At 41.4% G+C, this 72,089-nt stretch overlaps 1 protein-coding gene across 1 annotated transcript; it reads right to left on the bottom strand.

Moving 5' to 3' along the window:
• Positions 1–15,810: 15,810 nt before the first annotated feature.
• LOC139755738 (uncharacterized) lies at positions 15,811–51,298 on the bottom strand. Its single transcript, XM_071674370.1, is given in 4 exon segments — positions 15,811–16,065; positions 48,832–50,130; positions 50,199–50,578; positions 50,581–51,298. Coding segments are annotated over 4 exon segments (2,652 nt in total).
• Positions 51,299–72,089: the final 20,791 nt, after the last annotated feature.

Here is a 72,089-nt window from a genome sequence, read left to right as displayed (position 1 = left end):
TCAAAATTGGGAAAAGGGACAAGAAGAAGAGAAAAAAATTTGGGGGAGGGGGAAGGAGGGATCGGAAAAAAAATTTGAGTGCTAAAGGGGCGTACACGGAAAGGGGGGGTGCACGCGATAGGGGGTGAGTTGGGGAACGATTTTGTTTTAAAAATGGGGCCCAAAGTGCGGGGTTTTTTGACTGAACAAGGAGCATGTGGGCCCGGTTGGGGAAAACTACAAAAGGTTTTGGGGGGCCTGGTTATGGACAGGGTTTTTGTTTTTTCGGTGTTTTGCAGGGGGAATCAAAAGGGGAACATGACGAATGGGGGCCTTTTTTCTGTGCCTGTCGCACCTCGCTAACTCGGAATGGAAATCAAGTATAAAAAAAACCCATCAACGATAGAAAATCCCTAACAAATAATATTTAAAACACGTTTTTTTAAATTAATAGGTAAAAGATAAAAATTAACAATAGGATAAAAAAAAAAATGATTAATGAAATGTTTGATAAAAACAGTAACATTTTGATATAAGATAAAAATGATAATGTAATAAAAAATGATAATGTTTAATGAAAATAATAATAATAAAAAATAATAAAATAAAAAAATAAGGGAATAATAATTGAAAAATTTAATGAAAAAACATAAAAAATAAGGGTTTTAAAATTAAAATGATGAAAAGTTTAAGGGAAAAAGAGGGATAATTTTAAAATAATGATAAAAAATTTAAAAAATTTTTTTCATAAAAATAGTAATGATAAAAAAATGATGATGTGAAAATAATAAAATAAAGTAATAAAAGGGGTTTAAAATAAAAAAAAAATGTTTATAATAAGGAAAAAAAAATAATAATAGAAATAAAAATAATAAAAAATAAAAATTAAACCCATAAATAATAATAATAATGGATAATAAGAAAAAAAAATAATAATAATAATAAAAATAAATAATAATAAAATAATAATAATAAAATAATAGAATATAAAAATAAAAATTTTATGTAAATATAATTTTAATGAAAATTTAATGTAATAAATGATAATTAATAAAAATAATAAATTTTAATGATAAAAATTTAAAAATAAAAATTAATAATAAATAATAAAAAATTAATAATAATAATAAAAATAAAATAATGATAATAATAAAAATAATAAATAATAAATAATTTTGTTTAAAAAATTTTAATAAAAAATAATGAAAATAAAAAAGAAATGAACATAAATGAAAAGTAAAAAATGATAATAAATGAGATGAAAAAATAAAAAATAATAATATAAAAAAAATAATAAAAAAAATTTTAACCCAAATAAAAAAAAAATGAAAATAATAATGATATAATAAAAATAAAAAATAAAAATAAAAAAATAAAAAAATAATAATAATAATAAAATGGGAATAAAAAATAAGGAAAATTATATAAAAATGAAAATTTAAAATAAAAAATTAACAAATAATAAAAAATAATGATTAAAATAAAAGGGATAAAAATTTGAAAAATGAACAAAAAAAAAATAATAAAAAATTGATAAGAAAAAAGATAAGTAATAATAATAAATAATAAAAATAATAATAATAATAAAAAATTAAATAAAATAATAATAAATTAATGATTTGAGATTAAATGTGAAAGGGCCCTTGGGTTTGGGCCATTTTTTTTCTTTGGGTTTCCTTTTTTTTTTTTTTTTTTCCCTAAAAAAGGGGAACAGAAAAAGGGGGCCAGATTAAGGATATTCCCCAAAGGGGCCCGGGCCCCTGTTCAAAAAGGGCTACCGTTTTAACGCGGGAAATGGGAAAAGGGGGCATGAAAAAAATTATATATTAAAAATATAAAATTATATATATAAAAATATAAAAATTAAAAAATTATAATAAATATATAATATTTTTCAGGGGGATTTTTTGCCCCTTTTTTTGTTCTCCCATGGGGTAATTAATTACAAATTTAAAACTGTAAAAATTTTGGGAAAGGAGGCAAAAGGGAAACCGGGAAAGTGGGGGGGCCCCCTTCGTAGATCCCCTCCTTTTCCCCTTTTCTCCCGCCTTCTCTCTTCTTCCTTTTTCTTTCTCTCTCTCTCCCCCTTTTCCCTTCCTTTCTTCGTCCCCCACCAAAATTCCTGATGGTTTTTTTGGTTTATTCTAAAGAAAAGACCCCCAGTTTCTTATATTCAAAAACCTTTTCATAAAAAATTTTTTCCCTTTGGCACAAAACCCACAACACATATAAAAAATTTATTATTATAAATAATATATATATTTTATATATATATAGATTTTTTAAAAATAAAAAAAGAGAGAGAAGAGGAGAGAGCTGGGAATTGGTGTTGAAAAAAGGGGCCTTTGTTGTCTTTTTCCTAGCGTTTACCCGAAAAAACCGGGGGGGGGACGCAAACAAAGCAAAAAAAATTTATAAAATAAATAAATAATGATAATAAAAATTTAATAAGGGTTTAATTTGTTTGAAAAAATAAGGGGAATAATGAAAATTTAAATATGATCATAATAATTGTTTGATAGTCATAATGATGATAAAAATATAATAATGATGATAAAAAAAATTTGAAATTATAAAAATAAATGAAAAAATATTAATGATGATAAATAGAAATTTAATAAAAATGATAATGATAATAATGAAAAATAATAATAATATAAAAATAATAATAATAAAAAATAAATTTTTTTAATAACAAAAAATGATAAAAAAAAATGAATGAAATAAAAAAAAAATAATAATAATAAAAATGAAAATAATAATTTCCCCCAATAATAATAATAATAAAAATAATAAAAAAATAAAAAAAATTAATAATAATAATAAAAATTTAAAAATAAAAATAATAATAAATAATAATGAAAAAAGAAATAAAAAATATTTCCCCAAGGACTGGGATACCTTATGTAGCCAGATTATTATAAGATGCTAATGACACGGAACCTGCCCATATCCTCAGCCATCTTCACGCTTAGCCTACAAGCCTCAAGCCATCCTGCCACAAGCAACACAGGTAGAAATAACGTTGACACTAAAAAGGTCCTTCGGCGCTACCACTGGAGCAAATTCTTCCCAACATTCATAGGTCCCTCAGCCCAGACCACACCAGACTTGATATTTGGAAACAGGGAAACCGCCACAACATCCACACCAGGAAACATAAACCTATAAAAGAGCGATCATTTTCTCATGATAGTCACTATATCAACAGCTCCACTCCTGATACCGAGCACACAACGATTCGCTATCCAAATCGCCATCTGGAGCATATTCAGTGAAATCATTAACAGAGATCTCCCTAACATCAACCTTGAAGGGACGATAACTGACGATATAAACAAGTCATTAAATAGATGGGGTGAAACCACGGAAAAAGCGATATTAGCTGCAATCCTCATCACCAGAGACAAGACATCATCATACCCTCCCCCACCTAAGTAAAAATACAAACTAAATACCATTTCACCAATATCCTCACCACCGTCAACTCCCACGGCTGAACATGTGACTTGTACCAACAAAGTAAGGAACTCCATCAGACCTTAATGGTGAACCCCAAAGGACACCATAACGTGCACTTGAGAAATCATGATCAACTCCCTCGTGCAAAAGTACAACCCGAAAGCATTCTAATTATGAGTGAGACGTTTACAAGGGAAGTCCAGAGATAACATTAAGTATCTGAAAGTCATGGATAACGGAATTCATCAACACGGATAACAGGATTCAAGATTACGCCGAAAGAAAAGAGAAAATATAACCAAGATCTCGAAAAAAATTAGGAGACTAACTGGCTTAGCTTAATGAAAGAACCATCTCACACCAAACCACAGGTTCATCTAGACTGGACCTAGATACGTGCTTCTCACGACAAGTAACTCGTTCAAAGTACCAACAACCGCCAGACAACCAAGAACTCAGCCCCAGGAAAATGCAGAATAGATGAAACAAGTTAGCATGCTGCCTCTGGTCTGGACCTCAAAATGTTTTCAACATCTACAGTGCTACGCTATGCAGAGAATACTTCCTCGAAGGATGAAAGAGGCCAGAGTAATAACGATACCAAAATCGGAGAATGCCAGTTAGAGACCAGAAGAACTACCGCCCCATCTCCCTCTAGGAAAAAAAATGTTGAAAGAATAATTAGCCTTAGGTTAAGTGGACACAGAAAAAAATTACCCTATAACCAGAATTCGTACTGCCTTTTCAAGGGCAAAAACACCACATCTGCAACTGCGATTACGACAGAAGGAAATGACTATACCCAAGACGAGAACATATGAGGTTTAGTTCTGGCTACAGACGAGGATCTCGTTCACAATGCTGAAGCAGGAAGAAAGCTTAGAACAAGTGATCACAAAGAAATTACTTATAACATTTGACACTACATGTAATGTTGGTCAACATGAATGCCACGAAGATAACATCAGACTCAAAACTTGCAAATTCTAATGCTTATCAGTTGCTATTGACCAATAACTCTAAATGATGTGGTCGACTAAAACGAGTGTCACTTGCTCCGTAGAAACTTCCAGAGGAATGGAAGGTTGCCAGTGTAACACCGATATTCAAAAGGGATCAGTAAGTCACTGCCCATAAATTGCTGTCCAATTAGCTTAACGTCTCTAGATGGAGAACTTATGGAAAGTATCATTTAGGAAAATTGTTTGTAACCATTTACAGGAACGCCACTAATTAACGATTCTCAGCATGATTTTCGACAAAATCGCTCGTCTGATAAACCGGCTTAATTGCCTTACAATACAGATAAAATGTATGATGAAACTAGAACATCAGATTTTATCAATCTAGATCACTAAAAAGCATTTGATAAGATTCCGCATCAAAGATCATTAGCTAAAGTTAAGTCACGTGGAATAGATGTGGTTCTTCTTCGGAGGATAAAATATTGGTTGAATTGTTGTAAACTAAGATTTGTGACTGATGGTCGAGCCTCGGAATAGTTAGACGCATGGGTCGGGTTTTTTTTCTCATATATATCGCAGATGATATCAAGTTGGGGAAATAAATCTACTACTGAAACTGAACGTTTGTAGTCTCAAGCTTGCATAGAAGATAAGTAAAAGAAAAAGACTTGGGCGTAATAATCTCTTGCGACGTAAAGCCAGGTAAGCAGTGCACAGAAGCAGTGAAGAAGGCAAACAAAATTCTTGGATTCATAGGTAGGGCTTTCGAATCTAATTCTAAGGAAATCATCCTCACTCGTTATAATTCATTGGTACTGAGATGGTCTGTACAAATTAGATAATTTTATTGTTGATAAGATTTGTAAAATGATAAGTTTATGAACGCTCGTTGCTTGTTTGGACAATCACTTGTTTACCATAAGGCTCCTAGCCTGTTCTCTTCGATGTATATCAACTGACTGTTATATTTCTCTTTGTGTCTCCCCTGATGATGTGATTATTACACGAAAGTGAACTTGGGGAATTTTCGTGTATCATTTTCCCCTTGGACTCATAGGAATATCTTGATCACAACACGCAAAATTGTGATCCTTTTCCATATATAATATATATATATATTTATATTATATCTATATATATATTATATATATATATATTATATATGTATATCGTTATTTTTTTTTTTAATTTATACTTTGTCGTGTTCCCGCTCGTTTGCGAGGTGTAGGCGGCACGGAAACAGGACGAAAGGGAAATGGCCCAACCCCCCCATCACATGTATATACATACGCCCCACACGCAAAATTTATACATACCTACACAGCTTTCCATGGTTTACTTACCCAACGTTTTCAAAACCCCGGATTCAATCCACTGACAGCACGAAAACCCCCGGGTTTATACCACATCCCCTCCAATTCACTTATTCCTTCCCCTCCTTTCCCCTCCTGATGTTAAAGGCCCCGATCACACAAAATCTTTTTCACTCCATCTTTTCCACCCCCTTTTTGGGTCTCCCTCTTCTCCTTTTTCCCCTTTCCCCCTTTCCGGGACAATATATCCTCTTGGTCAATTTTTCCTTTCATCATCCTCTCCTTTGGGCCCAAAACCACTTAAAAAACACCCCTTTGCTCTCTCAACCACGTTTCTTTTTATTTCCCCCACATTCTCTTCCCCTTTTCTGCTCACTCGATAAACCCCCTCACACCCCCAATTGCCCTCAAACATCTAAATTTCCAGCAAAAAATAAAAAAAAAAAATTTTTTTCCCCCCCCGCGCAAACTCTATCCATAGCCCACCCCTCGAAAACCATACAAAAATTTTTAAAAAACCATTTTCCCTTCAAACATCCCCCTTTTTGGGCTTTCCGAGTAATTTTCTCTTTTTCCCAAAAACTTTTCTTAAAGGGCCCCCAGGTTTTTTGCCCCCTCCCCCCCCCTATGACCCCACCTCCGCTTCCCAGGGGTTCCACCCCGTTTGCCAGATCTCCACTCCCAGATATAAAAAAACACTTCATTCCCTCCAGTTTTTCCCCATTCAATCACCTAAAAAATTGACTTGCCCCTTTTAACCCCTACTGTACCTAAAAACCCTTGTCTTTTCACATTTACTTTTTAACTTTCTTTTTCCCACACACTTTTCCAAACTCGTCACGGGCTTTTTCCCATTTTCTCACAGAATCAGCCCCCACCCGCTGTATCATCAGGGGAACAACAATGACTCATTTCCCCAAGCTCTTTTACCCCAACGGGACTTCATATTTCCCCCCTTTTTAAAAAAACTTTTGGGCTTTTACCCCCCTAAAAAACCCCATCCATAAAAAAAATTAAAAAACCTTGGGGGACATCACACACCCTGCCGAAAACCTACATTCACTGAAAACCCAATCACTTTCCTCTCTTCCTAAAAGTACAAAAACCCTTAATCCTCGAAAAACTTTTTCAGCTTTAACAACTTTCCTCCCACACCATATATTCTTAATACCTTCCACAGAGCATCTCAAACAACTCATTCCTTGCCTTCTCCAGATCCATAAATGGTCATCAAATCCCTTTTCTTTTCTATGTATTTTCACATACAATTTTTCAAAGAACACCCGAAACCACACATCCTCTACCCCTTCTTTAAACCACCCCTGCTCTTTCCCCCAAACGGGTGCTCTGTTTTCAGCCTTCCCTTCAATCAATACCCTCCCTTTTTAATTTTTCCAGGAATATCAACAAACTTTTACCTTTTGTAATTTTTAGCAAATCACTTTTATCCCCCTTTTCCTTTGTACAATGGACTATGCACGCATTTTCCCCCCAAACCCCAGGCACCTCACCATGAGTCATAAATTTCATTAAATAAACCCTTTCCAACCAGTCAACAATAAAGTCACCCCCCTTTTTTTAAAAATTCCACTGCAATTCCATCCAAAATGCGGGTTTGCCGGGGTTTATCTTCCCCAAAGCTTTTTATAAACCCCTTCTCTGTTTTTCCAAATCATTTTCCCCAACCCCCTTCCCCCCTTTGCCCCACCACCTCGACCAAAACACCCCATATCTGCCCCCTCTATCATTTAAACAATTTCAACAAACCTTTTAAAAAAACTCACTCCATTTCCCTTTTCCCATTTACCACACTTTTTTATCATCCCCCCTTTGCGGGCCCTTTTATTTTTGTTCCCTTTTCTCCCTTTTCTTACGCACTTTTTTTACCTCCCTTCCCGAAACTTTTTATTCTCCCTAAAAAATTTTAAAGATACTCTCCCCACCCCAACTCTTATTTGCCCTTTTTTTACCTCTTTTCACCTTTTCTTGACCCCCTGTCTCTTTCTTTTTTACATTCCCCCTCAATTTTCATTTTTTCCCCGCCCAAAAAAGTCCAAATGCCCTCTCTCTTCTCTTTTACTTTAAACTTTTTTCTTCTTCATCCCCCCAAATCACTTTCCCTTTTAATCAACCCACCTCCCCCTCTTCTCATGCCACAAGATTTTTTTTGGCAATTTCCCTCCTGTTTCCTTTAAAAACTCCCTTTTCCCCCCCCACTTTTCCCCCTTTCTTCCTTGTTCTCCCTTTTTCCATTTTTTGTCTCCCGTCCTTCCCGGTACTTCCCCCCACCCCGGGGCTCCTTTCAAACTCACTTACTCTCCCACCCCCTTCACCCCCAAAAATTCACTCTTCTTTTTTGAAAAACCCCTACAAATCTTCACCTTTTTTCCCCCACAAAAATAATGATCAAGGGGCAACCCTCCCGTTTTCCACCTTCAGCACATTAACATTTCCCAAAATCTTTCTTTTTGCACGCCTGTTTAATTTTAAAACTAATCCAAAAAACGCTCCCTGGCCATCTCTCCTTTTCATAAGTATACTTATGGTTTTTTCTCGCTTTTTTAAAAAGGGATTCCCCCAAAATCAGTCCTTTTTCAGAAAATAAATTACAACCCCTTTTACCATTTTCCCTTTTTCAAAAACTGAACCCCCCCCATGTATACCAATTATTTCCCCCAACTGCCACATTACTAAACCCTTTTCATTTTAAATACCCATACTATAACCCCTTTTCGTGCCAAAACCCCTAAAAACATCATTCAGCCCGCTCCCAAAACCTTGCCCCTCTTGTCTTTCTTCTCATGCCCAGGTGCATATGCACCAATTACTCACCCACCTCTCTCCATCAACTTTCAGTTTTCCCATATTAATCGAGAATTTACTTTCTTACACTCTATCAATACTCCCCAACTCCTGTTTCAGGAGTATTGCTAACTCCCTTCCTTGCTCTTTCCTCTCACTAACCCCTGAACTTACTCCCCAGACATTCCCAAACCACTTTTCCCCTTTACCTTGAGTTTCGTTTCACTCAGAGCCAAAACATCAGTTCCTTTCCTCAAACATACTACCTATCTCTCTTTTTTCACATCTTGGTTACATCCACACACATTTAGCACCCCACTCTGGAGCCTTGAGGAAGGATGGCACTCCCCGCGTGACTCCTTCTTCTGTATTCCCATTTTATTTTTTAGGAAAGTTAATACAAGGAGGGGAGATTTCTGGCCCCGCTCCGTCCCCTCTAGTCGCTTTCTACGCCACGCGAGGAATACGTGGGAAGTATTCTTTCACCCCTATCCAGGGATCATATACATACATTACATACATATAACATACACAACATAAACATACATACGATATTATACACACACACACACATAATATATATACATATGAAAAATGTAAGAAACAATTTAGGAAAAACTGGAAAACTTCTAGCTTGAAATGAATGAAAAAAATGAAATGGTCAATAATGGTTTCAACCTTGGCTATGGAAAAAAGGAAATGTATACATTTATTTACCCAAACGTCAATACAGCAGTTCTCATCAATTTAACACTGTATCAATAAGTTCACTGTCTAGGCTACATTTTTCTCCAAATTTCACTATTTTTCCTTACATTTTTATTTGTGTTCTGAAGGTTCTCTTCAAGATTGATGGTCTTTTCCAGTAAGGGTCTTCACATCTTGGTTACATCCACACACTTTAGGCACCCCACTCTGAGCCTGACGAGGAGGATGCTTGTTCCTTTTGTTATAACCCTAAATGACTAATCTCTGGACCTGACATGCCACTGTCTGTGTCTGTGCTTGTGACATACATGGAGACCTCATAGGTCACTATCTGGTCCGTCTCCTCACATGATTCTAATCACCTTGTTGAGGAAGGCGGTGGCCAGGATATCCTCGTATGTATGAGTTGAAGTCTCTCACCGGCGTCTTCTGGCGAGACGGCGGGTCAAACCCCTCCGTTGGCTAGGGAGGATATTGCTGTCCTTGATGGCTCTGGTGAGTGCTGGGAGAGCTGGGCGTGGCGGTTTGGTGGAAAGGTCCTCAGGTGGCAGCGGCCGATGGTGTGGTGGAGTGGTGGTCGGGGCGGCGGTTGACGTGGTCCAGGGGGCCCCCAACTTGTCCCTCCCCAGGGGGCCTCGATGTGTGAGGGACGCTCTCCTCCACCTACTCAGGTGGGGGGGGCGGGGGGGCATCATCTGGGGATCGGGGTTCCCTGGTTCTCCTGCGGCCTGCGGGCCTGGAGCAACACGCCCGCCACTCGTATGCCTTGGCTGCGGTACTACCAGGGGGCACACTTGCGGCACACGGGAGGCCGCAGCGCCGCCGCATGCCCTCCGCTTCTTGTAAGGAAATGGAGAAGGCCTGGCCGCACCTGGCGCAGCTGCCAGCACTGCGCCCGCCGGCAACGGACACTGCTCCTGGCGCGCTACGTGGTCTATAAATTAGGCGATATCAACATTCCTATCACTTGCTCAGCGGAAACAATGCATGTTTTACTATCGCGCAGGGGCACCAACACTTTATATATATATATATAATATAATATATATATATATATATATTATATACATGTATCTGTTTAATAATTCACTATTTCATCTTACTTATTACTTAGTTGCTGTTCTTCCCGATTATCGACGTAGCGCAACGAAACAGACGAAGAATGGTCAACCCCCACACACATAGGGTATATACATAAACGCCCACACAGCACATATCACATTCATATACATTTCAACATTTACCATACATTATACATACACAGCATATACACTTATTACAAATATACATATTCATACATGCTGCCTTCATCCATTTTCGCCCCCACTCACCATACCTGAAATGGCACCCCCTCCCCCCGTGTTTTGTGCGCGAGGTCGGCTGAAAAAGAAAACAAAGGCCACACTGGTTCACGCTCAGCTCTAGTGTCATTTGTAATGCACTGAAACCACAGCTCCGTTTCCACATCCAGGCCTGCAAACATTGCCTGGGTTACCCCAGACGATTTAACATACCTTGGTCAATCCAGTGACAGCACGTCGACCCAGGTATACCACATCGTTCCAGTTCCCTTATTCCTTGCAACGCCTTTCACCCTCCTGTGTGTTCAGGCCCCGATTGCTCAAAATCTTTTTCACTCCACCTTCCACCTAAAATTTGGTTCCCACTTCCTCGTCCCCTCCACCTCTGACACATATATCCTCTTTGTCAGTCTTTTCTGTCACTCTCTCTCCATGCGACCAAACCATTTCACAAACCCTCCTCCTCTCCTCTTTCAACACGCTCTTTTTAATTACCACACATCTCTTTACCCTTTATTACTCACTCGGTCAAACCACCGCACACCAAATATTGCCTCAAAAATCTCATTTCTAACAATCCACCCTCCTCCTCACAATCCTATCTGTAGCCCATGCCTCACAACCATTATAACATTGTTTGACCCCTGTTCCCTCAACATGCTTCTCGCAACTTATCTCCCATACCATTATACTCTTAATATCTTCCACAGAGGATATCTATCAACTTCATCTATATATATTATATATATAGTTTATTTTTTATTATATATATATATATATTATATATATATATATATATATATATATATGTGTGTGTGTGTATATATTTTTTTTTTTTATTTGGCTTTGTCGCTGTCTCCCGGCATTTGCGAGGTTCGCGAAGGAAACAGTAAGAAGAAATGGCCAACCCACCCCATACAAACATGTATATACACCACAGTCCACCACGCAAAACATACACAACCCATACATTCTCAATGTACCTTTATTATATCCACACAGACACATACATATATACCCATGCACACAATTCACACTGCCCTTGCCTTTTATTCATTTTTCCATCGCCACCTCGTCACACATGGAATACCTCCCCTTCCACCCTCCTGTGTGCGAGGGTATAGCGCTAGGAAAAGATAACAAAGGCCCTTTCGTTCCCATCAGTCTCTAGCTGTCATGCAATAATGCCCGAAAACCCAGCTCCCTTTCCACATCCAGGCCCCACACAGCTTTCCATGGTTTACCCCAGACGCTTCACATGCCTTGATTCAATCCACTGACAGCACGTCAACCCCGGTATACCACATCGCTCCAATTCACTCTATTCCTTGCCCTCCTTTCACCCTCCTGCATGTTCAGGCCCCGATCACACAAAATCTTTTTCACTCCATCTTTCCACCTCCAATTTGGTCTCCCTCTTCTCCTTGTTCCCTCCACCTCCGACACATATATCCTCTTGGTCAATCTTTCCTCACTCATCCTCTCCATATGCCCAAACCACTTCAAAACACCCTCTTCTGCTCTCTCAACCACGCTCTTTTTATTTCCACACATCTCTCTTACCCTTACGTTGCTCACTCGATCAAACCACCTCACACCACACATTGTCCTCAAACATCTCATTTCCAGCACATCCATCCTCCTGCGCACAACTCTATCCATAGCCCACGCCTCGCAACCATACAACATTGTTGGAACCACTATTCCTTCAAACATACCCATTTTTGCTTTCCGAGATAATGTTCTCGACTTCCACACATTCTTCAAGGCCCCCAGGATTTTCGCCCCCTCCCCCACCCTATGATCCACCTCCGCTTCCATGGTTCCATCCGCTGCCAGATCCACTCCCAGATATCTAAAACACTTCACTTCCTCCAGTTTTTCTCCATTCAAACTCACCTCCCAATTGACTTGACCCTCAACCCTACTGTACCTAATAACCTTGCTCTTATTCACATTTACTCTTAACTTTCTTCTTCCACACACTTTTCCAAACTCAGTCACCAGCTTCTGCAGTTTCTCACATGAATCAGCCACCAGCGCTGTATCATCAGCGAACAACAACTGACTCACTTCCCAAGCTCTCTCATCCCCAACAGACTTCATACTTGCCCCTCTTTCCAAAACTCTTGCATTTACCTCCCTAACAACCCCATCCATAAACAAATTAATCAACCATGGAGACATCACACACCCCTGCCGCAAACCTACATTCACTGAGAACCAATCACTTTCCTCTCTTCCTACACGTACACATGCCTTACATCCTCGATAAAAACTTTTTACTGCTTCTAACAACTTTCCTCCCACACCATATATTCTTAATACCTTCCACAGAGCATCTCTATCAACTCTATCATATGCCTTCTCCAGATCCATAAATGCTGCATACAAATCCATTTGCTTTTCTAAGTATTTCTCACATACATTCTTCAAAGCAAACACCTGATCCACACATCCTCTACCACTTCTGAAACCACACTGCTCTTCCCCAATCTGATGCTCTGTACATGCCTTCACCCTCTCAATCAATACCCTCCCATATAATTTACCAGGAATACTCAACAAACTTATACCTCTGTAATTTGAGCACTCACTCTTATCCCCTTTGCCTTTGTACAATGGCACTATGCACGCATTCCGCCAATCCTCAGGCACCTCACCATGAGTCATACATACATTAAATAACCTTACCAACCAGTCAACAATACAGTCACCCCCCTTTTTTAATAAATTCCACTGCAATACCATCCAAACCTGCTGCCTTGCCGGCTTTCATCTTCCGCAAAGCTTTCACTACCTCTTCTCTGTTTACCAAATCATTTTCCCTAACCCTCTCACTTTGCACACCACCTCGACCAAAACACCCTATATCTGCCACTCTATCATCAAACACATTCAACAAACCTTCAAAATACTCACTCCATCTTCTTCTCACATCACCACTACTTGTTATCACCTCCCCATTTGCGCCCTTCACTGAAGTTCCCATTTGCTCCCTTGTCTTACGCACTTTATTTACCTCCTTCCAGAACATCTTTTTATTCTCCCTAAAATTTAATGATACTCTCTCACCCCAACTCTCATTTGCCCTTTTTTTCACCTCTTGCACCTTTCTCTTGACCTCCTGTCTCTTTCTTTTATACATCTCCCACTCAATTGCATTTTTTCCCTGCAAAAATCGTCCAAATGCCTCTCTCTTCTCTTTCACTAATACTCTTACTTCTTCATCCCACCACTCACTACCCTTTCTAATCAACCCACCTCCCACTCTTCTCATGCCACAAGCATCTTTTGCGCAATCCATCACTGATTCCCTAAATACATCCCATTCCTCCCCCACTCCCCTTACTTCCATTGTTCTCACCTTTTTCCATTCTGTACTCAGTCGCTCCTGGTACTTCCTCACACAGGTCTCCTTCTCAAGCTCACTTACTCTCACCACCCTCTTCACCCCAACATTCACTCTTCTTTTCTGAAAACCCATACAAATCTTCACCTTAGCCTCCACAAGATAATGATCAGACATCCCTCCAGTTGCACCTCTCAGCACATTAACATCCAAAAGTCTCTCTTTCGCACGCCTGTCAATTAACACGTAATCCAATAACGCTCTCTGGCCATCTCTCCTATTTACATAAGTATACTTATGTATATCTCGCTTTTCAAACCAGGTATTCCCAATCATCAGTCCTTTTTCAGCACATAAATCTACAAGCTCTTCACCATTTCCATTTACAACACTGAACACCCCATGTATACCAATTATTCCCTCAACTGCCACATTACTCACCTTTGCATTCAAATCACCCATCACTATAACCCGGTCTCGTGCATCAAAACCACTAACACACTCATTCAGCTGCTCCCAAAACACTTGCCTCTCTTGATCTTTCTTCTCATGCCCAGGTGCATATGCACCAATAATCACCCACCTCTCTCCATCAACTTTCAGTTTTACCCATATTAATCGAGAATTTACTTTCTTACACTCTATCACATACTCCCACAACTCCTGTTTCAGGAGTATTGCTACTCCTTCCCTTGCTCTTGTCCTCTCACTAACCCCTGACTTTACTCCCCAGACATTCCCAAACCACTCTTCCCCTTTACCCTTGAGTTTCGTTTCACTCAGAGCCAAAACATCCAGGTTCCTTTCCTCAAACATACTACCTATCTCTCCTTTTTTCACATCTTGGTTACATCCACACACATTTAGGCACCCCACTCTGAGCCTTCGAGGAGGATGAGCACTCCCCGCGTGACTCCTTCTTCTGTTTCCCATTTTAGAAAGTTAATACAAGGAGGGGAGGATTTCTGGCCCCCCGCTCCCGTCCCCTCTAGTCGCTTTCTACGACACGCGAGGAATACGTGGGAAGTATTCTTTCACCCCTATCCCCAGGGATAATATACATACATATACATACATATACACATACACACACATACACATACATACGCATATATATACACACACACACACATACATATATATACATATGAAAAATGTAAGAAACAATTTAGAAAACTGAAACTTCTAGCTTGAAATGAATGAAAAAAATGAATGTCACATAATGGTTCAACCTCTGGCTATGGAAAAAAGGAAATGTATAATTTATTTACACAAACGTCAATAGCAGTTCTCATCAATTTAACCACTGTATCAATAAGCTTCAATGTCTAAGCTACATTTTTCTCCAATTTCACTATTTTCCTTCACATTTTCAATTGTGTCTGAAGGTTCTACTTCAAGATTGATTGTTTTTCCAGTAAGGGTCTTCACATCTTGGTTACATCCACACACATTTAGGCACCCCACTCTGAGCCTTCGAGGAGGATGCTTGTCTCCCTTTTGTTATAACCCAAAATGAATAATCTCTGACCTGACATGCCACTGTCTGTGTCTGTGCTTGTGACATCATGGCTGACTTCAATAGTCACCTCATCTGGTCGTCCTCCCTCACATGATTCTAATACCTTGTTGAGGATGGCGGTGGCCAGGATATCCTCGTATGTATGGGAGTTGAAGTCCTCAACGGGCGTCTCTGGCGAGACGGCCGGGTCATACCCCTCCGTCTGGCTAGGGAGGATCATTGCGTCCTTGATGGCTCTGGTGACGTGCTGGGAGAGCTGGGCGTGGCGGGTGGTGGGAAGGTCCTCAGGTGGCAGCGGCCGATGGTGTGAGTGGGTGGTGGTCGGGGCGGCGGTGACGTGGTCCAGGGGGCCCCCAACTTGTCCCTCCACCAGGGCCTCGATGTGTGAGCGGACGCTCTCCTCCACCTACTTCAGGTGCGCATCATCTGGGGATCGGGGTTCCCTGGTCTCCTGCGGCTGCGGGCTGGAGCACACGCCGCACACGTATGCCTTGGCTGCGGTACTCCAGGGGGCACACTTGCGGCACACGGGGAGGCCGCAGCCGCCGCCGCACTGCACCCGCTTCTTGAAGAAAATGGAGAAGGCCTGGCCGCACCTGGCGCAGCTGCCAGCACTGCCGCCCGCGGCACCGACCACTGCTCCTGGCGACGCTACGCTGGTCTATAAATTAGGCGAATCAACATTCCTCATCACTGCTCAGCGGAAACAATGCATTTCTACTATCGCGCAGGGGCACCAACACTATATATATATATATATATATATATATATATATATATATATATATATATATACATGTATCTGTATAATAATTCACTATTTCATCTTACTATACTTTGTTGCTGTCTCCCGCATTATCGAAGTAGCGCAACGAAACAGACGAAAGAATGGTCCAACCCACCCACACACATAGGTATATACATAAACGCCCACACACGCACATATACATTCATATACATTTCAACATATACATACATATACATACACAGACATATACACATATACAAATATACATATTCATACATGCTGCCTTCATCCATTTTCGCCCCCACCTCACCATACATGAAATGGCACCCCCTCCCCCCGTGTGTGCGCGAGGTAGCGCTAGAAAAAGACAACAAAGGCCACACTGGTTCACGCTCAGCCTCTAGCTGTCATTTGTAATGCACTGAAACCACAGCTCCGTTTCCACATCCAGGCCCTGCAAACATTGCCTGGGTTACCCCAGACGATTTACATACCTTGGTTCAATCCAGTGACAGCACGTCGACCCAGGTATACCACATCGTTCCAGTTCACTCTATTCCTTGCACGCCTTTCACACTCCTGTGTGTTCAGGCCCCGATTGCTCAAAATCTTTTTCACTCCATCCTTCCACCTAAAATTTGGTCTCCCACTTCCCCTCGTCCCCTCCACCTCTGACACATATATCCTCTTTGTCAGTTTTTTTCTCACTCATTCTCTCCATGCGACCAAACCATTTCAACAAACCCTCCTCTTCTGCTCTTTCAACCACGCTCTTTTTATTACCACACATCTCTCTTACCCTTTCATTACTCACTCGGTCAAACCACCGCACACCAAATATTGTCCTCAAAAATCTCATTTCTAACACATCCACCCTCCTCCTCACAATCCTATCTGTAGCCCATGCCTCACAACCATATAACATTGTTTGAACCACTGTTCCCTCAAACACTGCTTCTAGCAACTTATCTCCCATACCATATACTCTTAATATCTTCCACACAGAATATCTATCAACTCTATCATATATATATATATATATATATATATATATATATATATATATATATATATATATATATATATATATATATATATATGTGTGTGTGTGTATATATATTTTTTTTTTATTTTGCTTTGTCGCTGTCTCCCGCATTTGCGAGGTAGCGCAAGGAAACAGAAGAAAGAAATGGCCCAACCCACCCCCATACACATGTATATACACACACGTCCACACACGCAAACATACACACCCATACATCTCAATGTACACATATATATATATACACACACAGACACATACATATATACCCATGCACACAATTCACACTGCCTGCCTTTATTCATTCCCATCGCCACCTCGCCACACATGGAATACCATCCCCCTCCCCCCTCATGTGTGCGAGGTAGCGCTAGGAAAAGATAACAAAGGCCCCATTCGTTCACACTCAGTCTCTAGCTGTCATGCAATAATGCCCGAAACCACAGCTCCCTTTCCACATCCAGGCCCCACACAACTTTCCATGGTTTACCCCAGACGCTTCACATGCCCTGATTCAATCCACTGACAGCACGTCAACCCCGGTATACCACATCGATCCAATTCACTCTATTCCTTGCCCGCCTTTCACCCTCCTGCATGTTCAGGCCCCGATCACTCAAAATCTTTTTCACTCCATCTTTCCACCTCCAATTAGGTCTCCCACTTCTCCTCGTTCCCTCCACCTCCACATCGTCTTGGTCAATCTTTCCTCACTCATTCTCTCCATGTGCCCAAACCATTTCAAAACACCCTCTTCTGCTCTCTCAACCACGCTCTTTTTATTTCCACACATCCACCCTCCTGCGCACAACTCTATCCATAGTCCACGGTATATATACATATATATATATATATATATATATATATATATATATATATATATATATATATGCCTGCGGCATGAGAAAGGTGGGAGGTGGGTAGGTTAGAAAGGGTAGTGAGTGGTAAAAGAGAAGAGAGAGGAATTTGGACGATTTTTGCAGGGAAATAATGTAAATGACTGGGAGCTGTATAAAAGGAAGACGCAGGAGGTCAGGAGAAAAGTGCAAGAGGTGAAAAAGAGGGCAAATAAAATTTGGGATGAGAGAGTATCGTTAAATTTTAGGGAGAATAGAAAGATGTTTTGAAAGGAGGTAAATAATGTGCGTAAGACAAGAGAAGAAATGAAAACATCGGTGACGGGGGCTAATGGAGAGATATAACAAATAGCGGTCGAAGTGAGAAGGAGATGGAGAGAGTATTTTGAAGGTTTGTTTAATGTGTTTGACGATAGAGTGGTAGATATAGGGTGTTTTGGTCGAGGTGGTGTGCGAAGTGAGAGGGTCGGGGAGAATGGCTAGGCAAACAGAGAAGAGGTAGTGAAAGCTTCGCGGAAGATGAAGGCCGACAATGCGGCGGGTTTGGATGGTATTGCAGTGGAATTTCTTAAAAAAAAGTGGGTAGCTTTTGGTGAGAATATTCAGTGTATGTATGGTTCATAGTGAGGTGTCTGAGGATTGGCGGAATGCATGCACAGTGCCATTCTATAAAGGGAAAGGGGATAAAGGTGAGTGTTTAAATTATGGAGGTATACGTTTGTTAAGTATTCCTGGGAAGTTATGTGGGAAGGTATTGATTGAGAGGATAAAGGCATGTACAGAGCATCAGACTTGGGGAAAAGCAGTGTGGTTTCATAAGTGGTAGAGGATGTGTGGATCAGGTTTATGCTTTGAAGTATGTATATGAGAAATACTTTGAAAAACAGATGAATTTGTATATAGAAATTTTGGATGTCGAGAAGACATACGATAGAGTTGATGGAGATGCTCTGTGATAGGTAATAGGAGTATATGGTGTGGGAGGTGAGTTGCTAGATGCAGAGGATGTAAGGCATGTATACGAGTAGGAAGAGAGGAAAGTGATTGGTTTCCAGTGAATGTTGGTTTGCGGCAGGGGTGTGTGATGTCTCCATGGTTGTTTAATTTGTTTATGGATGGGGTTGTTAGAGAGGTAAATGCAAAAGTTTTGGAGACAGGGGCAAGTATGCAGTCTGTTGTGGATGAGAGGGCTTGGTAAGTGAGTCACTTGTTGTTCGCTGATGATACAATGCTAGTGGCTGACTCAGGAGAGAAACTGCTGAAGCTGGTAACTGACTTTGGTAAATTGTGTGAAAGAAGAAAGCTGAGAGTAAATGTAAACAAGAGCAAGATTATTAGGTTCAGTAGGGTTTAAGAGCAAGTCAATTGGGAAGTAAGTTTGAATGGAGAAAAACTGGAGGAAGTGAAGTGTTTTAGATATCCGGGAGCGATTGTAGCAGCGGATGAACCATGGAAACGGAAGTGAGTCAGGGGTGGGGGAGGGGACGACGATTCTGGGAGCGTTGAAGAATGTGTGGAAGACGAGAACATTATCTCGGAGAGCAAAAATAGGTATGTTTGAAAGAATAGTGGTTCCACTAATGTTATATGGTTGCGAGGCATGGGCTATAGATAGGGTTGTGCGGAGGAGGATGGCTGTGTTGGAAATGAGATGTTTGATGACAATATGTGGTGTGAGGTGGTCTGACCGAGTTAGTGATGAAAGGGTAAGAGAGATGTGTGGTAATAAAAAGAGAGCAGAAAGAGTAGAAGGTGTATTGAAAGGCTTTGATCACATGGATAGAATGAATGAGGAAAGATTGACAAAGAGGATATATGTGTCAGAGCTGGAGGGAACGAGGAGAAGTGAAAACCAAATTGTAGGTGTTAGGAAGAAGTGAAAAGATTTTCAGCGATCGGGGACTGAACACACAAGAGGGTGAAAGGCGAACAAGGAATAGAGTGAGTTGGAACGATGTGGTATACCACGGTCGACGTACTGTCACTGGATTGAAATAGGGCATATGAAGCGTCTGGGGTAAACTATGGAAAGTTCTGTGGGGCCTGGACGTGGAAAGGAAGCTAGGGTTTCGGTGCATTATTACATGACAGCTAGAGACTGAGTGTGAACGAATGTGGCCTTTGTTGTCTTTTCCTAGCGCTACCCCGCACACATGAGGGAGGAGGGGGTTTTTATTTCATGTGTGGCGGGGTGGCGATGGATTGAATAAAGGCAGCCAGTATGAATTATGTACATGTGTATATATCTATATGTCTGTGTGTGTATATATATGTATACGTTGAGATGTATAGGTATGTATATCTGCGTGTGTGGACGTGTATGTATATAAATGTGTATGTGGGTGGGTTGGGCCATTCTTTCGTCTGTTTCCTTGCGCTACCTCGCTAACGCGGGAGACAGCGACAAAGCAAAATAATAATAATGAAAATAATAATAACATATCTATATATATATATATATATATATATATATATATATATATATATATATATATATATATATATATTTTTTTTTTTTTTTTTTTTTGCCGCTGTCTCCCGCGTTTGCGAGGTAGCGCAAGGAAACAGACGAAAAGAAATGGCCCAACCCACCCCCATAAACATGTATATACATACACGTCCACACACGCAAATATACATACCTACACAGCTTTCCATGGTTTACCCCAGACGCTTCAAATCCCTGATTCAATCCACTGACAGCACGTCAACCCCGGTATACCACATCGATCCAATTCACTCTATTCCTTGCCCTCCTTTCACCCTCCTGCATGTTCAGGCCCCGATCACACAAAATCTTTTTCACTCCATCTTTCCACCTCCAATTTGGTCTCCCACTTCTCCTCGTTCCCTCCACCACCGACACATATATCCTCTTGGTCAACCTTTCCTCACTCATTCTCTCCATGTGCCCAAACCATTTCAAAACACCCTCTTCTGCTCTCTCAACCACGCTCTTTTTATTTCCACACATCTCTCTTACCCTTACGTTACTTACTCGATCAAACCACCTCACACCACACATTGTCCTCAAACATCTCATTTCCAGCATATCCATCCTCCTGCGCACAACTCTATCCATAGCCCACGCCTCGCAACCATACAAAATTGTTGGAACCACTATTCCTTCAAACATACCCATTTTTGCTTTCCGAGATAATGTTCTCGACTTCCACACATTCTTCAAGGCTCCCAGGATTTTCGCCCCCTCCCCCACCCTATGATCCACTTCCGCTTCCATGGTTCCATCCGCTGCCAGATCCACTCCCAGATATCTAAAACACTTTACTTGCTCCAGTTTTTCTCCATTCAAACTTACCTCCCAATTGACTTGACCCTCAACCCTACTGTACCTAATAACCTTGCTCTTATTCACATTTACTCTTAACTTTCTTCTTTCACACACTACCAAACTCAGTCACCAGCTTCTGCAGTTTCTCACATGAATCAGCCACCAGCGTTGTATCATCAGCGAACAACAACTGACTCACTTCCCAAGCTCTCTCATCCACAACAGACTTCATACTTGCCCCTCTTTCCAAAACTCTTGCATTCACCTCCCTAACAACCCCATCCATAAACAAATTAAACAACCATGGAGACATCACACACCCCTGCCGCAAACCAACATTCACTGAGAAGCAATCACTTTCCTCTCTTCCTACACGTACACATGCCTTACATCCTCGATAAAAACTTTTCACTGCCTCTAACAACTTGCCTCCCACACCATATATTCTTAATGCCTTCCACAGAGCATCTCTATCAACTCTATCATATGCCTTCTTCAGATCCATAAATGCTACATACAAATCCATTTGCTTTTCTAAGTATTTCTCACATACATTCTTCAAAGCAAACACCTGATCCACACATCCTCTATCACTTCTGAAACCACACTGCTCTTCCCCAATCTGATGCTCTGTACATGCCTTCACTCTCTCAATCAATACCCTCCCATATGATTTACCAGGAATACTCAACAAACTTATACCTCTGAAATTTGAGCACTCACTCTTATCCCCTTTGCCTTAGTACAATGGCACTATGCACGCATTCCGCCAATCCTCAGGCACCTTCACCATGAGTCATACATACATTAAATAACTTACCAACCAGTCAATAATACAGTCACACCCTTTATTTGGGGTGAAGAGGGTGGTGAGAGTAAGTGAGCTTGGGAAGGAGACTTGTGTGAGGAAGTACCAGGAGAGACTGAGTACAGAATGGAAAAAGGTGAGAACAATGGAAGTAAGGGGAGTCGGGGAGGAATGTGATGTATTTAGGGAATCAGTGATGGATTGCGCAAAAGATGCTTGTGGCATGAGAAGAGTGGGAGGTGGGTTGATTAGAAAGGGTAGTGAGTGGTGGGATGAAGAAGTAAGATTATTAGTGAAAGAGAAGAGAGAGGCATTTGGACGATTTTTGCAGGGAAAAAATGCAATTGAGTGGGAGATGTATAAAGGAAAGAGACAGGAGGTCAAGAGAAAGGTGCAAGAGGTGAAAAAGAGGGCAAATGAGAGTTGGGGTGAGAGATTATCATTAAATTTTAGGGAGAATAAGAAGATGTTCTGGAAGGAGGTAAATAAAGTGCGTAAGACAAGGGAGCAAATGGGAACTTCAGTGAAGGGCGCAAATGGGGAGGTGATAACAAGTAGTGGTGATGTGAGAAAGAGATGTAGTGAGTATTTTGAAGGCTTGTTGAATGTGTTTGATGATAGAGTGGCAGATATAGGGTGTTTTGGTCGAGGTGGTGTGCAAAGTGAGTGGGTTAGGGAAAATGATTTGGTAAACAGAGAAGAGGTAGTAAAAGCTTTGCGGAAGATGAAAGCCGGCAAGGCAGCAGGTTTGGATGGTATTGCAGTGGATATATATATATATATATATATATATATATATATATATATATATATATATATATATATATATATATATATATAAATATATATATATATTTTTTTTTTTTGCCGCTGTCTCCCGCGTTTGCAAGGTAGCGCAAGGAAACAGACGAAAGAAATGGCCCAACCCCCCCCATACACATGTATATACATACGTCCACACACGCAAATATACATACCTCCACAGCTTTCCATGGTTTACCCCAGACGCTTCACATGCCTTGATTCAATCCACTGAAAGTACGTCAACCCCGGTATACCACATCGCTCCAATTCACTCTATTCCTTGCCCTCCTTTCACCCTCCTGCATGTTCAGGCCCCGATCACACAAAATCTTTTTCACTCCATCTTTCCACCTCCAATTTGGTCTCCCTCTTCTCCTCGTTCCCTCCACCTCCGACACATATATCCTCTTGGTCAATCTTTCCTCGCTCATTCTCTCCATGTGCCCAAACCATTTCAAAACACCCTCTTCTGCTCTCTCAACCACGCTCTTTTTATTTCCACACATCTCTCTTACCCTTACATTACTTACTCGATCAAACCACCTCACACCACACATTGTCCTCAAACATCTCATTTCCAGCACATCCATCCTCCTGCGCACAACTCTATCCATAGCCCACGCCTCGCAACCATACAACATTGTTGGAACCACTATTCCTTCAAACATACCCATTTTTGCTTTCCGAGATAATGTTCTCGACTTCCACACATTCTTCAAGGCTCCCAGAATCTTCGCCCCCTCCCCCACCCTATGATCCACTTCCGCTTCCATGGTTCCATCCGCTGCCAGATCCACTCCCAGATATCTAAAACACTTCACTTCCTTCAGTTTTTCTCCATTCATATATTTGCACCCTCAAGGATTAATTCATGGTATATTTTCGTCAATCTTATTTCAGAAAATGAAATATATGCCTCGTGACAAAGCACTAAGACTTTTCACTATTAATGTTTGATCATATATAATTGCTTGTTATTGTGTTAGAATAAATATCTTTTGCCCACTGAAAATCATTACACTGTAAGGTTTGACTCACGACAGCCACCCTTTCGCAGCTTGTTAAGACCCTGATTAGCACGATACGAGACACAACTGGGAGGTGACCACAGGACCCAACGAGATTTAATCCATGGGTCGTCTCCCCCCGCATCATGCTCTACCATGCAGTTATTTGTTAGCAGCAGAATTCTAGTTTGCCATATGCACCACCGTCTCGGTCCATTGTACTGACACATCCCAGCCTTGTCGTGATGTAGTTTACTACCTGCTGCCCAGTACTCCAATTAAAACTGTCTACTGTGTTTGGCCAGGCAGTTCATTCTGCTGTATCAGACCACTGATTTCTGGTTCTGCATTCATGACAACATGTCAACAGCAGTGCTGCTATCGCTGCTTAACTTGCCACTGTGGAGTTTCCCTCTCTGGCCACCTTATGTCTGGTATCCCGTATTGACCCGTGTTCTGAATCCCTCTGTAAGGCAGGTTATATTCATAGACTTAGCTAATCATAATTACACACAAAATTACACGCTCCTATAAGATGGAGTTCGGCGTTAACTTTCCTTTCACTGACATTTGCTTGTGCCGCTGTTGTGTACTTTGGGATGGCTATGAATTATTCAATCTTCTATCGCTACAATCAGTACACTTCACAGTGAGCGTTCGTTGCCGCACGTAACCCGTCAAGGTGATGGTCGCTTTCCAGTCACGTTTGATCGTCCGATACTTTGGTGTGTTTTGGGATGAGTTCTATGAAAGATAGGAAGAGAAGTTTGGAACAATTCACAGCATTGTGATTGGTATGAAACTGATCCTCTTACGTCCAATATTGATCTGACTGTCTCTGCCAAGTGGTCATTATCGTGTATACATCTGGGATAAAGGACTAGACATTCTGATCAGGGGTGGAGCGCCCCTAAATTTTTCCTGGTGATATTCTTCCACAAACAGGTGGATTCTGCCTGGTGTTCATTCTTGAAAGATTCCTATCAAATGTTATGTCAGAGACAACAAATCAACTGCAAATATATTTCCTGTTTCAGATGCAGTTCTTAGATGGGAAATACGGTCTTTTTGACAGCAGAGGCTTCTATGAGTGGAAATGAAAAACTGAAATGAAAAGAGACATTGTAACACCGTCAACAGGACTTCTCAGCTCGGGAAATAATTTGGCAAGAGTTTGCATTGTTTGATTTCAATGGGTTCTTTGTGAAATATCTTTAATGCTAGGAAGTCATCCTAATCTTTACAATTCAATAGTTCGTTTCCATCTTGAGTATTTGTGTTTGGTTTTAGTAGCCTTATCTAAAAAAGAAAGCATAAACAAAATGGAAAGAGTGTAGAGTCGAGCTACCAAAACGACTGCTGAGAAACAAATCCTACGTGAGCCAATCAAACTACTTGAATCTATTTAGCTAAGAAAATAGAAGCTTATGAAGTGATCTAACCCAAGTATTAAATCATCAAAGGCTTTAAAAGTCTTGATCAAACAAACAATTGAAAAATTTGATTCGTCTGATTTCACTCGTAGTAATGCAAACTCATGAGCCAACGTTTTTCCCTTGAATGAGGCGATGTACTTTTTCTTCAACAGGATTTTTAACATATCAGATACTCGTGCCAATCAATATCATACTTTTAAGTATAGAAGATCAAACAACAACTTTTAAAGAGTGTGCTAGAATATAGAAAAGTAGATTTGGTTCTTATAAGTGCATGGAAGTAAATGGGAAGGACAGAGAACTGGATACCCATTAGGTTAGTAAAGGACACATTCCCACCCTCTAACTCTGGTTCAACTGCCAACAGGAACAAAAGGTTGTAGTGTGAGGAAAGTATAGTGGCAATGAAATGTATAGGGAAATGTAAATGGAAAGGAAGGCACGGTGGTCTGTGTGGTTGATGTGGGCAGGCAGAGGGAAGAGGAAGGTAGTATGTGTGCAGAGAGGGAGGGAGGGAAATGTAATTTGGTTTGTGTGGAGGGAGGGAAGAGAAAGCTGGTGTGCGTGTGTGTGTAGGGAGGAAGACAGGGGCAAGGTGGGATCTGTAGAAAGAGGAGAGAAGAAGCAAGCTGTTGTAGTTGGATTTTTTTTCTCTGTGTGTGTGTGTGTGTGTGTGTGTGTGTGTGTGTGTGTGTGTGTGTGTGTGTGTGGAAGTGTTGAAGGGATGGGCAGGGTAGTGTGTGTGAAAGGATAGAAAAACACGTTGTGGAATAGAAGGAGGGAGGAAAGGATGTAAAGTGTTGTGTATAGAGGGAGGAAGGGAGGAGTAAGATGTGTGTGGAGGGAACAGGTTTGTGTGAATGGAAGGTGGGGGACGGTATTTTGTGTGTGAAGGGAGGGAAAGGCAAGGTTGTGTTTGTGTGTAAAGGGAAGGAGGTAGGGGTGAGTTGATGTGTGTGGATGGAGAAGGATGGCATGTGTGAAGGGAGGAGCAAGGAGAGGTGCATGGAAGGAGGAAGGGAGGAGCGAGGTGGCGTGTAAGTTAATGATGAACATATAATGAATGAATAAATGAATAACAGTCTATTTCATTCATGCGGCCATTCTGATGTAGGTAAACTGTTGATGTATTACATATATTACAGAACTGGGAGGTCATAACAGTAACAAGTTAACGAATCATATAACGAGTCAAGATGACCTGGAGATTTCCACACTTGAGTGAGGTACATCAACACCGTCAGATTTGCATATATACAGGAAAGTTTACATGGTCGATACTATGGTTTACACATTACGCACTCAGTTGAATATCAAGTGATGATTTCTTACTGTAGTACAGTAGATGATGTACCATATAGTCAAACTAACGGGAAATTAAGCTGTTTATTTACTTCGCTATGTAGTTGTTCGTGGAGTGTTTATGACATTCGCAATGGTAGGTATAGGACTGTTTATATATATGTCTTAACGAGCTCTGACTGGTACAGATCAATTTTGGTGACGAATGGTGGTCCATGAGAATTTGTGTGTGTGTGTGTGTCTGTGTGTGTGTGTGTGTGCGAGTGTGTGTGTTGTTGTTGTGTGTGTGTGTGTGTGTGTGTGTGTGTGTGTGTGTGTGTGTGTGTGTGTGTATGTACGGGAGGATGATGGGGGGGGTCGGAGTCGAGGTTTGGGTCTCTATGACAGGGGTGTGTCAGCAGGTTCTTGCCAAACTTCCGGGTGAAATGCCGGTGTTGGTCGCGGTGGACAAGTTAAGCGAGACAAGGGTGTCTTGGTCGGTGGTGCGCGATGGACCGAGGATAATTCTCCATGCATTTTTTCTACACTCTTTCTAGGTAATGCCTCTATGTAGGACCAGGCTGGCAAAGACGGAGAGGATCTTTGGTAGAATAAATATGGTATTAACATTCCCGAGCTCAAATGGCCGGACGCCTATTTATTTCATTTAGCGGAGGAGGTGCAGAAGGTATAAGGAAGATAAGATGATGCTGCTTACGTGACTCTTCAGGATTTACCGTCATCTGTGTGACAACGAGATCTTTGAAGTCTCTGATGACCTGGAGGATATCAGAACCTGGAGCAGGGGTTCCTAAGATTTTGAATCTGTTGACTCTAACACAGACTTTCTGAGACTTTATCCTCACCATCAAAAACTTATCAAATCATAATCACACACACACACACACACACACACACACACACACACACACACACACACACACACACATATGTATATATATATATATATATATATATATATATATATATATATATATATATATATATATATATATATATATATATGTATATATATATATATATATATATATATATATATATATATATATATATATATATATATATATATATATACATATATATATATATATATATATATATATATATATATATATATATATATATATATTTTATTTTATTATTTATTCTATTTTGCTTTGTCGCTGTCTCCCGCGTTCGCGAGATAGCGCAAGGAAACAGACGAAAGAAATGGCCTAACCCACCCCTATACACAATGTATACACACAAACACGTCCACACAAGCAAATATACATACCTATACATCTCAATGTACACATATATATACATACACAGACACATACATGTATACCCATGCACACAATTCACACTGTCTGCACCCATTCATTCCCATCGCCACCTCGCCACATATGGAATACCATCCCCCTCCCCCCTCATGTGTGCGAGGTAGCACTAGGAAAAGACAACAGAGGCCCCATTCGTTTCACACTCAGTCTCTAGCTGCCACGCAATAATGCCCGAAACCACAGCTCCCTTTCCACATCCAGGCCCCACACAACTTTCCATGGCTTACCCCAGACGCTTCACATGCCCTGATTCAATCCACTGACAGCACGTCAACCCCGGTATACCACATCGATCCAATTCACTCTATTCCTTGCCCTCCTTTCACCCTCCTGCATGTTCAGGCCCCGATCACACAAAATCTTTTTCACTCCATCTTTCCAACTCCAATTTGGTCTCCCTCTTCTCCTCGTTCCCTCCACCACCGACACATATATCCTCTTGGTCAATCTTTCCTCACTCATTCTCTCCATGTGCCCAAACCATTTCTAAACACCCTCTTCTGCTCTCTCAACCACGCTCTTTTTTATTTCCACACATCTCTCTTACCCTTACATTACTTACTCGATCAAACCACCTCACACCACACATTGTCCTCAAACATCTCATTTCCAGCACATCCACCCTCCTGCGCACAACTCTATCCATAGCCCACGCCTCGCAACCATACAACATTATTGGACCCACTATTCCTTCAAACATACCCATTTTTGCTTTCCGAGATAATGTTCTCGACTTCCAGACATACTTCAAGGCTCCCAGGATACTCGCCCCCTCCCCCACCCTATGATTCACTTCCGCTACCATGGTTCCATCCGCTGCCAGATCCACTCCAAGATATCTAACACACTTTACTTCCTCCAGTTTTCTCCATTCAAACTAACCTCCCAGTTGACTTGACCCTCAACCCTACTGTACCTAATAACCTTGCTCTTATTCACATTTACTCGTAACTTTCTTCTTTCACACACTTTACCAAACTCAGTCACCAGCTTCTGCAGTTTCTCACATGAATCAGCCACCAGCGCTGTATCATCAGCGAACAACAACTGACTCACTTCCCAAGCTCTCTCATCCCCAACAGACTTCATACTTGCCCCTCTTTCCAAAACTCTTGCATTCACCTCCCTAACAACCCCATCCATTAACAAATTAAACAACAGATGTTCTGGAAGGAGGTAAATAAAGTGCGTGAGACAAGGAAGCAAATGGGAACTTCAGTGAAGGGCGCAAATGGGGAGGTGATAACAAGTAGTGGTGATGTGAGGAGATGGAGTGAGTATTTTGAAGGTTTGTTGAATGTGTTTGATGATAGAGTGGCAGATATAGGGTGTTTTGGTCGAGGTGGTGTGCAAAGTGAGAGGGTTAGGGAAAATGATTTGGTAAACAGAGAAGAGGTAGTAAAAGCTTTGCGGAAGATGAAAGCCGTCAAGGCAGCAGGTTTGGATGGTATTGCAGTGGAATTTATTAAAAAAGGGGGTGACTGTATTGTTGACTGGTTGGTAAGGTTATTTAATGTATGTATGACTCATGGTGAGGTGCCTGAGGATTGGCGGAATGCGTGCATAGTGCCATTGTACAAAGGCAAAGGGGATAAGAGTGAGTGCTCAAATTACAGAGGTATAAGTTTGTTGAGTATTCCTGGTAAATTATATGGGAGGGTATTGATTGAGAGGGTGAAGGCATGTACAGAGCATCAGATTGGGGAAGAGCAGTGTGGTTTCAGAAGTGGTAGAGGATGTGTGGATCAGGTGTTTGCTTTGAAGAATGTATGTGAGAAATACTTAGAAAAGCAAATGGATTTGTATGTAGCATTTATGGATCTGGAGAAGGTATATGATAGAGTTGATAGAGATGCTCTGTGGAAGGTATTAATAATATATGGTGTGGAAGGCAAGTTGTTAAAAGCAGTGAAAAGTTTTTATCGAGGATGTAAGGCATGTGTCCGTGTAGGAAGAGAGGAAAGTGATTGGTTCTCAGTGAATGTAGGTTTGCGGCAGGGGTGTGTGATGTCTCCATGGTTGTTTAATTTGTTTATGGATGGGGTTGTGAGGGAGGTAAATGCAAGAGTTTTTGGAAAGAGGGGCAGAGTATGCAGTCTGTTGGGGATGAGAGAGCTTGGGAAGTGAGTCAGTTGTTGTTCGCTGATGATACAGCGCTGGTGGCTGATTCATGTGAGAAACTGCAGAAGCTGGTGACTGAGTTTGGTAAAGTGTGTGAAAGAAGAAAGTTAAGAGTAAATGTGAATAAGAGCAAGGTTATTAGGTACAGTAGGGTTGAGGGTCAAGTCAATTGGGAGGTAAGTTTGAATGGAGCAAAACTGGAGGAAGTAAAGTGTTTTAGATATCTGGGAGTGGATCTGGCAGCGGATGGAACCATGGAAGCGGAAGTGAGTCATAGAGTGGGGGTGGGGGCGAAAATCCTGGGAGCCTTGAAGAATGTGTGGAAGTCGAGAACATTATCTCGGAAAGCAAAAATGGGTATGTTTGAAGGAATAGTGGTTCCAAGAATGTTGTATGGTTGCGAGGCGTGGGCTATGGTTAGAGTTGTGCGCAGGAGGGTGGATGTGCTGGAAATGAGATGTTTCAGGACAAAATATGTGGTGTGAGGTGGTTTGATCGAGTAAGTAATGTAAAAGTAAGAGAAATATGTGGTAATAAAAAGCGTGTGGTTGAGAGAGCAGAAGAGGGTGTTTTGAAATGGTTTGGTCACATGGAGAGAATGAGTGAGGAAAGATTGACCAAGAGGATATATGTGTCAGAGGTGGAGGGAACGAGGAGAAGTGGGAGACCAAATTGGAGGTGGAAAAATGGAGTGACAAAGGTTTTGAGTGATCGGGGCCTGAACATGCAGGAGGGTGAAAGGCGTGCAAGGAATAGAGTGAATTGGAACGATGTGGCATACCGGGGTCGACGTGCTGTCAATGGATTGAACCAGGGCATGTGAAGCGTCTGGGGTAAACCATGGAAAGTTGTGTCTGGCCTGGATGTGGAGAGGGAGCTGTGGTGTCGGTGCATTATTACATGACAGCTAGAGATTGAGTGTGAACGAATGGGGCCTTTTGTTGTCTTTCCTAGCGCTACCTCGCACACATGAGGGGGGAGGGGGTTGTTATTCCATGTGTGGCGAGGTGACGATAGGAATGAATAAAGGCAGACAGTATGAATATGTACATGTATATATATGTATATGTCTGTGTGTGTATATATATGTATACATTGAGATGTATAGGTATGTATATTTGCGTGTGTGGACGTGTATGTATATACATGTGTATGTGGGCGGGTTGGGCCATTCTTTTGTCTGTTTCCTTGCACAGCCTCGCTAACGCTGGAGACAGCGACAAAGCAAAATAAATAGATAAATAAATAGATAAAAAAAAATATATATATATATATATATATATATATATATATATATATATATATATATATATATATATATTCTTTTTCTTTTAAACTATTCGCCATTTCCCGCGTTAGCGAGGTAGCGTTAAGAACGTGTAGGAAGAGAGGAAAGTGATTGGTTCTCAGTGAATGTTGGTTTGCGGCAGGGGTGCTTGATGTCTCCATGGTTGTTTAATTTGTTTGTGGATGGGGTTGTCAAGGTGATTGCAAGAGTTTTGGAAAGAGGGGCAAGTATGCAGTCTGTTGTGGATGAGAGAGCTTTGGAAGTGGATCAGTTGTTGTTCGCTGATGATACCGCGCTGGTGGCTGATTCGTGAGAGAAACTGGAGATGCTGGTGACTGAGTTTCGTAAAGTGTGTGAAAGAAGAAAGTTGAGAGTAAATGTGAATAAGAGCAAGGTTATTAGGTACAGTAGGGTTGAGGGACAAGTCAATTGGGAGGTAAGTATGAATGGAGAAAGACTGGAGGAAGAGAAGTGTTTTAGATATCTGGGAGTGGATTTGGCAGCGGATGGAACCATTGAAGCGGAAGTGAGGGGGCGAAAATCCTGGGAACGTTGAAAAATGTGTGGGAATCTAAAACGCTATCTTGGAAACCAAAAATGGATATGTTTTAAGGAATAGTGGTTCCAGCAATGTTTTATGGTTGCGACGCGTGAGCTATAGAAAGAGTTGTTCGGAGGAGGGTGGATGTGCTGGAAATGAGATGTTTGAGGACAATATGTGGTGTGAGGTGGTTTGATCGAGTAAGTGATGAAAGGGTAGGAGAGATGTGTGGAAATAAAAAGAGTGTGGTTGAGAGAGCATAAGAGGGTGCTTTGAAATGGTTTGGTCACATGGAGAGAATGAGTGAGGAAAGATTGACAAAGAGGTTATATGTGTCAGAAGTGTAGGTAACGAGTGGAAGCAGGAGACTAAATTGGAGGTGGCAAGAAGGAGGGAAAAAGATTTTGAGTGTTCGGGGCCTGAGCATGCAGGAGGGTGAAAGGCGTGCAAGGACTATATAGAGTGAATTGGAACGATGTGGTATACCGGATTCGACGTGTTGTCAATGGATTAAACCCAGGCATATGAAGCGTCTGGGGGAAACTATGGAAAGTTTTTTTGGGCCTGAATGTGGAAAGCGAACTTGTGGTTTCGGTGCATTATTCATGACAGCTAGAGACTGACTGTGAACGAATGTGGCCTTTGTTGTCTTTTTCTAGCGCTACCTCGCGCACATGCAGGGGGATGGGGCTGCTATTTCATGTGTGGCGGGGTGGCTACGGGAATGAATAAGGGCAGAGAGTATGAATTATGTACATGTGTATATATGTATATGTCTGTGTGTGTATATATATGTATGTGTACGTTGAGATGTATAGGTGTGAATATTTGCGTGTGTTGACGTGTATGCATATGCATGTGTATGTGGGTGGTTTGGGCCCTTCTTTCGTCTGTTTCCTTGCGATACCTCGCTAATGCGGGAGCAGCGACAAAGTATAATATAATTATATATATATATATATATATATATATATATATATATATATATATATATATATATATATATGTATATATATATATATATATATATATATATATATATATATATATATATATATATATATATATATATATATATATATATATATATTTATATATACATATATATATATATATATATATATATATATATATATATATATATATATATGTATATATATATATTTATTTTTTTTTTATTATACTTTGTCGCTGTTTCCCGCGTTTGCGAGGTAGCGCAAGGAAACAGACGAAAGAAATGGCCCAACCCCCCGATACCTCATATATATATATATATATATATATATATATATATATATATATATATATATATATATATATATATATATATATATATATATGTATATATATATATATATATATATATATATATATATATATATATATATATATATATATATATATATATATATATATATATATATATATATATATATATATATATATATATATATATATATATATATGGGAATACCTTGTTAAAAAAGAGTTATCCATAAGTATACGTACGTAAGTAGGAGAGATGGCTAGAGGGCGTTATTTGATCACGTGTTAATTGATAGGCGCACGAAACAGAGACTTTTGGATGTTAATATTCTGAGAGGGGCAGCTGGAGGGATGACTGATCATTATCTTGTGGAGGTGATGGTGAAGAATTTGTAGTGGTATTCAGAAAAGAACAGAGAATGTGAGGGTGAAGAGAGTGGTGAGAGCAAGTGAGCTTGGAAAGGAGACTTGTGTGAGGAAGTACCAGGAGAGATTGAGTGCAGAATGGAAAATAGCTTGGAAAGGAGACTTGTGTGAGGAAGTACCAGGAGAGATTGAGTGCAGAATGGAAAATGGTGAGAGCAAATGACGTAGGAGGAGTGGAGGAGGAATGGGATGCATTTTGGGAAGTGGTGATGGCTTGTGCAAAAGATGCTTGTGGCATGAAAAAGGTGGGACGTAGGCAGATTAGAAAGGGTAGTGAGTGGTGGGATGAAGAGGTGAGATTGTTAGTGAAAGAGAAGAGAGAGGTGTTTGGACGGTTTTTTGCAGGGAAGTAGTGCAAATGACTGGGAAATATATAAAAGAAAGAGGCAGGAATTCAAGAGAAAGGTGCAAGAGGTGAAAAAGAGGGCAAATGAGAGTTGAGGTGAAGGAGTATCACTAAATTTTAGGGAGAACAAAAAGTTGCTTTGGAAGGAAGTAGATAAAGTGCGTAAGACAAGAGATCAAATGGAAACATCAGTGAAGGGGGCTAATGGGGAGGTAATAACAAGTAATGGTGAAGTGAGAAGGAGATGGAGTGAGTATTTTGAAGGTTTGTTGAATGTGTTTGATGATAGAGTGGCAGATATAAGGTGTTTTGGTCGAGGTGGTTTGCGAAGTGGGGGAGTCAGGGAGAATATTTAGGTAAACAGAGAAGTAGTGAAGGCTTTGTGGAAAATGAAAGCAAGGAAGGCGGCGGATTTGGAAGGTATTGCAGTGGAATTTATTAAAAAAGGGGATGACTGCATTGTTAACTGGTTGGTAAGGATGTATAGTTCATGGTGAAGTGCCTATGGATTGGCGGAATGCATGCATAGTACCATTGTATAAAGGCAAAATGCATAAAGGAGAGTGTTCAAATTACAGAGGTACAAGTTTGCTGAGTATTCCTGGGAAATTATATGGGAGGGTATTGATTGAGAGGGTGAAGGCATGTATAGAGCACCAGATTGGGTAAGAGCAGTGTGGTTTCAGAAGTGGTAGATGATGTGTAGATCAGATATTTGCTTTAAAGAATGTGTGAGAAATACTTAGAAAAGCGGAAGGATTTGTATGTAGCATTTAGGGATCTTGAGAAGGCATATGATAGAGTTGATAGAGATGCTTTGTGGAAGGTATTAAGTGTATATGGTTTGGGAAGTAATTTGCTAGAAGCAGTGAAAAGTTTTTATCAAGGATGTAAGGCATGTGTACGATTAGGAAGAGAAGAATGATTGGTTGCCACTGAATGTCGATTTGCGGCAGGGGTGCGTGATGTCTCCATGGTTGTTAAATTTGTTTATGGTTGGTGTTGTTAGCGAGGTGAATGCAAGAGTTTTGGAAAGAGGGGCAAGTATGCAGTCTGTTGTGGATGAGAGGGCTTGGGAAGTGAGTCAGTTGTTGTTCGCTGATGATACATCGCTGGTGGCTGATTCAGGTGAGACACTAAACTAGATGGTGACTGAGTTTGGTAAAGTGTGAGAAAAAAGAAAGCTGAGAGTAAATGAGAATAAGAGCAAGGTTACTAGGTTCAGTAGGGTTGATTGACAAGTTAACTGGGAGGTAAGTTTGAGTGGAGAAAATGTGGAGGAAGTGAAATGTTTGAGATATCTGGGAGTGGATCTGGCAGCGGATGGAGCCATGGAAGCGGAAGTGGGTCACAGCTTGGGGGAGGGGGTGAAGGTTCTGGGAGCGTTGAAGAATGTGTGGAAGGCGAGAACGCTATCTCGGAAAGCAAAATCGGTATGTTTGAAGGAATAGTGGTTAAAACAATTGGTTCCCAGTGAATGTCGATTTGCGGCAGGAGTGTGTGATGTCTCTATGGTTGTAAAATCTGTTTATGGTTGGTGTTGTTAGGGAGGTGATTGCAAGAGTTTTGGAGAGAGGGGCAAGTATGCCATACGGTTGGTCGGGGTAATGAAGGCTCCATCTCCATTCTCAGTGATCTAGAGCAAATTATCTTCAACCCCAGTCATATTCCTGACCACTGTGACTACTCTCCTAATAATCTGAATCTGATTTTCACTTCTAATCCTTCACGCTGTCACGACACAATCTTGCTCCCAACTGGTTTATCTGTGCACACTCTCATGAATGTATCTGTTTTCTTTCCTCCAGCAGCTCCTTATATATTAAAGTGTAAATATTGGTACTTCAACAAAGTTGACCATAATAATTAAGAAAATTCTTTTTCCTTTTTTACTTTCTTTGGGTAAACCTACTCTCTTAAGTGGTGAAGATGCTGTCTTCACCAAACGTATACCAGAGGTAATTCTTGCGGAAATGGATTATTTATCCCCTCTTCCACCAAGGCAACCTCTTTCTCCAATCCATGGTTCAAGCGTTCCTGTTCTGAGGCCGTTTTTCAGGCAAGGATTAGACAGGTGAAGCTTTGAGAAACTTTCCTTCCTCCGAATCCCATTCAGCGTTTGTCACTACTCGTAACCATAGTAAGTACGTTATCTGTGAGGCAAAGAGTTCCTTTATTCAATGAAAGTGTGATAATCTCTCCTCTTCATCCACTGATAGACTCTCTGACGTATAGCTAAGGGAATCTCTAACAACTTCTGCCGCTCAAACTTCCCTTCACTTTTCCTTTCGGACGGTATTATCGCTGTCTCTTCCATAGACAAAGCAACTCTCTTTGGTTCTCGTTTCTCCTCCAACTGTATCTTAAATGACTCTAACACTACTTCAGCCCTTGATGCTCCTTTACGTAGTCTCTATTCGACTTCTCCGAAAAGCGCATCTCTATCTGGACACAAGCAAGGTTTATGGTCCTAATGGCATCTATCCCGTATACTGAAAAAGTGAGCTACTGATCTTGATCGTCTGTTATGATTCTGTTTAAAAACCAGAGCTTTCCTTTTTTCTTGGACGTATGCGTTAACACATTCTATCCTTAAGAGGCGTGATCGTTCTAAGCTTTTGAACTATCGTCCTATTTCTTTGACACCTACCATTTTCAAAGTCCTCATCTCCAATATCCTTAGACATTTTGAATCACACGTCTTCTCTCTGATCACCATTATGGCTTCCGTAAGGCGAAATCCACTGGTGATACTCTTTCCTATTTTACTTATGCTCATTATCATCCAGGAAAGATTCTGGCGATGCCTAAAGTTTTTGAGTGCGGCATCAAGGTCACATCTCTAAACTCCCTCTTTTGGTTTCGTTCCTTTACTTTTCTACCTCATATCTTTCTTTCTTTTTGGTCGACCTATCTCTGTGGTTTTTGATGAATAAGCCTCTCCCACTTTCTCCATCCACAGTGGTGTCCCTCAAGGGTCTGTCTTGTCTCCTACATTTTTTCCTCCATTTCATCAGCGATGTCCTTGCTTCCACAAATAGCAGAATGTTCTCATAGGCTGACGACTCAAAACTGCATTCATCCACATCTTTCAATGCTGCTCCTTCTTCTCTCACTCGATTTCCGTCCCACTTCCATACAATTTTCTCGAAAAACTCTGACTTAGACAGGATATGTCGGTAGGGTAGACGAAATCTGGTAATACCTCCAAGACTCAGTATCTACCATTATATCTATCAGTAGTTCCTCAAAACTTTCCTCTCTCGTTCGATGGTTATGGTTTTGTAATTCCACCTCTTGAGTGAGTGAACATGCGGAGTATTTACTGTAAGATCAACACTATCTTGGACACCCCACATTCTCGATAAACTAAGTCTGCCTCTAAAAAATTGGGTGTCTTGTTTAGTTGTCGAAATTTCCTTTATTCCTAGCAGTTACTCCGTATATACAAGGATTGGTCCGTCCTCTTAAGGAGTACTGCACTCATATTGGGGTACTTCTGCCTCTGCCTTCTTACTTGTCAGACTTGAGTTGAAAGCGATCCGACTTATAACCTCTCCAAAGCTAACTGCAAAACATGACCTGCTTGTTCTACGCCGCAATGTTGGTTCACTTTCTCGCTATTTTAGGCACTACTTTGGTTTTTGCTCCCCAGAGGTGGCTGCTTCTGTGCCCCCACCACTTGCTAGACCACGCAATACTCGGCAATCTGCTGTGTCGCATGATCACAGTGTTGCTATTGGCAACTCAAGAGTGGGCCATTTTGATAACTGTTTCTTAAACTACACGTCGAAGCTTTGGATCTCTCTACTCTCTCACGTCTTTCCCACTAACTATGACCTAGTACTTTTCAAAATTCGTAGATACTTTTCTTTGTCTCTTCTCCTTTCTTATCATTAGCTCCCCTTTATTTTGATTTTGACCCGGCCTTGATGTGGAATGTGTCCGTTACTGGAGCCTCCAACATAAGAAAAGAAAAAATCAATAACTCACCCATTAGAGAGGTAGAAAGCAGCACTTTACTTACATTTAGGAACAGACTTGCTAAGCTTTTCGCTTCAAGCCCTACGATTTATATTATTTGTACCTCCTTTGTCGCACTGACAGTTTGCAGGTTAATACTTGATTTATATCATCTGTTAACCTTCTAGCCTGTTCTACGCTAATCTCTTAGTTTCTGATATCTTCCACTATCTCGTATGAACCCAGTGGTCTGCTGCCGTTTCAATTCCTTTGTATTCCTTTGTAACTTTACTAAAACAACCGTTCACTATTTACCTAAGAAATAAAAGGGTTCAGTGGACTGTTTTACTTGTGATTTTCATGTTTGAATATCTTTCAATAAAGTTTGACTCTGAGAACATCTATCACAGAAACCCTATAATAGTGTAACATATCTATAATGTTCGGTTGCGAGACAAGAGTGAAATACTGTGAGGAGGTCTGAGCCGAGTCCCTAATCCGATGTCCACTCGCAAATTTCATAAGGTGAAAAAGGGAGAATATCACTCAATAGTCTCTTTCTCTGCATTTTTTTTCATTTTACTGAGTTCAAATGTTGTCGCGCTATGTCTGGATCTGACGGCGCTTTCCGTAGTTTATCATGACTATTCCAGTCAGACAGAATATCATTACACATAACAATATGTATCTATCATGACAAACTCTTGTGGGAATATACATCTACAAGTTGTCATGAGAAATGCCACCTAGACACAATAGGACTGATGTGCAACCGTGACATATAGCCTCCATGACAACATGTCAAATCAGTCACCTGGCTTCTATGACAATGGTGTCCATCACCAAACTTTCGTGGCAATACCTAGTCATGAACTAGTACCTGGTGAATGTGGCATGACTTTTTTTTTTTTTTTTTTATAAAACTGCAACATTTAACACGTTTTTTCATGTCACAACACAACAACGTCCAGTTCGTCCCTCGGGTCATGAAGAGCTGTCCAGAGCCTGTCTACCATGACTTGTCCCACTGGTGCTGGACACAAAATATATTACGAAGATGACATTTTGCATCCTGGACTAACTTCGGTAAGAATGCCTTCAGGGATAAAGGTATCATGTACATTTTACAAGAGGATGTCATACATCATATTCCTCCTCTCTTCTTCACATTTTAGACCATGCTTGACTCTGTTCCTCGAAAACAACAAAAACATTTATTTCCTATTGTTGATGTAAATTGGTAATGAATCTTATTTTTTTCTGTTAATGCATTTGTATGTGTCACTGATACTGTAAACTCTTTGCCAGTTGGTAGTTTGACTGGTCTCAAGGATTTAGCATGACTGCTATACGAGAATGAACTTCATATCATAATTGTATTTTTGACCCTAAATATTCTATATTTTGAATACAAGATTACTAGTTTGTCAATAAAGCGGAAGTAAAAGCGATTTATGCAAGAATTTGTTTTAGTTACACTTCTTTTTGCCATCGGATTTAGCTGCACATCCCGCTCTTCAATCAAGTTTGCTTATCTTTTTATCTGTCTTCAATTTGCCTTGGTAGAATTCATCTTTATTTAGTATGATTCTACATTCAACGCACGTTGTTGGTGTACATCTCTCCCAATCCTTCCATGGCTGACATTGCCTTTTCTCAGTTTATATCCACCACTTTATATCCTCTGGAGGAGTGACCAGGCAGTAGTAAGCCAACAGGCTATACGTTAAGGTGGCCATTTACAATGATGCCTCTCGAGAATATTGCGGGGCTTTCTTATCTATCTGTAGTACAGTCACGTCTATAAGGAGCTATGGTAGATCTTATGTGCATATCCCTGGTATTACATCTTGTTTCCCCTTATAATCTCCTCGGGCCCCGAGACTCCCTCTGACAGAAAGGGGAGTGAGAAACACATGAATAGCATCGCAGCTGTAAGGCTGGATCCCAAAAAGATTTAACAGAGATCCTTAAGCTGCACTGGATCCAGTGAAAGGCTTCTTAACGTTAGTGTTCACAGAATCAGTTTACTTAGAGAACTGTATCAGGTTTTTATATTTGTTCATGAAGTAGGTGCATAACTTGTTACATATCCTCGATACAGACGAAGAAGAAATAACATACAAGATGATTCCACAGAAGCATTATGATAATGATATAGAAACACTGATTACTTTCGTAATCGTCCTCATATAATTCACAGGAAAGCGTTTCAGTGAAACGCAATAACCATGAAGCATCGAGATAATGAATCACCATAAAACGAAAAATTAAACTGCAGAATTACAGTGAAGCACAATTAGCGCGTCACTGAGTAAGTGAAACATTAAAGTGTCAACAACTCCTAAAGGCTTGTAATTAAATTTTGTTATTATTCGAGCATAACATTTCTCAGTTCAAGCTGTATCTTTCCGGATGATATCCCTTGCGTTCGCCTAGCCTGAAGAGCTGGGATGTATTTGATGAGAACTATGTGCACATGATGCATGATTCGTTAATCATGCTCTGGATTAGCTTCAAAAGTTTTGTTCTCCACTCAAAGAAATGCTTAACCAATTATCGTCATGGAGATGACCCGGTGACTCTTTACTCTGACATTTCCATTTGGCGTTCCTGCTTTCCAGGTTTACAGATGTGACAGCCTTCTTGTTATTGCTTTGTTCACAATAGATTATATCACATAAATGTCTATCGGCTTTCATGGATGTTACCCAATTTCCTTTGTACGACAGAGAGTATTGAATGATATGGAGAAAACCACAAGCTTAGTTTACTGTTCGGTCCTCTTACTACCAACGTATCTCAAGGTAAGCTACAAGTGACCTTACCTTTCCCTCATATTTCCCAGAGGTACAATGGCAAAGCTTCCCACGCACGTTCCACAAGATCTAGCTCCCTCCTAAAGGCAGGGGCCAAGCGAGGCGGGTCTCCACGCCGTATACTATGAGAGTCGCACTGTTGATCATATTTCCCTGCCAATACACTGGGCTGAGCAAACTTTTCTCAGTCGCGAGTATGCCACGGCCTTGCAAATAAGGGACTATGGAAAGAACGTTGGTACTGTAAATAGTTTGAAGAAGAATGTCTTCGTTTATACATCTCGTGCGTTTATGTGTATGTGTATATTAGGTAATGGGGGGTTCTTGATACTAAGAAAATAGTTAGGGACTCATTCACATAGGGTGACTACCTACTGTACCTGGTACCATATTTTGCCATTAGGTAGGGCTATAGCGCGTAGCGCTCACAGCAGGAAAATCCATAGTTAAAGATATCGAGTTGCGTGAGGTCCGTGATGTTAAGTACCATGTTAGAGAGAGAGAGAGAGAGAGAGAGAGAGAGAGAGAGAGAGAGAGAGAGAGAGAGAGATTGGAGTGAATGTCAGGACCAAGCGTGTAGGTGAAGAAAGGGAGAAAAAAACGACTAACTGAGCCAAGAAGGAAAACTTTACAACCACCAAAGTCCAGCTGACTGTGACTGTCAGCTTCCTTTCCGTGGCTCAAGTTTCCCTCTTTTCTTTCTACCTCGCCCATATGTGGGAAGCCAGCTATTAGTCCACAAACACTCCCTTCATTTCACACACAGTGCTTGAGAGCATGTGACTTACGACTCGTCGTTCTTAGATATGGATTCTTATGCGGTGCACCTCACGCGCTATAACCCTGCGTAATGGCAAAGTCTCGTCGAAGGTACCCTTCCTAAATGATCGAGTCACCTCCAACTAAATATTTCCAAACGGTATGCACTCTGTATGTCCCACGTATCTATATCTATTTATCTATCTATCTATCTATCTATCTATCTATCTATCTATATATATATATATATATATATATATATATATATATATATATAGAGAGAGAGAGAGAGAGAGAGAGAGAGAGAGAGAGAGAGAGAGAACGTCCTCACTTGATTACCTTTGGCTGTTTGTAAGTGTGATGGGTAAAGCTATGCTATATGCAAAGACCTAATCTAACCAGATCTAACCTGAGTGACCTTACATGAGAGTCTAACAGATGGTTATTGACGGGAGAAAGGTCGATTATCTTTACAAAGTACCCCAGGAGCTGAATAATGATTCACTACCTAACTGCAGAAGATGTCTGAGATCGACTAAAGAGACAGATTCGGTTCGCAGATTACCGGTATGGCGATATGACCAGTGAAGCGTCCATTTCAGTGCATCCTCTTTAGCTGCCACGCCTCTTCTCTTAATCATGTCTTGCCCGATCAATCCTTCTCACTCCACACATTCTCCTTAAACATTCTATTTCCAACACATACACCATTTTTTAACCGACGCCTCACATACATACAACAGCGTCAGGACTATCATACAATCGTACATATCCATCTTTTCCCCGAGAGACAGTGGCGCCTCTTTTCACATACACTTCCTTTTGTCCCCAGAACCTTAACCTCTTCACCCACCCGCTGTGTCCATGATCCCATCCACTGCCATATCCACTCCAAGGTATTTAAAGTACACTACATCCTCCAGGACGTCTCCATTAAGACTCAAACGCCAGACAACCTGTCTCTTTCCCTTGCTAAACTTTATAACCAGACTTTGCCAGACTTTTAGTTACATGATGCCTGAATATTTTTCACACGCTCTTCCAAGCTCATTTACCAGTTCTGCAGTACCTTACACAAGTCTGCCTACCAGTGTCGTGTCATCAGCAAACATGAGGTTTCCCTCCTCTAACAGAGTGCAGATCTACCTCTCTTTCCTAGACTCTCGCATTTACCTCCCTTATTACCTTGTACATGAACAGATCTAACAGCCATGGTGGCACCACATAACCTTGCCATGTATTTGCCTCCACCAACACTTACTTACCCTCTTTTCTTCCTACTCGTGCACTGGATATACGCGCTTGATAAAGACTCCGCGCTGCTGAGAGATGCTTTCCACATATACCATAATTCTTAACATCTTTCGCAAAGGACCTCATTAGTGTAACGGTTAGCGTTCCTGGCCTTAACGCATTCACAGGGAACCTACGGTCAAGCCTGTAGGTTCGAATCCTGGTTGCGGCAATCGGTCCACCCCAAGGGGCTGATCGATAAAAGAGTACCTAGCCCATGCTAGAATTATTATATATATATATATATATACATATATATATATATATATATATATATATATATATATATATATATATATATATATATATAGGGTGGGGGAGGGGGCGAAAATTCTGGGAGCCTTGAAGAATGTGTGGAAGTCGAGAACATTATCTCGGAAAGCAAAAATGGGTATGTTTGAAGGAATAGTGGTTCCAACAATGTTGTATGGTTGCGAGGCGTGGGCTATGGATAGAGTTGTGCGCAGGAAGATGGATGTGCTGGAAATGAGATGTTTGAGGACAATGTGTGGTGTGAGGTGGTTTGATCGAGTAAGTAACGTAAGGGTAAGAGAGATGTGTGGAAATAAAAAGAGCGTGGTTGAGAGAGCAGAAGAGGGTGTTTTGAAATGGTTTGGGCACATGGAGAGAATGAGTGAGGAAAGATTGACCAAGAGGATATATGTGTCGGAGGTGGAGGGAACGAGGAGAAGAGGGAGACCAAATTGGAGGTGGAAAGATGGAGTGAAAAAGATTTTGTGTGATCGGGGCCTGAACATGCAGGAGGGTGAAAGGAGGGCAAGGAATAGAGTGAATTGGAGCGATGTGGTATACCGGGGTTGATGTGCTGTCAGTGGATTGAATCAAGGCATGTGAAGCGTCTGGGGTAAACCATGGAAAGCTGTGTAGGTATGTATATTTGCGTGTGTGGACGTATGTATATACATGTGTATGGGGGTGGGTTGGGCCATTTCTTTCGTCTGTCTCCTTGCGTTACCTCGCAAACGCGGGAGACAGCGACAAAGCAAAAAAAAAAAAAAAAAAAAAAAATATATATATATATATATATATATATATATATATATATATATATATATATATATATATATATATATATATGTATATGTATATATATATGTCAAGAGAAAGAAACAAGAGGTGAAAAAGAGGGCAAATGAGAGTTGGGATGAGAGAATGTCATTGAATTTTAGGGAGAATAAAAGATGTTTTGGAAAGAAGTAAATAAAGGGCGTAAGACAAGAGAACAAATGGAAACATAGATAAAGGTGGCTAATGGGGATGTATTAACAAGTAGTGTTGAAGTGAGAAGGAGATGGAGAGAGCATTTTGAAGGTTTGTTGAATGTATTTAACGATAAGAGTGGCAGATACAGGGTGTTTTGGTCGCGATGGCGTGCGAAGTGAGAGGGTCAGAGAGAATGTTTTGGTAAAAAGAGAAGAGACAGTGAAGGCTTTGTGGAAGATGAAAGCCGGCAAGGCGTCGGATTTGGATGGTATTGCAGTGGAATTTATCAAAAAAGGGGGTGACTGTGTTGTTCATTGGTTGCTAAGGATATTCAATGTATGTATGGTTTATGGTGAAGTGCCTGAGAATTGGCAAAATGCATGCATAGTGCCATTGTACAAAGGCAAAGGGGATGAAGGTGAATGTTAAAATGAGAGAGGTATTGGTTTGTTGAGTTTTCCTGGGAAATTGTATGGGAGGGTATTGATTGAGAGGGTAATGGCATGTACAGAGCATCAGACTGGGAAAGAGCAGTGTGGTCTCAGAAGTGGTAGAGGATGTGTGGATCAGGTGTTTCCTTTGAAGAACGTGTGTTAGAAATACTTAGAAAAACAGATGGATTTGTATATACCATTTATGGATCTGAGGAAGGCATATGATAGGGTTGATAGGGATGCTTTGTGAAAGGTATTAAAAATATATGGTGCCGGAGGTAAGTTGCTAGAACAGTGAAAAGTTTTTACCAAGGATGTAAGGCATGTGTACGAGTAGGAAGAGAGAAAAGTGATTGGTTCCCAGTGAATGTCGGTTTGTGGCACGGGTGCGTGATGTCTCCACGGTTGTCTTAGTTGTTTATGGATGGGGTTGTTAGGGAGGTGAATGCAAGAGTTTGGGAGAGAGGGGCAAATATGCAGTCTGTTACAGATGAGAGGGCTTGGGAAGTGAGTCAGTTGTTGTTCGCTGATGATACAAAGCTGGTGTCTGATTCGTGTGAGAAACTGCAGAAGTTGGTAAAGTGTGTGAAAGAGGAAAGTTGGGAGTAAATGTTCATAAGAGCAGGGTTATTAAGTTTGATAGGGTTAAGGGACAAGTTAATTGGGAGGTAAATTTGAATGTAGAAAAACTGGAGAAGTGAAGTCATTTTAGATATCTGAGAGTGGATTTAGCAGCGGATGGAATCATGGAAACGGGAGTGAGTCACAGGGTGGGGGAGCGTTGAAGAATGTGTGGAAGGCAAGAAAGTTATCTCGGAGAGCAAAAATGGGTGTGTTTGACAGAGGAGTGGTTCCAACCACGTTATATGGTTGTGAGGCATAGGCTATAGATAGGGTTGTACGGAGGACGGTGGATATGTTAGAATTGAAATGTTTGGGGACAATATGTGGAGTGAGATGGTTTGATTGAGTAAGTAATGAAAGGGTAAGAAATATGTGTGGTAATAAAAAGAATGTAGTTGAGAGAGCAGAAGAGGGGATATTGAAATGATTTGGTCACATGGAGAGAATGAGTGAGGAAAGATTGACAATGAAGATATATGTGTCAGAGATGGAGGGAACGAGAAGTGGGACACCAAACTGGGGGTGGAAGGATGAAGTGAGAAAGATAGAGTGAATTGGAATGATGTGGTATACCGGGGTTTATGTGCTGTCACTGTATTGAACCAGGGCAAGTGAAGCATCTGGGGTAAACCATGGAATGTTTTGTGGGGCCTAGATTGCACATGAGAGCTAGAGACTAAGTGTGAACGAATGTGGCCTTTTTTATTATTATACTTTCACGCTGTCTCCCGCGATAGCGAGGTAGTGCAAGGAAACAGACGAAAGAATGGCCCAAGCCACCTACATAAACATGTATGTACATAAACGCTCACACACGCACATATACATACCCATACATTTCAACGTTTTTTTTTTTTTTTTTTTTTTTTTTTTTTTTTTTTTTTTTTATACTTTGTCGCTGTCTCCCGCGTCTGCGAGGTAGCGCAAGGAAACAGACGAAAGAAATGGCCCAACCCCCCCCCCCCCATACACATGTACATACACATGTCCACACACGTGTATACATACCTACACAGCTTTCCATGGTCCACCCCAGACGCCTCACATGCCCTGATTCACTCCACTGACAGCACGTCAACCCCTGTATACCACATCGCTCCAATTCACTCTATTCCTTGCCCTCCTTACACCCTCCTGCATGTTCAGGCCCCGATCACACAAAATCTTTTTCACTCCATCTTTCCACCTCCAATTTGGTCTCCCTCTTCTCCTCGTTCCCTCCACCTCCGACACATATATCCTCTTGGTCAATCTTTCCTCACTCATTCTCTCCATGTGCCCAAACCATTTCAAAACACCCTCTTCTGCTCTCTCAACCACGCTCTTTTTATTTCCACACATCTCTCTTACCCTTACGTTACTTACTCGATCAAACCACCTCACACCACACATTGTCCTCAAACATCTCATTTCCATCACATCCATCCTCCTGCGCACAACTCTATCCATAGCCCACGCCTCGCAACCATACAACATTGTTGGAACCACTATTCCTTCAAACATACCCATTTTTGCTTTCCGAGATAATGTTCTCGACTTCCACACATTTTTCAAGGCTCCCAAAATTTTCGCCCCCTCCCCCACCCTATGATCCACTTCCGCTTCCATGGTTCCATCCGCTGACAGATCCACTCCCAGATATCTAAAACACTTCACTTCCTCCAGTTTTTCTCCATTCAAACTTACCTCCCAATTGACTTGACCCTCAACCCTACTGTACCTGATAACCTTGCTCTTATTCACATTTACTCTTAACATTTCAACGTATACAGACATATACATACACAGACATATACATATATGCACATGAACATTTTCATGCATGCTGCCTTTGTCCATTTCCGCCGCCACCCTGCCACACATGAAATGACCCCTCCCCCTCCCCTTGCGTGCGCTCCAGGTAGCGTTAAGAAAAAACAACAAAGGCCACATTCGTTCACACTCAGTCTCTAGCTGTCATGTGTAATGCACCGAAACCACAGCTCCTTTTCCACATCCAGGCCCAACAAAACTTTCCATGGTTTACCCAAGACGCTTCATATGCCCTGGTTCAGTCCATTGACAGCACGTTGACCCCGGTATACCACATCGTTCCAATTCACTCTATTCCTTGCACGCCTTTCACCCTCCAGAATGTTCAGGCCCCGATTGCTCAATATCTTTTTCATTCCATCCTTCCACCTCCAATTTGGTCTCCCACTTCTCCTTGTTCCCTCCACCTCTGACACATATATCCTCTTTGTCAATCTTTCCTCACTCATTCCCTCTAAGTCACCAAAATTCTTCAATACACCCTCTTCTGCTCTCTCAACCACGCTCTCTTTTATTATCACACATCTCTCTTACCCTTTCATTACTCACTCGATCAGACTACCCCACACCACATATTGTCCTCAAACATCTCATTTCCAGCACATCCACCCTCCTCCGCACGACCCTCTCTATCGCCCATGCTTCACAACCATATAACATTGTTGGAACCACTATTCCTTCAAATATACCCATTTTTCCTCTCCAAGATATCGTTCTCGCCTTCCACACATTCTTCAGCGCTCCTAGAACCTTTGCCCCCTCCCCCACCCTGTGACTCACTTCCGCTTCTATGGTTCCTTCCACTGCTAAATCCACTCTCAGATATCTAAAACATTTCACTTCCTCCAGTTTTTCTTCATTCAAACTTACCTCCCACTTTGCTTGTCTCTTAACCTTACTGAGCCCAGTAACCTTCCTGTTATTCGCATTTACTCTCAGCTTTCTTCTTTCACACACTTTACCAAACTCAGTCACCAATTTCTGCAGTTACTCACCCGAATCAGCCACAAGAAACAAAGTATGATAAAATGGACCAGATGGCGCCGTAGTTTCGTCTCTTCGATGTATATTAACTGACTGTTATTTCTCTCTTGTGTCTCCCCTGATGATGTGAATATTATACTAAAGTGCACTTGGGAACTTATCGTGTTTCATTTTCCTCGTGGACTTATAGGAATATATATATATATATATATATATATATATATATATATATATATATATATATATATATATATATATATATATATATATATATATATATATTTTTATACTATTCGCCATTTCCCGCATTAGCGAGGTAGCGTTAAGAACAGAGGACTGGGCCTTTTTTGGAATATCCTCACCTGCCCCCTCTGTTCCTTCTTTTGGAAAAAAAAAAAAAAAACGAGAGGGGAGGATTTCCAGCCCCCCGCTCCCTCCCCTTTTAGTCGCCTTCTACGACACGCAGGGAATACGTGGGAAGTATTCTTAATCCCCTATCCCCAGGGATAGTAAGGGAGGTCCGGAACTAATGTGGACCGTTGCTCTATCACCTCACGATTTAATCACTCAATATATATATATATATATATATATATATATATATATATATATATATATATATATATATATATATATATATATATTTTTTTTTTTTTTTTTAAACTATTCGCCATTTCCCGCATTAGCGAGGTAGCGTTAAGAACAGAGGACTGGGCCTTTTAGGGAATATCCTCACCTGGCCCCCTTCTCTGTTCCTTCTTTTGGAGAGAGAAAAAAAAAAAAAAAAAAACATCCTAGCCCATGCCAAGTTTGTGTGTAAAGCTCCAATACAAAAATACAATAATATACCCTGAGTAGAAGAAATTAATAAATACACAAAGGTAAAGTAGGGAAAACAAAGTTTACCTGTGCAATTTCTGGTAAGGGTGCAGGGGACTGAGTTGTCTGTGGTAATGGGGAGTTATGCTGCTCCTGCTGCCCAGGATTTTGTGTTTGTTGAGAAATATTATCTGTTGAATTAATGCCCTCCTGACTGGGATGCATGGGTGTTGGAACCATCAGTGGTGGAGACATGGATGGGTCACCAGTATTCAGTGATGCAGTTCCAGGCATTGGAGGCAGCATGGGGTTTGAAGTGGTTAAAGGCATCCCTGCTGACAACCTCTTGCTTGAATCTTTTTCAGTGTTGACATATCGTGATTTTCTAGGTCCTCCTCTTATCATCGTGAAAGGTGGAGCCCCTGGACCACCAGTGGCACTCTTAGGAGGTGGTGGTGGAGGGGAAGCTACTTCATCACCACCATCCTGGTTCACCCATCTTTCTTTCTCATCATCCCATATAATAGAGGGGTTTTTATCATCTGGAAGCACTGCCTGCTTGGACTTCTTCCATCCAAAGAGAGAGGTAATTGACCATCCTCCACCCTTATCTTCAGACTTATCTAGATCTTTACCATTTTTCTTGTTACCTTCATCTGGCTTATCAATGGCTGAGGTATCAGTGGTATTATTTACATTCTTCTTGCCAGTCATTTCTGCCCAATATGCCTCCTCTTCTGGTGTTCGTTCAGTCTGGGTGTTAGGTTCTGATTCTGTGAGTTCTGGGGATCTGGATGACATATGACCATACATATCTGTATTTTCTTGCTGCTGCTGCTGATCCCAAGGCTGATATGACTGTTGGCTTGGTTGACAGATGCTAAAGCTATTTGGTTGTGATATAGATGGAACATTGCAAGACCTCTGATCTCCACTTCCTTCAGATGAGGGTGGAAGACTACTGTGTGCAGTAACAGAGGGATAAGTCTGCATATAAGATGAAGCAATAGGGTCCTGCTGAGAGTATTCTGGCCAGTATCCACCACTGTAAGAGTACTGAGATCGATCCTGAGGAGGTTGTTGCATTACAGGAACTTCACCACTTAATGATGCACCTTCCTTTGAACAAGCCATCATATCATTTGCTTGGCTAGCTTCACTGGAGCTCAGCGGAGCACCCACTCCATCACTTGGTAACTGAAAGGCTGCTTGGTGACTGGTTGGATACTGGTTTTGACATACTCCATCTAATGCATCTGCAGAGTATGTTTGTTCTGGATATGAATCTGTTGTTACAGCATGCCTTTGTGAGTAAGAATTGGTTGTAGCATTCAAACTGTGATAAGAATTATTTGATGGAATGTAGTTAGTCTGATAAGACTCAACAGCTCAATAAGGAACTTGCTGATTAGAATCAGGTGCACCAGCTACGCCATAGTAGGAATCTTAACTACTAAGTGGTCTTGAGATTGCTGAGCTCGATGTTCGTCTTCTGCTGCAGCTACCTGAGCCGCACGGGCTTTTGCTCCATTCACAATGCTTTGCAGATTAGTAAGCCACTGAGAATCTGGCATTTCTGATACTTCTCCCTGGCACATCTGATAGTGAAGGTCATGGTACTTAAGACGTGAAGCTAGGTCATACACATGAGAAAGGAAGTCACCCTGATATGCTGCTGACATCTTCTGTACCAACTGAGTGATCACCTCACAGTATCTTAGTGCCTCAGCTGGGAAACCATATTCTGTTAGCCTAAGTGCATAAATAAGTTTGTACAGTTGGAATGTTTCCAATACTGGGTTGCTGCTGTCAAGGGACCGAGCATATTCATACCCTTCGTACACTATATTGCTTCATAAGTAGCAAAGACCTGGAATGGAAGTTGATGTGAAGATCCGATGAGGACAAGTTTCGAGTCCTTGCTGGAAAAAGAACCCCATTCAACTTCAGCCATTAGATAACAGAAATGAGCAGCATACAACTGTCCTTGGGAAAATAAAGTGTCTCCTAAGGCTACAATTGATGCCTGATCACGCTGTTTATGTCCTGTTGGATTGGATATCACCACTGCCAGATGTTGTCGCCAGTCACCCCATTGTTGTGGTGTGTAGCTCTTAGTGATATCTGGCTTTTTCCCAGAAAGCTGTTGAAACAGCGTCAACAAGACATCAGTCCGTGGGACAGAACTAGAAAATGCAGCTAGCACACGGGTGTGAGTAGTAGTGTCCATCTTGTAAGACAGAGCAGGCGCATGACCCCACAACCCTTCTCGCATTGCATAGTCCACAGCTTCTCGTTTACGACCCAAACAAAGATATTCTCTAAACTTCTTGAGAAGTGAAGCCTCATCTCTTATTAATGTTGAAGCCACTGTCTGATACTGAAGGTCAATACCTTCATCCTGTCGGCTGTTGTCAGGTGGAAGACTTTGAAGGTCATCTTCATGTGTTATGTCTACTCTATTAAGACGAGGTAAAGCATTTACTTCCTGTTGTTTTAACAAAAGACCAGCAACATCACTGCCATAAAGTTTCCCATTTTGCTTAACCAACATATGTATATGTATATATATACATATATATATATATATATATATATATATATATATATATATATATATATATATATATATATATATGTATATATATATATTATCCCTGGGGATAGGGGAGAAAGAATACTTCCCACGTATTCCCTGCGTGTCGTAGAAGGCGACTAAAAGGGGAGGGAGCGGGGGGCTGGAAATCCTCCCCTCTCACTTTTTTTTTTAATTTTCCAAAAGAGGGAACAGAGAAGGGGCCCAGGTGAGGATATTCCCTCAAGGGCCCAGTCCTCTGTTCTCAACGCTACCTCGCTAATGCGGGAAATGGCGAATAGTATGAAAAAAAAAAAAAAAAAAAAATATATATATATATATATATATATATATATATATATATATATATATATATATATATATATATATATATATATTCTTTTCTTTCTTTTAAACTATTCGCCATTTCCCGCGTTAGCGAGGTAGCGTTAAGAACAGAGGACTGGGCCTTTGCGGAATATCCTCACCTGGCCCCCCTCTATATATATATATATATATATATATATATATATATATATATATATATATATATATATATATATGAGCAAGGTACCGCAAGGAAACAGACGAAAGAATGGCCCAACCCACCCACATACACATGTATATACATACATGTCCACACACGCAAATATACATACCTATACATCTTAATGTATACATATATATATACACACACATACATATACATATACACACATGTACATAATTCACACTGTCTGCCTTTATTTATTCCAATCGCCACCTCGCCACACATGGAATAACAACCCCCTCCCCCCTCATGTGTGCGAGGTAGCGCTAGGAAAAGACAACAAAGGCCCCATTCGTTCACACTCAGTCTCTAGCCGTCATGTAATAATGCACCGAAACCACAGCTCCCTTTCCACATCCAGGCCCCACACAGCTTTCCATGGTTTACTCCAGACGCTTCACATGCCCTGGTTCAATCCATTGACAGCACGTCGACCCCGGTATACCACATCGTTCCAGTTCACTCTATTCCTTGCACGCCTTTCACCCTCCTGCATGTTCAGGCCCCGATCACTCAAAATCTTTTTCACTCCATCTTTCCACCTCCAATTTGGTCTCCCACTTCTCCTCGTTCCCTCCACCTCTGACACATATATCCTCTTGATCAATCTTTCCTCACTCATTCTCTCCATGTGACCAAACCATTTCAAAACACCCTCTTCTCCTCTCTAAACCACACTCTTTTTATTACCACACATCTCTCTTACCCTTACATTACTCACTCGATCAAAGCACATCACACCATATATTGTCCTCAAACATCTCATTTCCAGCACATCTACCCTCCTGCGCACAACTCTATCCATAGCCCACGCCTCGCAACCATACAACATTGTTGGAACCACTATTCCTTCAAAGATACCCATTTTTGCTTTCCGAGATAATGTTCTCGACTTCCAGAATTTTCGCCCCCTCCCGAACCCTATGACTCACTTCCGCTTCCATGGTTCCATCCGCTGCCAGATCCACTCTCAGATATCAAAACACTTTACTTACTCCAGTTTTTCTCCGTTCAAACTTACCTCCCAATTGACTTGACCCTCAACCCTACCGTACCTAATAACCTTGTTCTTATTCACATTTACTCTCAACTTTCTTCTTTCACACACTTTACTAAACTCAGTTATCAGCTTCTGCAGTTTCTCATATGAATCAGCCACCAGCGCTGTGTCATCAGCGAACAACAACTGACTCACTTCCCAAGCTCTCTCATCCACAACAGACTGTATACTTGCCCCTCTTTCCAAAACTCTTGCATTCACCTCCCCAACAGCCCCATCCATAAACAAATTAAATAACCATGGAGACATCACACACCCCTAGCGCAAACCTACATTCATTGAGAACCAATCACTTTCCTCTCTTCCTACACGTACACATGCCTTACATCCTCAATAAAAACTTTTCACTGCTTCTAACAACTTGCCTCCCACACCATATACTCTTAATACCTTCCACAGAGCATCTCTATCAACTCTATCATATGCCTTCTCCAGATCCATAAATGCTACATACAAATCCATTTGCTTTTCTAAGTATTTCTCACATACATTCTTCAAAGCAAACACCTGATCCACACATCCTCTACCACTTCTGAAACCACACTGCTCTACCCCAATATGATGCTCTGTACATGCCTTCACCCTCTCAATCAATACCCTCCCATATTATTTACCAAGAAAACTCAACAAACCTATACCCCTGTAATTTGAGCACTCACTCCTATCCCTTTTCCCTTTGTACCATGGCACTATGCAAGCATTCCGCCAATCCTCAGGCACCTCACCATGAATCATACATACATTAAATAACCTTACCAACCAGTCAACAATACAGTCATCCCCTTTTTTTAATAAATTCCACTGCAATACCATCCAAACCTGCTGCCTTGCTGGCTTTCATCTTCCGCAAGGCTTTTACTACCTCTTCTCTGTTTACCAAATCATTTTCCCTAACATTCTCACTTTGCACACCACCTCGACCAAAACACCCTATATCTGCCACTCTATCATCAAACACATTCAACGAACCTTCAAAATACTCACTCCATCTCCTTCTTACATCACCACTACTTGTTATCACCTCCCCATTAACCCCCTTCACTGAAGTTCCCATTTGCTCCCTTGTCTTACGCACTTTATTTACCTCCTTCCAAAACATCTTTTTATTCTCCTTAAAATTTAATGATACTCTTTCACCACAACTCTCATCTGCCCTCTTTTTCACCTCTTGCACCTTTCTCTTGACCTCCTGCCTCTTTCTTTTATACATCTCCCACTCATTAGCATTTTTTCCCTGCAAAAATTGTCCAAATGCCTCTCTCTTCTCTTTCACTAATAATCTTACTTCTTCATCCACCACTCACTACCCTTTCTAATGAACCCACCTCCCACGCTTCTCATGCCCCAAGCATCTTTTGCGCAAGCCATCATTGCTTCCCTAAATACCTCCCATTCCTCCCCCACTCCCCTTACGTCCTTTGTTCTCACCTTTTTCCATTCTGTACTCAGTTTCTCATGGTACTTCCTCACACAAGTCTCCTTCCCAAGCTCACTTACTCAAACCCCAACATTCTCTCTTCTTTTCTGAAAACCCCTACAAATCTTCACCTTCGCCTCCACAAGATAATGATCAGACATCCCTCCAGTTGCACCTCTCAGCACATTAACATCCAAAAGTTTCTCTTTCGCGCACCTATCAATTAACACGTAATCCAATAATGCTCTCTGGCCATCTCTCCTACTTACATACGTATACTTATGCATATCTCGCTTTTTAAACCAGGTATTCCCAATCACCAGTCCCTTTTTAGCACATAAATGTGCAAGCTCTTCACCATTTCCATTTACAACACTTAACACCCCATGTATACCAATTATTCCCTCAACTGCCACATTACTCACCTTTGCATTCAAATCACCCATCACTATAACCCGGTCTCGTGCATCAAAACCACTAACACACTCATTCAGCTGCTCCCAAAACACTTGCCTCTCATGATCTCTCTTCTCATGCCCAGGTGCATATGCACCAATAATCACCCATCTCTCTCCATCAACTTTCAGTTTTATCCATATCAATCTAGAATTTACTTTCTTACACTCTATCACATACTCCCACCACTCCTGTTTCAGGAGTAGTGCTACTCCTTCCCTTGCTCTTGTCCTCTCACTAACCCCTGACTTTACTTCCAAGACATTCCCAAACCACTCTTCCCCTTTACCCTTGACCTTCGTTTCACTCAGAGCCAAAACATCCAGGTTGCTTTACTCAAACATACTACCTATATCTCCTTTTTTCTCATCTTGGTTACACCCACACACATTTAGATACCGCAAACTGAGCCTTCGAGGAGGATGAGCACTCCCCGCGTGACTCCTTCTGTTTCCCCTTTTAGAAAATTAAAATACAAGGAGGGGAGGGTTTCTGGCCCCCGCTACACACACACACATATATATATATATATATATATATTTTTTCTTTCATACTATTCGCCATTTCCCGCATTAGCGAGGTAGCGTTGAGAACAGAGGACTGGGCCTTTGAGGGAATATCCTCACGTGGCCCCCTTCTCTGTTCCTTCTTTTGGAAAATTAAAAAAAAAATGAGGGGAGGATTTCCAGCCCCCCGCTCCCTTCCCTTTTAGTCGCCTTCTACGACACGCAGGGAATACGTGGGAAGTATTCTTTCTCCCCTATCCCCAGGGATAATATATATATATATATATATATATATATATATATATATGTATAGCGTCAATTGGATAGCCTTCAATAGCGCCTCAGCTGCTCTTGCCGTTTCAGCTAACATGAAGAGAGGAAAAGGCATTTCCCTCAACCCTGTCATACGTTTGCTCCTGATCCAAAAAAATCATTCACGAATCCTTCAGGGTAAACATCTGTTCCACACATTCTCTACCACTCCTGAAACCACATTGTTCCTCCTCAGTCTGATGCTCTGTACCTGCCACCACCCTCTATCACCTATCTCCTATACAATATACCAGGTATATTCAACCATCTTATTCACCTGAAGTTAGACAATTCATCTCTGTGTCCCTTGCTTTTATACAATGACACTGAACAGGGATTCCTCCAGTCGTCAGGTGCCTCAACCCAAGCTGTACGTTCGATATGAATGCCGTCTAATCACTCAATAACACAGTCACCCGTCCTTCTTGAGAGATTCAAAGTCATTACATTTCTCTCCTTTCGACTTCATACTGCTATTTCAGGTCCTCGAATCCCTGTGATGTGAAGAAACACTCGTTTGTGGGAATCAATTTGCATTTTGAGAATTTCCAATACATGTCTTTGGAGCCTGCACGTTTTTAAAGAGAATAACCTTAGATACGCCATTCTTCATAAGGTTTATGTAATAGCCGCAGAAATAGTTTCGTTGCTCTTTAAATTCGTTCTAAATTTTACTTCTGTGATCAAATATGACGACCAGAAATGAACACCGTCTTACAAATAAGGTTTGACCTGGGCGACATGAACTGTGAGTGCTGTGTCTTTGTTTTTGTCGTTTGTATTTTGTAGTTTTGAAACTTAGTATGATTTCGGCTTTGTTGTAAGTGGCTGGGCATTGTCGTCCTATCTTGGGTCATAACTGATAACCACTCCAAAACCATTTCTTCCCATGACTTTGGCTTTTTTTATAAACAAAATAAGACCAATCTTCCACAAAAAATACGTCCATATGCACGTGTATGTGTGTGTGTGTGTGTGTGTGTGTGTGTGTGTGTGTGTGTGTGTGTGTGTGTGTTTGTGTATGTGTGTGTGTGTGTGTGTGTGTGTGTGTGTGTGTGTGTGTGTGTGTGTGTGTGTTTTCATTAAATATTCATATAAGTTTTGAAATGAATAAGACCGAGAGTTTCTTCATCAGTATCAACAACACGTTAATCTACTCCATCACCTGGGGCGAGCGCCTACACTTAAGTATATCCCAGTACACCTCCATATGCTCTATTTCGTACAACACCTGCGTTACCTACAGCACCTGTAGTCACACTTAAGTTACCTTCAGCACCTTCAAATTCCTTCGGTACTACTTATAACATCAACATTCATTGGAACATCACCAGCACGAGCTTCAAATTTTTGAAACCTCACCATAACACTTTCGTATCCTTCAACATTACCTGCAACATGAACTGTTACATCAGCATGACTTATATTACCGACATTTTCTCTAACATTACTCACAATATCGACATTTGCTCTAACATTACTCACAATACCGACGTTTGCTCTAACGCGCTGCTCTGCAATACTAATCAACGAATTTCGGTGATCCTGGAACGCTTCCCTCTACCCTGCTACCTTTCACTCCACCTGCCAGTAGCCTACAACTCACTTTACAAAGTTCATCTGAATGTAGAATCTCGTTCAACAATAACGGTAAGGTTCTCAAAGATCCATCCTATCGGAATATACTGCCATGGGTCATGATACCCTAGATATAACTCTTCTGGCAGCTCAAGATATATGGACGCAATCTCTCCTTCCGTCACGCCTAACCCTACCCGTGCTGTTATTTGAATCCTAAGTCACTCCCGAAACTGGGACATTCATCATTCTCAGCATTAAAATGTCACATTGAATTCACGGCAGAATGCACAGGAGGTGATGGCTGAATTATTACTTTGTCATATCTTTAAGTTGCTCGCCTTTCCAAATTCTTTTTACCTTCAACACTCGACAAGACTAGAATACACGTTATGGATACAGATCTTCAAACAAGAACTGAAAATGGTTATATTAATCACACTTTACAACATCCAACCTCATAAAACTGCACTGGCCAGTGAGGTAAGTTGATATGACATACGTATTTATTAACGGAAAATGGAACACACACACACACACACACACACACACACACACACACACACACACACACACACACACACACACACACACACACACACACACACACACACACACACATACACACACACACACACATCCTCCCCTCCTTGTTTTTTCTACTTTTCTAAAATGGGAAACAGAAGGAGTCACGCGGGGAGTGCTCATCCTCCTCGAAGGCTCAGATTGGGGTGTCTAAATGTGTGTGGATGTAACCAAGATGTGAGAAAAGGAGAGATAGGTAGTATGTTTGAGGAAAGAAACCTAGATATTTTGGCTCTGAGTGAAACGAAGCTCAAGGGTAAAGGGGAAGAGTGGTTTGGGAATGTCTTGGGAGTAAAGTCAGGGGTTAGTGAGAGGACAAGAGCAAGAGAAGGAGTAGCACTACTCCTGAAACAGGAGTTGTGGGAGTATGTGATAGAATGTAAGAAATAAAATTCTCGATTGATATGGGTAAAACTGAAAGTTGATGGAGAGAGATGGGTGATTATTGGTGCATATGCACCTGGGCATGAGAAGAAAGATCATGAGAGGCAAGTGTTTTGGGAGCAGCTGAATGAGTGTGTTAGTGGTTTTGATGCACGAGACCGGGTTATAGTGATGGGTGATTTGAATGCAAAGGTGAGTAATGTGGCAGCTGAGGGAATAATTGGTATACATGGGGTGTTTAGTGTTGTAAATGGAAATGGTGAAGAGCTTGTAGATTTATGTGCCGAAAAATGACTGGTGATTGGGAATACCTGGTTTAAAAAGCGAAATATACATAAGTATACGTATGTAAGTAGGAGAGATGGCCAGAGAGCGTTATTGGATTACGTGTTAATTGACAGGCGCGCGAAAGAGAGACTTTTGGATGTTAATGTGCTGAGAGGTGCAACTGGAGGGATGTCTGATCATTATCTTGTGGAGGCTAAGGTGAAGATTTGTATGGGTTTTCAGAAAAGAAGAGTGATTGTTGGGGTGAAGAGGGTGGTGAGAGTAAGTGAGCTTGGGAAGGAGACTTGTGTGAGGAAGTACCAGGAGAGACTGAGTACAGAATGGAAAAAGGTGAGAACAATGGAAGTAAGGGGAGTGGGGGAGGAATGGGATGTATTTAGGGAATCAGTGATGGATTGCGCAAAAGATGCTTGTGGCATGAGAAGAGTGGGAGGTGGGTTAATTAGAAAGGGTAGTGAGTGGTGGGATGAAAAAGTAAGATTATTAGTGAAAGAGAAGAGAGAGGCATTTGGACGATTTTTGCAGGGAAAAAATGCAATTGAGTGGGAGATGTATAAAAGAAAAAGACAGGAGGTCAAGAGAAAGGTGCAAGAGGTGAAAAAAAGGGCAAATGAGAGTTGGGGTGAGAGAGTATCATTAAATTTTAGGGAGAATAAAAAGATGTTTTGGAAGGAGGTAAATAAAGTGCGTAAGACAAGGGAGCAAATGGGAACTTCAGTGAAGGGCGCAAATGGGGAGGTGATAACAAGTAGTGGTGATGTGAGAAGGAGATGGAGTGAGTATTTTGAAGGTTTGTTGAATGTGTTTGATGATAGAGTGGAAGATATAGGGTGTTATGGTCGAGGTGGTGTGCAAAGTGAGAGGGTTAGGGAAAATGATTTGGTAAACAGAGAAGAGGTAGTAAAAGCTTTCCAGAAGATGAAAGCCGGCAAGGCAGCAGGTTTGGATGGTATTGCAGTGGAATTTATTAAAAAAGGGGGTGACTGTATTATTGACTGGTTGGTAAGGTTATTTAATGTATGTATGACTCATGGTGAGGTGCCTGAGGATTGGCGGAATGCGTGCATAGTGCCATTGTACAAAGGCAAAGGGGATAAGAGTGAGTGCTCAAATTACAGAGGTATAAGTTTGTTGAGTATTCCTGGTAAATTATATGGGAGGGTATTGATTGAGAGGGTGAAAGCATGTACAGAGCATCAGATTGGGGAAGAGCAGTGTGGTTTCAGAAGTGGTAGAGGATGTGTGGATCAGGTGTTTGCTTTGAAGAATGTATGTGAGAAATACTTAGAAAAGCAAATGGATTTGTATGTAGCATTTATGGATCTGGAGAAGGCATATGATAGAGTTGATAGAGATGCTCTGTGGAAGGTATTAAGAATATATGGTGTGGGAGGCAAGTTGTTAGAAGCAGTGAAAAGTTTTTATCGAGGATGTAAGGCATGTGTACGTGTAGGAAGAGAGGAAAGTGATTGGTTCTCAGTGAATGTAGGTTTGCGGCAGGGGTGTGTGATGTCTCCATGGTTGTTTAATTTGTTTATGGATGGGGTTGATAGGGAGGTGAATGCAAGAGTTTTGGAAAGAGGGGCAAGTATGAAGTCTGTTGGGGATGAGAGAGCTTGGGAAGTGAGTCAGTTGTTGTTCGCTGATGATACAGCACTGGTGGCTGATTCATGTGAGAAACTGCAGAAGTTGGTGACTGAGTTTGGTAAAGTGTGTGAAAGAAGAAAGTTAAGAGTAAATGTGAATGAGAGCAAGGTTATTAGGTACAGTAGGGTTGAGGGTCAAGTCAATTGGGAGGTAAGTTTGAATGGAGAAAAACTGGAGGAAGTAAAGTGTTTTTAATATCTGGGAGTGGATCTGGCAGCGGATGGAACCATGGAAGCGGAAGTGGATCATAGGGTGGGGGAGGGGGCGAAAATTCTAGGAGCCTTGAAGAATGTGTGGTAGTCGAGAACATTATCTCGGAAAGCAAAAATGGGTATGTTTGAAGGAATAGTGGTTCCAACAATGTTGTATGGTTGCGAGGCGTGGGCTATGGATAGAGTTGTGCGCAGGAGGATGGATGTGCTGGAAATGAGATGTTTGAGGACAATGTGTGGTGTGAGGTGGTTTGATCGAGTGAGTAACGTAAGGGTAAGAGAGATGTGTGGAAATAAAAAGAGCGTGGTTGAGTGAGCAGAAGAGGGTGTTTTGAAATGGTTTGGGCACATGGAGAGAATGAGTGAGGAAAGATTGACAAAGAGGATATATGTGTCGGAGGTGGAGGGAACGAGGAGAAGTGGGAGACCAAATTGGAGGTGGAAAGATGGAGTGAAAAAGATTTTGTGTGATCGGGGCCTGAACATGATGGAGGGTGAAAGGAGGGCAAGGAATAGAGTGAATTGGTTCGATGTGGGATACCGGGGTTGACGTGCTGACAATGGATTGAATCAGGGCATGTGAAGCGTCTGGGGTAAACCATGGAAAGCTGTGTAGGTATGTATATTTGCGTGTGTGGACGTATGTATATACATGTGTATGGGGGTGGGTTGGGCCATTTCTTTCGTCTGTTTCCTTGCGCTACCTCGCAAACGCGGGAGACAGCGACAAAGAAAAAAAAAAAAAAAAATAAATATATATATATATATATATATATATATATATATATATATATATATATATATATATATATATATAAATATTTGGATTTGTATGTAGCATTTATGGATCTGGAGAAGGCATATGATAGAGTTGATAGAGATGCTCTGTGGAAGGTATTAAGAATGTATGGTGTGGGAGGAAAGTTGTTAGAAGCAGTGAAAAGTTTTTATCGAGGATGTAAGGCATGTGTACGTGTAGGAAGAGAGGAAAGTGATTGGTTCTCAGTGAATGTAGGTTTGCGGCAGGGGTGTGTGATGTCTCCATGGTTGTTTAATTTGTTTATGGATGGGGTTGTTAGGGAGGTAAATGCAAGAGTTTTGGAAAGAGGGGCAAGTATGAAGTCTGTTGGGGATGAGAGAGCTTGGGAAGTGAGTCAGTTGTTGTTCGCTGATGATACAGCGCTGGTGGCTGATTCATGTGAGAAACTGCAGAAGCTGGTGACTGAGTTTGGTAAAGTGTGTGGAAGAAGAAAGTTAAGAGTAAATGTGAATAAGAGCAAGGTTATTAGGTACAGTAGGGTTGAGGGTCAAGTCAATTGGGAGGTGAGTTTGAATGGAGAAAAACTGGAGGAAGTGAAGTGTTTTAGATATCTGGGAGTGGATCTGGCAGCGGATGGAAGTATGGAAGCGGAAGTGGATCATAGGGTGGGGGAGGGGGCGAAAATTCTGGGGCCTTGAAGAATGTGTGGAAGTCGAGAACATTATCTCGGAAAGCAAAAATGGGTATGTTTGAAGGAATAGTGGTTCCAACAATGTTGTATGGTTGCGAGGCGTGGGCTATGGATAGAGTTGTGCGCAGGAGGATGGATGTGCTGGAAATGAGATGTTTGAGGACAATGTGTGGTGTGAGGTGGTTTGATCGAGTGAGTAACGTAAGGGTAAGAGAGATGTGTGGAAATAAAAAGAGCGTGGTTGAGAGAGCAGAAGAGGGTGTTTTGAAGTGGTTTGGGCACATGGAGAGGATGAGTGAGGAAAGATTGACCAAGAGGCTATATGTGTCGGAGGTGGAGGGAGCAAGGAGAAGAGGGAGACCAAATTGGAGGTGGAAAGATGGAGTGAAAAAGATTTTGTGTGATCGGGGCCTGAACATGCAGGAGGGTGAAAGGAGGGCAAGGAATAGAGTGAATTGGAGCGATGTTGTATACCGGGGTTGACGTGCCGTCAGTGGATTGAATCAAGGCATGTGAAGCGTCTGGGGTAAACCATGGAAAGCTGTGTAGGTATGTATATTTGCGTGTGTGGACGTATGTATATACATGTGTATGGGGGGGGGGGTTGGGCCATTTCTTTCGTCTGTTTCCTTGCGCTACCTCGCAAACGCGGGAGACAGCGACAAAGTATAAAGAAAAAAAAAAAAATATATGTATATATATATATATATATATATATATATATATATATATATATATATATATATATATATATCATTTTACTTTGTCGCTGTCTCCCGCGTTAGCGAGGTAGCGCAAGGAAACAGACGAAAGAATGGCCCAACACACCCACATACACATGTATATACATATTCGTCCACACACGCAAATATACATACCTATACATCTCAACATATACATATATATACACACACAGACATATATACATATAAACACATGCACATAATTCATAATGTCTGCCTTTATTCATTCTTATCGCCACCCCCACATATGGAACAACCCCCCTCCCCCCGCATATGCGCGAGGTAGCGCTAGGAAAATACTACAAAGGCCAGATTCGTTCACACTCAGTCTCTTGCTGTCATGTATATTGCACCGAAACCACCGCTCCTTTTCCACATCCAGGCCCCACAGAACTTTCCATGGTTTACCCCAGACGCTTCACATGCCCTGGTTCAATCCACTGACAGCACGTCGACCATGGAATACCACATCATTCCAGTTCACCCTATTCGTTGCACGCCTTTCACCCTCCTGCATGTTAAGGACCCGATCACTCAAAATCTTTTTCAATCCATCTTTTCACCTCTAATTTGGTCTCCCACTTCTCTTCGCTCCCTCCACCTCTGACACATATATCCTCTTGGTCAATCTTTCCCCACTCATTCCCTCCATGTGAGCAAACCATTTCAAAACACCCTCTTCTGCTCCCTCAACCACTCTTTTTATTACCACATATCTCTCTTACCCTATTATTACTTATTCGATCAAACCACCTCACACCACATATTGTCCTAAAATATCTCATTTCCAGCACATCCACCCTCCTCCGCACAACTCTATCTCGCCCACGCCTCGCAACTATATAACATTGTTGGAACCAGTATTCTTTCAAACATACCCATTCTTGCTTTCCGAGATAATGTTCTTGACATCCACACATTCTTCAAGGCTCCCAGAATTTTCACCCCCTCCCCACCCTATGATTCACTTCCGCTTCCATGGTTCCATCCGCTGCCAAATCACTCCCAGATATCTAAAACACTTCACTTCCTCCAGTTTTTCTCCATTCAAACTTACCTCCCAATTGACTTGTCCCTCAACCCTACTGTACCTAATGACCTTGCTCTTATTCACATTTATTCTTAGCTTTCTTTTTTCACACTACCAAACTCAGTCACCAGCTTCTGCAGTTTCTCACACGAATCAGCCACCAGCGCTGTATCATCAGCAAACAACAACTGACTCACTTCCCAAGCTTTCTCAGCCACAAGAGACTGCATACTTGCCCCTCTTTCCAAAACTCTTGCATTCACCTCCCTAACAACCCCATCTATAAAGAAATCAAACAACCATGGAGACATCATAAAACCCTTGCGTCAAGCCAACATTCACTGAGGTATTGATTAAGAGGGTAAAGGCATGTACAGAGCATCAGATTGGGGAAGAGCAGTGTGGTTTCAGAAGTGGTAGAGTATGTGTGGATCAGATGTTTGCTTTGAAAAATGTATGTGAAAAACGCTTAGAAAAACAGATGGATTTGTATGAAGCATTTATGGCTGTGGAGAAGGATACGATAGGGTGGATAGATATGCTTTGTGGAATGTCTTAAGAATATATGGTGTAGGAGGCAAGTTGCTAGAAGCAGTGAAAAGTTTTTCCAAGGATGTAAGGCATGTGTACGTGTAGGAAGAGAGGAAAGTGATTGGTTCTCAGTGAATGTAGGTTTGCGGCAGGGGTGTGTGATGTCTCCATGGTTGTTTAATTTGTTTATGGATGGGGTTGTTAGGGAGGTAAATGCAAGAGTTTTGGAAAGAGGGGCAAGTATGAAGTCTGTTGGGGATGAGAGAGCTTGGGAAGTGAGTCAGTTTTTGTTCGCTGATGATACAGCGCTGGTGGCTGATTCATGTGAGAAACTGCAGAAGCTGGTGACTGAGTTTGGTAAAGTGTGTGGAAGAAGAAAGTTAAGAGTAAATGTGAATAAGAGCAAGGTTATTAGGTACAGTAGGGTTGAGGGTCAAGTCAATTGGGAGGTGAGTTTGAATGGAGAAAAACTGGAGGAAGTGAAGTGTTTTAGATATCTGGGAGTGGATCTGGCAGCGGATGGAAGTATGGAAGCGGAAGTGGATCATAGGGTGGGGGAGGGGGCGAAAATTCTGGGGGCCTTGAAGAATGTGTGGAAGTCGAGAACATTATCTCGGAAAGCAAAAATGGGTATGTTTGAAGGAATAGTGGTTCCAACAATGTTGTATGGTTGCGAGGCGTGGGCTATGGATAGAGTTGTGCGCAGGAGGATGGATGTGCTGGAAATGAGATGTTTGAGGACAATGTGTGGTGTGAGGTGGTTTGATCGAGTGAGTAACGTAAGGGTAAGAGAGATGTGTGGAAATAAAAAGAGCGTGGTTGAAAGAGCAGAAGAGGGTGTTTTGAAGTGGTTTGGGCACATGGAAAGGATGAGTGAGGAAAGATTGACCAAGAGGCTATATGTGTCGGAGGTGGAGGGAGCAAGGAGAAGAGGGAGACCAAATTGGAGGTGGAAAGATGGAGTGAAAAAGATTTTGTGTGATCGGGGCCTGAACATGCAGGAGGGTGAAAGGAGGGCAAGGAATAGAGTGAATTGGAGCGATGTTGTATACTGGGGTTGACGTGCCGTCAGTGGATTGAATCAAGGCATGTGAAGCGTCTGGGGTAAACCATGGAAAGCTGTGTAGGTATGTATATTTGCGTGTGTGGACGTATGTATATACATGTGTATGGGGGGGGGTTGGGCCATTTCTTTCGTCTGTTTCCTTGCGCTACCTCGCAAACGCGGGAGACAGCGACAAAGTATAAAGAAAAAAAAAAAAATATATGTATATATATATATATATATATATATATATATATATATATATATATATATATATATATATCATTTTACTTTGTCGCTGTCTCCCGCGTTAGCGAGGTAGCGCAAGGAAACAGACGAAAGAATGGCCCAACACACCCACATACACATGTATATACATATTCGTCCACACACGCAAATATACATACCTATACATCTCAACATATACATATATATACACACACAGACATATATACATATAAACACATGCACATAATTCATAATGTCTGCCTTTATTCATTCTTATCGCCACCCCGCCACATATGGAACAACCCCCCCTCCCCCCGCATGTGCGCGAGGTAGCGCTAGGAAAATACTACAAAGGCCAGATTCGTTCACACTCAGTCTCTTGCTGTCATGTATAATGCACCGAAACCACCGCTCCTTTTCCACATCCAGGCCCCACAGAACTTTCCATGGTTTACCCCAGACGCTTCACATGCCCTGGTTCAATCCACTGACAGCACGTCGACCATGGAATACCACATCATTCCAGTTCACCCTATTCGTTGCACGCCTTTCACCCTCCTGCATGTTAAGGACCCGATCACTCAAAATCTTTTTCAATCCATCTTTTCACCTCTAATTTGGTCTCCCACTTCTCTTCGCTCCCTCCACCTCTGACACATATATCCTCTTGGTCAATCTTTCCCCACTCATTCCCTCCATGTGAGCAAACCATTTCAAAACACCCTCTTCTGCTCCCTCAACCACACTCTTTTTATTACCACATATCTCTCTTACCCTATTATTACTTATTCGATCAAACCACCTCACACCACATATTGTCCTAAAATATCTCATTTCCAGCACATCCACCCTCCTCCGCACAACTCTATCTCGCCCACGCCTCGCAACTATATAACATTGTTGGAACCAGTATTCTTTCAAACATACCCATTCTTGCTTTCCGAGATAATGTTCTTGACATCCACACATTCTTCAAGGCTCCCAGAATTTTCACCCCCTCCCCCACCCTATGATTCACTTCCGCTTCCATGGTTCCATCCGCTGCCAAATCCACTCCCAGATATCTAAAACACTTCACTTCCTCCAGTTTTTCTCCATTCAAACTTACCTCCCAATTGACTTGTCCCTCAACCCTACTGTACCTAATGACCTTGCTCTTATTCACATTTATTCTTAGCTTTCTTTTTTCACACTACCAAACTCAGTCACCAGCTTCTGCAGTTTCTCACACGAATCAGCCACCAGCGCTGTATCATCAGCAAACAACAACTGACTCACTTCCCAAGCTTTCTCAGCCACAAGAGACTGCATACTTGCCCCTCTTTCCAAAACTCTTGCATTCACCTCCCTAACAACCCCATCTATAAAGAAATCAAACAACCATGGAGACATCACACACCCTTGCGTCAAGCCAACATTCACTGAGGTATTGATTAAGAGGGTAAAGGCATGTACAGAGCATCAGATTGGGGAAGAGCAGTGTGGTTTCAGAAGTGGTAGAGTATGTGTGGATCAGATGTTTGCTTTGAAAAATGTATGTGAAAAACGCTTAGAAAAACAGATGGATTTGTATGAAGCATTTATGGCTGTGGAGAAGGATACGATAGGGTGGATAGATATGCTTTGTGGAATGTCTTAAGAATATATGGTGTAGGAGGCAAGTTGCTAGAAGCAGTGAAAAGTTTTCCAAGGATGTAAGGCATATGTACGAGTAGGAAGAGAGGAAAGTGAATGGCTATCAGTGAATGTCGGTTTGCGGCAGGGGTGCATGATGTCTCCATTGTTGTTTAATTTGTTTATGGTTGGGGTTGTTAGGGAGGTGAATGCAAGAGTCTTGGAGAGAGGAGCAAGTATGCAATCTTGTGGATGAGAGGGCTTGGGAAGTGAGCCAGTTGTTGTTCGCTGCTGATACAGCGCTGGTGGCTGATTCGGGTGAGAAAGTGCAAAAGTTGGTGACTGAGTCTGGTAAAGTGTGTGAAAGAAGAAAGTTGAGAGTAAATGTGAATTAGAGCAAGGCTATTAGGTTCAGTAGGGTTGAAGAAGTTAATTGGGAGGTAGATTTGAATGGAGAAAAACTGGAGGATGTGAAGTGTTCTAGATATCTAGAAATGGACTTAGCAGTGGATGGAACCATGGAAGCGGAAATGAGTCACATGGAGGGGGGAGAGAGCGACAGTTCTGGGAGCGTTGAAGAATATCTGAAAGGCGAAAAAGTTATCCCGGAGGGCAGAAATGGTTCTGTTTGCAGGAATATTGGTTCCAACAATGTTATATGGTTGTGAGGCATGGGATATAGATAAGGTTGTGCGGAGGAGGGTGGATGTGTTGGAAATTAAACGTTTGAGGACAATATGTGGTGTGAGGCGGGGTGGCGACGAGAATGGTTGATGGCAGCAAATATGGCTATGTACATGTGTTTATATGTATATGTCTGTGTATGTATATGTATGTATACGTTGAAATGTATATGTACGTATATATGCGTGTGTGGACGTTTATGTATATGTGTATGTGGGTGAGTTGGGCCATTCTTCGTCTGTTTCCTTGCGCTACCTTGCTAACGCGGGAGACGGCGATTAAGTAAATAGAAATAAATAAAATGATGCATACATACATATATATATATATATATATATATATATATATATATATATATATATATATATATATATATCCCTGGGGATAGGGGATTAAGAATACTTCCCACGTATTCCCTGCGTGTCGTAGAAGGCGACTAAAAGGGGAGGGAGCGGGGGGCTGGAAATCCTCCCCTCTCGTTTTTTTTTTAATTTTCCAAAAGAAGGAACAGAGGGGGCCAGGTGAGGATATTCCAAAAAAGGCCCAGTCCTCTGTTCTTAACGCTACCTCGCTAATGCGGGAAATGGCGAATAGTTTGAAAAAAAAAAAAAGAAAATATATATATATATATATATATATATATATATATATATATGTCTGTGTGTGTGCGTGTGTGTGTGTGTGTGTGTGTGTGTATTTACTATCATTATCATATGGGACATAGTTTTACACTAGTTTTGCACCGTCTTTTTACACTGTATGTATGTATAATAACTTTACTTATATGTTTGTATTCACAAATAAACACATGCAGACACACTCCCAGGGTACAGAGAACACCCTGACCCCTGACATCAAACTAAGCCCTGAAGTCCTACGGGTAGATAATAGAATTCAGAATTCTTGCTGTTACTATAGATAAATATTTGCCATTGAAGAATCATGTCAACGCTGTCATCAAATTTTTGTCATACCGTCTCCACCTTCTCTGCCGACAGAGACTACCATCATAGACGTCTGGCCATTTGAGCTTAGGAATTTCTGCACCATCTTCATTCTACCTAAGCTCAACCATACCTATCCAGCTTAGTCCTTCTCAAAAACAGCCACAAAGAGGAACCAGTTTGAAAGCATGAAGAATCGTCCTAAACACATCTTACATCAACTAACAAAGGTTCCACATCTCGCTGAACCTGTCCACCCTCTCCAACCAACACCGTCAGCTCACATGGCAGGTTGGCAATAAACATCTGACACACCCGTGACACCGAGACCTCCTCCCCCTCGACGCCTTACCTACACGGACCACCGTTCGTCACCACAATCGTCTTGTACCAATGACAGTTCGTACAAACAGACATGAGAACAGTCCTGCACCACACATTGTGAACGTCATAAACAACCATGAACAAGTGCACAGCTAAATAAGTAAACAGATCAGCTTTCTCATAGACAGGCCAAGTGATATTCCAGCCACTGTATTAGTGTAATTGTTTATCACTTAATGTTCAACTGTTTATCACTTACTGCATAATGAATAAACTATGGAATTTACTTTGTAAAACTTCATGTATATCTGTCACTTTGACTGTGTAGATCTACCTCACTCATGTGCTTGTCTAAAGCGTACAAGTATCCAGCCCCATCTTGATCATAAGCACTATAATGATTAGTTAACGCGTTACTGTTAAGACTTTCAAGTTCTGCAATGTTTGTAATACTTCAGTTGTGTATTTTCATCCGAATGACTGCCTATATTCAATACGGTTCTTTACTTATTTCATATATATGTTTATTGAAACCAACCAGGTACCCAATTATCGATCAGCCCTCTGGGGAAGATGAACACCTGGGTTGTGTATCGGCCGACTGCCACGACCAGGTTTCGAATCCATGCGGATCCTACCACGGGATATCCTTCACTGACTCTTCTTCTTGTGTGTGTGTGTGTGTGTGTGTGTGTGTGTGTGTGTGTGTGTGTGTGTGTGTGTGTGTGTGTGCTTTACCTTTTTCAGTCCATTTCATCCTTTGCAAATGATTCACCCGCTCTACTCTAAGCAATGCCTTACCTACCTGGTCTTCCACCCTTTCACAATCAAACATAAAACAGCTGCAAACCACACAAAACAATCCACTTAGAACAATTACTGGCTTCCCCACAACCACAAACGCTTAACACATACACAGTTAAACAAAGTTCCTCCGAATACAATCCCATCCCAGTATATTCGGCACTTGCTTTTGTGCAACAGCACTAGATTCCTCCCATCAAACTACATAACTAACCACCAATCTCCAAGTAGAAACGAAAGGCTTGTCTCTGCTTCGCATTTCAGGAACTTTTACTCACAAACCCCTTCACCACACAAATGTAACACTCACAAAAAAAACATATACACCGTTATAATCCCGAAGAGCACTAGACATCCGCTGTCTCATCTCAGACATACAATCATCAGAAACCACAATCCACAGATAAACACAAATCACACTTTCCCGTCAACGCTCTGGATATTAGCCGTCACTACAACACTAGAAACAATGTTTCAGTATGTCCCAAGATCCTCTGTGCCCACGATACACATACCACAAAGATAACACCAAGTACTAGCTCTATAACTGCTTTACGCCCTGTGCACTTTTACGCAGATGCATCACTACACTTTCTGACTAACGCTCCTGACCGGTGAAGGCGGTCAGTTTCCTGAGCGCTGCAGGAACATCATAACGATAGAAGAGACTCTTGGGGCAGGAAGTAAATAAGTATGAAAACTTTTTTCATTCATCGCGTCGGTAAGGCAGCGACGGAACAGATGAAGAAGTAGCCTCATTCATCCAAATCTACATTCTATATTTAATGTATGTTTCACCCATACCGGAGCCCTCTATTCCCTCCATCCTTCCATCTTTTCCTCGTTATCTTCCTTTCTGACATGTATGGCCTCTTAGTCATCTTTTCCTCACTCCATATGTCCAAACCATTTTAGCACACCCTCTTCAGCTGTCTCATATATACTCTTCTTATTACTCTATAATTTCTTATTTGGTCAACCCTCCTCACGCCACATATTGTCCTCAGACACTTCATTTCCAGCATAATCACCTTCTTCTCTATATTTTTCCCGAAACCCACTCCTCGCACCCACACAACAGCAACGGGACTATTTTACTGTCAAACATAACTATCTTTACCCTAAATCACAGCAACTTTCTTTCCACATATTCCTCAGTGCACTCAGGATCTTTGTACCCACACCCACCCTTTAGGTCACTGCAGCTTCCATGGTTCCATCCGATGCCATGTCCACTCCCAGGTATCTAAAGCACTCGACTTCCTCCAAGTTCTTTCAGTTCAAACCCACATTCCAAGTAACCTCCTCCTCTTCACAACTAAACTTCCTAGACACCATAAAGACTATTTGTTCTACAATGACAAGTTACAAGAGCAGTACCACAGAATAGACACCATTCGTAGGTAAATGAGACGGCAACACAACCCGGAAAGTGTCGCATTACTCAGAGTAGTGGTTCAACACTTGCTTTTATTCACGTTTACTCAAACTTCCTCCTTTCAAACATTCTCTCACACTCAGACAACAGCCTCTGCAGCTTCTTCCTCGAATCTACCACCAGCGCCTTGTCATCAGCAAACAACTGACTCACCTCCCAGGTCCTCCACCCCGAAGAGAATGCATACCTGCTATTCTCCTCAAGATTCTAGCCGTTACCTCCGTCATCACCCCATCCACGAACAAATCAAACAAACGCGGTGACATCACACACTTCTGACGCAGACTTCCTCACCTGGAACAACTCATCCACTTCTCTTCCTACTAGCACATATGTCACATTCTCTCTCGATAAAAGCTCTTCACTGTTTCTGGCAGCTTTTATCCTACACTATATGTCCGCAATGCTTTCTATAGAGCACCTTTATCAAAAATATACTACACTTTCTGAAGATTCAAAAAAGCTCCATACAGGTTCATCAGTTTCTCCAAATATATTTCTCATATATATCATTCGGAGAGAGCACTTGATCCATACATCCTTAACTAACCCTGAAGGCACACTGTTCCTCGTCAATCTAAAGCTCTATGCACGTCACCACTCTCAATCACCACTCTCCCATACAACTTACCAGGTGCACCTAACCAACTTACACTGCTGCAGTAAGAACATTCACTTCTAACCCTCTTGTTTTCATACAGTAGCAATATACAGGCATTTTACCAATTTCAGAAACATCGCCATGAGTCATACCGAAAATCCTAACTACTCAATGAACAACTGAATCACCTCGTTCTTAAGAAATTCAACAGCAATCTCATGAATTCTAACCGCTTTGTCGCACTTCACCTTACGCGACGCTTTCACTACCTCATCTCTTTTCTCCAAACTACTTTCCATGACTCTCCCACTTGCATACATCAATGTCCAAAATATCCC

The sequence above is a fragment of the Panulirus ornatus genome, chromosome 20 (genome assembly GCF_036320965.1).
Source record: "Panulirus ornatus isolate Po-2019 chromosome 20, ASM3632096v1, whole genome shotgun sequence".
Lineage (NCBI taxonomy): Eukaryota > Metazoa > Arthropoda > Malacostraca > Decapoda > Palinuridae > Panulirus > Panulirus ornatus.
Note: the sequence above shows the minus strand (reverse complement) of the source record. Positions and strands in the feature narration are given on the sequence as shown.